This window comes from Nicrophorus vespilloides, unplaced genomic scaffold (assembly GCF_001412225.1).
Source record: "Nicrophorus vespilloides isolate i.1.1-1 unplaced genomic scaffold, Nicve_v1.0, whole genome shotgun sequence".
In the NCBI taxonomy this organism is placed as follows: Eukaryota; Metazoa; Arthropoda; class Insecta; order Coleoptera; family Silphidae; genus Nicrophorus; species Nicrophorus vespilloides.
The window spans coordinates 1,700-73,788 of NW_017100090.1; the positions used below are offsets into that span (position 1 = coordinate 1,700).

The window sequence follows — 72,089 nt, forward strand, 5'->3', positions numbered from 1 at the left end:
GAAGAATTCACTATAAAAACTTTTGTAAAAATATTAATATAATATTTTTCCAGCGTAAAATAACTGAGGAACTAAACTTTGAACAGCTTTCCTTCTAGTAGGAGATTGTAGTTTCTGACCAATCACCAGCCGGGCAATAAACCAGTCATGGTAGTAAGTTTCTGAGTATTAGGATGTACAATTGTTCGAATTTTCCTTTCCTGAAGGTACCTGATGTATCCCTTCCACAAGAAGTCCTAGTGAGTACATGACGTTCTTGTTACTCCCATCAGCAGTTACAACTCGCACCTTGAGTAGTCAAGTTATCTTCATTCCATCGTTTCTTGTACTCCGTTCAAGTAAAGAAAATCAACTACAAGTATAGCTTATACATTATAGTAGCAAGTTTGTAGTTTGTACTTCATCGCATCAACTTCAGCAATGGGTAAGTTATGTTTGCTTTTATGATCATTACAAATTATTTATTTATGTTATTCCATGAAACTATTGTTAATTAGTTACAAATAATCAGATAGTCAAGTTTAATTTCTAATGCACTTTTGGAGATGCTCGTATATATGTTTATTTGTAGTTAATCATACCTTGTTACAATATAGTGTGATACATAGGATATAAAGGTTTCTTACAGTATTATGAGTCCGAGGCCCGACACAGAAAATACATACGAGATAATACCGAGAAACTTACATGTTATTAAGACACAAGAGCAGCGGAAGCGAAGACAGGAAATAAGAAAAGAGAGTAAAAAGAGGGCGGGTAACGATATGTTGCCTCTTATATACCCTAACCAGGTAGAGCCCTTATCAGACCTTCCGGGAATAACAGTTGCGGGCCGTACCGGGCTTGTAGGTGACGTCATATTAGCGGGCTGGAGTGAGCACCACAAACTATATTCCATTAATTATAACTTGCGAATAGAATTATGAAATTAAATACAATCTGATCAATACGTTTATTTTTTACAGCTTTTTTGGACTCCAGGCAATCAGATGAGTCGTGGCTCTTAATGTGTCTTGAAGACTCCAAGTTTGATATTATAAAAATAAGCAGAGTGTTTTGCGAAGAACAAGAAGATATTTTCATAGGAGCAACAATATTAATCAAATGTGGAGAAGTAAAAATGCGGGGGACTGTCGTCACTATCAATGGTAACTATTTTCTATTCTTCATATTTATTTAAACCATTAACAATTACTTTTTTATGCAGATTCAAAACAATATATTGAAGAGAATTTGGAGGAATTGCGTGAAGAACATTTAAAAGAAATATCACAGAATTCTAAGGAACGTAATCGCTCATCCTCTGATAAAAAGCATCATTGCAATGAGATCAGGAAAATGAATAAGGAAATTTTAAAGATCAAACGTCGCGTGCAAGAATTAAAAGAAGAAAACATTAAAATGGAAGAAACGCTAAATTTTATCAAGGGTGTGTCTTCGAATCCTGCACAAAAACCTCAAGCAGCTTGTAATGTGACGGTAACAATGGAGAATGATGAACAGGTCGTTAAATTTGGACCAAATCAAAGTGTTATACAATATAATAAGTATAATACAATTAGTTGGAATACCCCATCCGCTGCAACAAGAGGTTTGTTGTCAGCTTTATTTAGTCAAAAAACATTGGCAACACATTGTTTGACAGGGAGACGCGGTAATGCAGTTAAGGGGAAAAATATCAAAGGAAAGTTAAATCCGGAAAAGGTTGCAGATATTATATGCTTGGTAAGTTCCAAATGTTCCGTTACTGAAAGTGTCGTCAAAAAGCACATTACTACAAAATGCGCGGACGAAGATAAAACGTACAAAAAACGCACAAAAAACTCACAAAGAAATAAGGCAACTACTGAAAATAAGATGATGATACCAAAGAAACAAAGAAATAAATAAAATGTTTTGACTTGGGGCGCATTATGTACAAAAAAGTTTGTGAGAACACCTGATATAAAAAATTGTCTCTTTTGTAAATTGTCTCTTTTATATAATAATAAACAAGATTTATAATATAACTAAATAAAAGAGGATATGTTATATAATGCGTTAATAAATAAATATTATTATAAAACGTACGTCATTTTTTGTTATTAAAAACTTATTATTTCGGAACAGAAATAGTGTAATTGTATTTTGATTTCTTTTTAAAGGAATTCATATTGTGGTAAATTTATATACTTGTATTCTGCGTTTATAAGATTTCAGATGAGTCTTTAATGATCATTAAAGACTCGAACGTTGAATTCCAGTTTGATATGATAAAATAAAAAAGGGTGTTTGACAAGAAATATTAAGATCTTTCCAAGGAACTAGATTAAAATTAAAATATGGAAATACGTAATTTCGGAGGCTATCATTATAATCAGTGGCAGTCATTATAATATTAATGAAAAAAAACTTTAATAATTTTTTATATACGTACTATACGTATATAATGGTTGGATAAAATACTATTTTGTTCAGCTTTTATAGCAGATGGCAAAAATGAAATAGAAGATTTACTAATTTCGAGTTATAATTTAAATTTTAAGAAAATAACACAAAACATTGATACACAATGATTAACCCAACCGCCCAAATATGTTGGAAAAATACGAACACCAAGACAGTACCTAGATTTTCAAAAACTGACCATTCTTTTGTACGGGAGTTATAATGTTATTGTCCTTGGAATGTTACAACCGTTTAAAAAACATTTTACTGCATCATGATATGATCAAGTATAATAATACAGTAACTATTTCGCAAAACGTGGTGTATTCTATAGGTTGTGGTTGTATTTAAGGTGAAAATTCAGTTTTCTTTCATAATACATTAATTCGAAATATTTTTTTTCTATTCTCTCAATCTCCGCACAAATGTATTTTAATACAGGATTAAATCAGAATGAACAATGTTGAACCAAAGACAGACGAATTAAAGCCAAGAAAAAGTAGGTGACATGAGTCTATGTCAACTTTACGGCGATGAACAAAACATCAACGTTTTAGATTTTATTAAATTGAATATCTAAATAATACTATGTTAACCAATACAAGAGAAGAGAAAGTTATTTCAAAAACTACTACATATTAAATATATTTGTTGGCTGTAATAACTTTTGCTTAAATACTAAAATATTATTTTTCATGTGTACATTATCTGTGAAACTAAGCTTTCAACAGCTTTTCATCTAGTAAGATACTTTCTCACCAGAAGACAGCCTGGCAATAAACTGGTTAAGCAGGTAAGTTTCTTGGTATTAGGGTGCAAAATTGTTTGAATTTCCTGCAGGTACGTATTGTATCAAACTGTCGTTCGCGATCGCAAAAGGTTTTAATGGATAAATTACATATTATATTTTTGAAATTTATAACATTCAATTTATAATATTTAATAGTTTTGTGGTGCTCACTCCAGCCCGCTTATATGACATCACCTACAAGCCCGTTACGCTGCGCTCCACTCCAGCCCGCAGGTGATATTCCGGGAGGGTCTGATAAGGGTACTACCCGGTTAGGGTATATAAGCTGCAACATATCTGTACCCGCTCTGTCTTTACTCTCTTCTCTTACTTCCTGTCTTCGCTTCTGCATCCCTTGTGTGTAGTAATAAGCTGTAAGGTTCCCGGTATTATCTCGTGAGTATTCTCTGTGTTGCTCTCGGGCCTCGGACTCATTATACTGTAAGAAACCTTTGTAACATATGTATCCTGTGTATCACACTGTATTGTAACTAGCCATAAATCATGTCTAATAAACATAACTACGAGCATCTCCAAAGTTTGTTTCTTATTCCACCTTTTTATTTAATTTTACCTAGTCGATTACTTGCCGCAATGTAGATATAAAATGTTTCAGCTTATCGATATTTTTGCAATCAGACTAGTCGTTGCTCCTAATATACTTTGAACACTCCAAGTTTGAGAAAAACAAGAAAATATTTTCACAGGGGCAACAAATATGGAATAAAACATGGAAAAGCAAAAATGCGGGGACTGTCATCCTCGGAGCAGTAATGCGATTTGGCCAAGAAAATGATAATTAACAAATTTACCGAAATATAAATTTTAATATTGAAACGTCGCTTGGATAAATTAAAAACAGAAGAAACTCATTTCTAAGAAATGATAAAGTTAATCAGGTTTCAGAACATGTAGAATCCTTTGCATGAACCGCCAGCAGATATATTACCATTAGCAATGCTGGTCCACCGTCTAATGAAGTAATTCAAGTATTGCTAATTATATGGGGCTACAATATATCGTCAGAGTTGAGATACAAAAAAAAATAAATTTGAAAGAAATCAGCATTTTTATTATAATTTGTTTTTCAAATATTTTAAAAATAAATATTATCTCACAAAAATCTAATTTCAAGTTATTATATACAAATTTGTATACGAATAATTAAATTTTAGGTAAATTATTAATATTTGACATTAAAATCACAATGATTTAAAATTATGATATGATAGAAAAGACGTTAATTTGTTTCAAAATATCCAAAATATAAATGAAACTTAGCATAACAAATTAATTATCACATTTTTATAGCACCCATTTTTAGAGAAAAAGCAGTTTGTAAATCTTATACCCAATACCCAAGTAATTAGAAAAACGTTGCACTAAAACGTATTAAAGCAAAGAAACCGTACTCGACTCATGTCAGCTTTACGGTGAGGAAAGAAACATGTCCTCTAGTAACTTTAAATAACAAACTATGGATTATGTAAACTATCTTGTAATATATATACATATAAATTGCATCATTTTAGTCTTACCACATATATTTAATTACCGAAATAATACAATGTTAGCTAGTACAGATGTTGAGTGTCCCATTTAATTAGTAATTGTAAAAAGTTAATTTTATGACCTATTTTCATAAAATCATGACATGCAGAATTGAAACATGATATTTATTATCTAGAATTACTAATAGAAATAAATCAAAAAATTAAGTAATTATAATATTCTGGAAGAATACAATATAAAAACTTTTGTTCAAATATTAATATAATATTTTTCCAGTGTTAAATAACTGAAGAACTAAGCTTTGAACAGCTTTCCTTCTAGTAGGCTATTGTAGTTTCTGACCAAACGCCAGCCGGGCAATAAACCGACATGGAAGTAAGTTTCTGAGTATAAGCATGCAAAATTCTTGGAATTTTGTTTTCCTGCAGGTACCTGCTGTAGCAACTATCCATAATGCAAGTATTGCGAATTAGATAAGGATACAGTTATTATATAATCTCATCATGGTAGAGGTATCAAAAAATAAATATATAGTATAAATAAATTTTAAAGAAATGAACATTTTTATTACTACATATTTTTTATCATTTATTTTACCATACCGTATAACGAATTATTTTATACTTTTATTTTCTATTAAATAGAAAAAGAGTCATAATTTAAAAAAAAAACCGTTATAGCCAGATATAGGTGCAGTTATTAATTTTCTCAATGTTATATTTGCAAATAGAAATATTTATACGCAATATCTCTGATGTAAGCAATTGGATCTTGTAATTAGAATTATACGTGCGATCCGAACCTAGACTTTAGCTTTATTACTCCAAAAGCCGCCCACATTATATACACAATAGATAGTTCAATGTGTTTTCCTGGGTTTTTAAATTGTTTTTTTCCATAAATTTATAAAAAAAATACAACATAATTTTGAGTTTAAACATTGGATATTGTTATTAATTGCATATTACCAATAAAATAATTGCATATTACCAATAAAAAAATACATTTACAACAAAATTGTGATACTAATATTTATTGCAACAACCATAATACAAACTTAAGAAAATGACATAAGAAAAAAAAAACTAAATTGACCATAAGTCTTTCTACCTAATTTAGAAATTTTTTTTTTTACCTTTCCATCAAGTTTAGATTTTAACTAAAGCTTTGTCTCTTTTTATTGCACTCCTTGCAAATAGAGAAAGCAACTGGAAAATCTTTAACCTTCAGTACACAAATAATTGAGATAAAGGTTCAAGAAAAATATTTAACCGTTAGAAAGATTTAGTAAATTCGGAGAAGTACAAAATAGAATATTATTTCAATAGATTATCGTATAGCAAACTAAAAACATCTATATTACATGTTACCTAGATTTTAAAAACTGACCGTTCTTTTGTACAGGAACATATTTTGTCTTTTCATAAAACCGAGTAAACCCTTTTACTTCAGCATGATTTCTAACATTAACAAAAGGTTTCTTCCGAGTAGAATCACGTCTTTCTTTATCCTCCTGTTTCGGAAAGATGTTAAAGTTTATATAGCAGTTATCCCATTCCGCTTAAGCTAGCGGTGCATATGAAGACTATATTGAAATATTGAATTATGCACTAACCCAATATTAATTTCATTAGAAAAATGGCGATCAAAAGATCACTAAAAAGTGATGCAAAATGGCTCTTTGTTCCTAAAAGGTTATTCTAAGATTTCTCTTATGCAATATAGAATTTATATACAAACATAGAAGATATATATTTATCTGTTTCCAATCGGACTTTAGTGAAGCCGGACTGATTGAAACTGCACTATGGTGTATAATTTGTATTTCACAAATTTCAATGTTCGTGAATTATTTATGCAACCAGTTATACTCATTTTATAAACTAAATGAATTGTAGATTAATATAATATATAAAGCAGTTTGAAACATTAAAGTATAAAGTAAAGGAATTAATGAAGATAAATATTCTATGTTCTTATTTTCAAAAATTAATTATTTCAATATTGATTATGCTTATGTATAATTAAATTTAATAGATGAGTTAAAGCGTTTTGTAAATTTTATAATTAGTTACGGATTTATTGAGGAGCTCATAATATGGCTGAATAAGTGAACCGTTAAAATGGTTATGAGTATTGTTTATTATCTTTCATTGCAAAATATGATAGTTGCATACATTTCAATTCCAGAATCTCTAAATTACCACTAGAACAATTGAAAAATCGAACATTTCCACAATGGCACAATTGCAAAGTAACTTCTCAAGTATTGTGTATGATATGTATATTCTCTTCGATAACATTAGATTATTTTATTGCAAGTACAAATATAAAGAACAAGTTATTCACATCCTGTATATGCAATGTCCTACTTGACAATATGTATAACAATAGTTTCTCTTTTTGTAAGTACAAGTATGTTGAATAAATAATTGATTCTCCTCACATTACCACCAGTCACTCAGCAATTGTATATAGATTTAAATATCTTATACATATAAAAAAAAAACTAAAAATCTGGATTTTCTATTATGTCATAATTGCGATGTAACGAAGTATCACGTATTATAGTTTCTTTTATTATAAGAAAAAGTATAATGAAAACGTTATAGATGTTCTACTTGACAAGTAACTCAGCAATTACTTAACGAACATCTAACTTTAAATTTATTTTTTCCTTTTAATATATTTTGTTTGATAATTAATTTCATTTAAAGAAAATATTTCACATTTAGCTGATAAATTTCTTTTTTCAAATTATACGTTTACCCATTAATTTGTGAAGCCGTTGAAGTTGATATATAACTATTTAGTACGTTTTCCAAACTACGTACACATTGCCCCATTTATGATTTAATTAATTAACGTTGATGCGTTTTCATAGCGGATTTTATATTGAAGTCTGATCAATATTAATTAATTAATGTTTGTGACTCACAAAACCATCAAACTGATTTGATTTAATCAAATTAAATGGTATATTAAAAAAGCCACAAAATATGTATGAAAATATGATAAATCCTTATAATTACATATTCTTTATAGTAAAACAGATATGTTTATATGTTGCAAATTATGACTTTAAAATTATATGAAAGTTGCGCAAACATTACTCTAGAAATTAATTGGATTCATTAAGAAAATACGTTTAGATTTCATTAACACCTGAATTGCATATTATAAATATTAATAACTAAGAGAATTTCTGACTTTCCAACATTTGTCATCTGCAAGACAATTTATTTAACTAGAAAGTATTGTAAATTATTTAAGAACATTTAATTTAGTGTTCTAATTAATTTAGTTTATTAAGACCATATATCTTTTGCAATTTTATTTTGTAATTTCACATTTTTTGTCAATACAGTAAAACCACGAATAACGCTGATTTTATATAACGAAATCTAAACAAAACCTAAAAAATGTGCAGTACTCTTTAACTTTTGAAGTGTACTAGGTGTACTAGATAATTTTAAGATATAGTAAAATATTTATATATTAAATTCACTTCGAATAACGTTGTCTCGTTTAGCGCTTGTTGTCGAAGAACTCGTTAAACGAAGTCTGTTATTATTTCTGTATGATTGTAGCAAAACATGTTGTTATTACTAAGACAATAAGAAAACTATATCTACGTGGACAATCCAATTTATTTTCAGTGTTATTGATTTTATCCTCCATTGCTTCAAATCAAGTGTTATATTTTTTTGTGCACACTGTTCTATCGATTCTATCACAAATAATAATATTCTCTACGTAGATTGCTTTATACAGGCAGAAAAAAACATGAAGTTTTAATGAACACATTGAACTCCCGCAGTATCAATTGTCGATGTGACTGGAATGATTTTCAATACCGTCGGGAGACAGAGGCCATTATCTCGATGGAAAATACCGAAAATCTGAACGAAGTTTTAATGGAACCGATATACAAAGAAAATAAAAGTATAGAAAACTTATTTATTTATTTGTTACTAATATAAATAATAAACATTAATTATTTTTGTTAGAATAAAATCTTTGAAGATATTTATCAAAAAGAGGTTCATGGGAAGTCACAAATCAACATATGAAAATAAATGAACTAAGGTAACAATAAATAATACCAATATTTAAACAAACGACTGAAAACATTTAACGAACAAAATTAAAATTGTATACAGCAATACCTCGCATTGTCCGGTTTCTAGCAGTCCTATAGTCTAATGAAAAAAATTCTACACAAAAATATATTTTATACATAAATGATCATTTTTTTTTGTCTCTATAAAGAAATTTTTATGTGGTTTATTTTTATGCGGTTTTAATGTCCTCGATTAGGGTAATTCTATATATATTTAGTCAGTTTAGATAATTTATCAGAACTTAAATCAAGACTTTTAATTGACGCTCGATTTTTTTCCCAGATTGTTTGATATTTCTTTAATTAACTTTTTTTTATCTTGGGCCGAGTCATCATTCTGTTTGCCTTGAGAAAGAATATTTAATTAAGAAAATGTAATTTCGCAGTAAAAAAAATATGTCGCTGCGACGTCGGACATCTCGCAATATATCTGCATAATATTTTTAAATAAAAATGAAATAGTACTTCTAATATAATGAATATTTTTTTAATTACGATGTAATATATTTATTACTAATATATAATAAACTATTTATTTATTACATTTTACATGTAATTAAACCTAATGATTTTTTTCAACTTAATTTCAAAATAAAATTTCATCTCAATCTTTATAATTGACGAGGAATTGAGATATTTGCTCCTTTAAAAAAATGTATTAACATTTGGAAAAGTATGAAGAAAATAAAGAAAATGTTAATATTATTAAGATATTATGTGTAAAGATCAATAGGCATATACTTACAATTATCCTTATGTTTACTATTTTGTTATTTACTTTTTATATCTTCTATATTTGGTAAAAAATAGACAAAATAATATAAAAAAATATTTTCTTATATATAAATGCAATTGCAAACTATTTCTGCAAAGATATATTAATTGATATAAAAGATTGAAATTTATAGCATTTTTCTTTAATATTCAGTTAAGGAGTGAAAATAGAAAATATTTACGTCGGTCGTAAATTTTCATAAAGTTCGCTCCGGGTTCGCAAAAAAAGTCTGATAAAAATGTATCAGCCTCGCTTTCACATAGTCGAAACGATTTCTCATCATTTTCATCTAATAAATGATATGAAGTATGTCTAGAGTTTATATAATAGAATTTTTTCACAAACTTCTTCCCATTTCTTATTATGATACACGGAATTCCAAGTAGATGGAATTGTAGAGAAAATATTTGTAGTATTTTCAAAGGTACTGAATTCCAATAAGGTTTTCTTTGATCTTCGATAATCGATACAACGGTAATTCGCTTACATTCTAAGCTTATTGTTGGAAACTTGATCCAAACGAATTTCGCATTTTATTACGCAATAAAACTGTGGCAGACATAAAATCGATAGCAATCTCGGAGAGAAAACGTCTAACAAACAAAAACAAAACAGTATAATTGAACGAACAGAAATATGAAATAATTTTGTGCGAAATAAGTGTTTGTATTTGTATGTATTTTTTATGGCAGGAAACTGTAGTCCATTTATCAAGAGAAAAACCACTGAATTACATTCAGAGTGCACAAGACAAAAACTGCAGGAAGCGACATATTCATATGGATTCAGGTCAAGCGTTGCGCCCGACTCAGCGAAAAGACTAGGAGAGGAGAGGAATAGAGAATATACTGCACCCCGATAGAGACTGGTAATCTCCGCTTAACACTCGATACCTATGTAGAGAACCCTTTTTGCAAGTGCCCTGATAACGTCGGATAGATGAAATCAGGTCCTTTGTAGTTTGGATTCCACATAGCGTTGCAAAAGAACTTTAAAGCGTATAATCTAAATTGAGGATTCTAAAATATACTTATTTTTACTTTGAATAGACCAACAATCTGAGGAAGACAGTCAGTGATTGCTCAATACGTAAAAATATTTCAGTATCTTAAGCGAATCGTGATTTCCTATATAAAAACACGCATTTACTATTTTTTTGTAATCATACATCTCTTCGTTCACATGAACATACAAAAGGTTCATATGAACGTACACTTTGCCGTTAAACTAAACTAACTATGTCTAAGAATACTATAAGTAGGTTTTCAAGTATTTCAGTTGACTATTTTTAGTTTATATGTTTGCATATGTTTATATTACCATATAAACACATGCATTTACATATTTTTTTTGTTTTTTTTTGCGTTTCATCGTTAACATACTGAAGGTTTATATGAAACTACACTTTTTAGTCGGACTATTGTTTATATTATGTTAGCCCTTATTATTTTATACATGTTTATTTATGTAAGTCATCAAGATTTAGAACAAATACCACTTAGGAAGATCCCATAACTAATTATTGTGTAACGACTATTCTTAATCACTATTGTTAGTCAACATGTTGTGCACAAACTCAAAGGTCCAATAAATAATGACCTTTGTACATCTGCCTAATGACTTAATTATTAGAGATAGTTAGTTTAGGTATTATAAATTGGTCTAAAATAATAAAAATTACAGCAAAAATTAAAATTTGCTTTTCACTTGGAAGCTTACATGAAATATGTTAAGGTAAATAATAATATAATTGCGATCCATTCATTCCATTAGTGTTTGTGGTTAAGCACGAAACTATGCGATAATCTGTAATTTCTATTAAAAGTCTATACATCAAGCTTCGCAAAGTTAGCTATGCTGTTAGTAATAAGATCAGATTAGTCCCTAATTAATCGATGCACGCAAGGTTTATAAAGCAAAAGCTTTCAGAAGCGCCCAATATATTATGTAATCCGGTCCTAAATAAAATTTTATAGGATTATATAAATAAAAAAAAGTAATTAAAACAACCAAAATTAGAGCAGTAACCGTAACTGTAAAAAAAAGAGGGAGCCTTTGTATTGTGTTAATATTTAATGTGACATCATAATATCAACGGTTCGCATGAATTTGTGATGAGGCCATTTGCCCAAATTTAATTTGGAAAATTATTTCGTCCGCAAATGTTTGCATTTTTAAGGCTCGACGCACATTCGATTGGTATTAAATATTTGATGGGCTAATGAAAATTGTATTGTAATTAACCCAGATATTGTTTTGCAAAATTTACTTGAAAATTCGTCATAATCAATAAGTTATCAAACCAAAAAAAAAAAATAGGACGGAACTGTCAATATCCCTAAGATATGTATTTTTGTATGTACACAATAAATGTTTATTTACCAAAGAACACATCAATATTATATGTAAAATATAAAAAAAATATTTGAAAATGTTTCACAAAATTATATCGATTTTTATTGAGAAACAAAGAATAAAAAATAATCTTTTAGTAATAATTTCAATTCTTTGAAAAAAATAATATTTTAAAGAAAGTTTAGTCTCTAATAACGCGGTCAAAACTTCTCGTACATCACTCGAATAACACGAATCTTCAATTAAAGTATACTTTTTTTTTACAATTCTTTGTAACGCTACATTTCGCCTCAGGGTGCAACATTATAACACGGTGCTTGGGATTCATTGACTCATGAATAACACGGTTTTCAATAGCACGGAGCCAATTAAATTATTGTACCTATTGTAACAATTATGTGCATTTCGATACTTTGTCTAAAAAAAAAATCAAATTTAAATTAAATAACAAAATTTTACCAATTTCAGATACAAAAAAAAAACAGAATTAACTAAATAATATTTTTCTTAATAATTTATTGTTACGTTAATTAACATAATATGCTGCGTCTTTTCTTCGAATAATTATTTAACATTCAGTGTATCTACAATAAGGAATTATCAACTTACTTACAAACTTTATAAATTTTAATCCTTATAGTCTTGTCAACAAGTCTTTTATGGGAATTGGGTCATATTATTGGTTAAGTTAACCTATTTTTTAATGCTTTAAATTATAAAAAAAAATGCCATAAAATATTAAATCTATCAGTATTTTGTATAACCAAAACTAAGCTGAAAATATCTAGTTTCCATTGTTTTAGGAATCTCACAGTATTTTTATATAAAAAATATTCTTCAGAATATATTCTTTATAAACTTAACTAATTTAATTTATATATATATATATATATATATACTGGCTTATAGTTGTATTGAAAATCTCAAAGTAACTGCAATCTTTTATGAACGTCGTTTTGTCTTTAGTTCAAGCATTGTGTAAAGTTTCAGTTTATTTTACAAACTAGAAAACGCCCCGAAATTATCTGCCCTGTTTATCTTCAATAAAGAGTGAAAGGAGCAGTAACAAAGATAGGGGTATATCTTGTTTACTATTCATATAAGTCGACAATGTAAGCAGAGAATATGTAAAACGCGTCTATAAAAGAGGTTTTTCTCATGGCTATGTAAATTTGCTGAATTTGTTATGGAGATGCGTGCGTTTGCTACCATCTCTTTATGTACGTATCTTTTCTTTATTTGTTCGTTGGGTTTGTTAGTAATTTCAAAAGACTAAATAAGCGAAATATGCAGTTTGGTGTCTCTTTAATAGATTTATTGATACCGTTTTTGTTGTAAAATTTGAAAACCGGTTTTTTATACAAAAACATTTTATTATTTAATTATGTATTTGAAAAATCCTCTTCATTGGAAAAACTTCAAATCTTTATAAGTATACATATTTGTTATATATTTATGGTTTTATGCATTTTTACCGGTTTTTTTAGAAATAAAGAAATTCTAAAACCGGTTTTTTGCAAATGCATGTTTTTGTATAAACCCTGGTGTCGTGTCTGTTACTTACATTTAATAGTCTGAGAGTAATGAATAGGGCGAATTCCTTGGGGAAGGTCGAGTTGGGGAAAAGCTGCGTCGACGGGAGCCAAATGTAGGAGTCTGGAGCAAGACGCCAGGCGTCTGGACGATCCGGCACCCTGCGCCAATGGTCCTTGGACGGATGGAAATACTGCGATTCGATTGCCAACGGATTTACGACATTATAGCATCTGCAAAATACGAATGCACATGAAACAAATTATTATTACCTGTCCGAATGTCGACGTCGATTACTACCGGATTACAGTTATATTCATATGAAACCCATAACAGTTAATTTGGTAAAACTTTGATAATCCAGGTGGGTATTGTCGGTAATCCCAACGACATCGATCCACCCAGAATCGAACGATACCCGAACGCACGCACACACATTAAACATACGTATACATATATTCATATACACACAGCAGTGCTTTTTAGGGGTGTGTGTGGAAGAGGCTTTTCGCAATTCCAACAACCGTGTCTGCTCAATCTACCCCCACTTTGCATGTTCCAGTTTACTAAAGCAAATCAAATTTATTTTAATCGCATCCAGCGATCTTAAGCGTAACTCACTTAAATCTACATCCTCTGCACCAGAAACAACCGAAAGTTCCCAAACGACAAATTGCTCCATTCAATTGAAACGCTCGAAACTCGTTTAAAGTCGTTCCATTGAATTACCGGATTTTCGTTAATCGCATCCTCGTCTCAGGTGCATATACTTTGTTAAATTTCCAATATAAAATTACAATAATCTACCCAAAAATATGATCTCTGTGAATAACAAGATTATTCTTATTTTTTTATGTACCATACCTTTGTTGCTAATTTTAGTTTTAAAACAAATAAATCTAGTTTATTGTGTTCTTCTTTATTTTACTTTTCTTAAAAGTTACGTAACGCCAATGGTACTTAGCGAAAATCGGCACAAACTTTCGGGACAAGCCAATAGTATATGTTATAAAGGATTGGATTTTTTGTTATTTGGTCTGAATTTCAAACTCATAATTTTTATATCTTATAGTTGAATACAATAAACGATAATATTTAAGTTTTGTTAATGTAAAAGTTGGCAACAAACCAAGCAGATGTTGGCAGCATGGTTTATATTTCAATTTAGATAAAATCTGGCTGTATTGTGTGTTAAAATGCTTTCTTTTGTTCTACTGCTGCATCTATGTGACATGAGACAAGCGTTTTTTTAAATTTTCCTATTCCCTCCAAATACAAATTTGTCTTGTTTTAAACATTTCCTTTGCTTGTACATGGACCAATCCACTTCTTGTTACTCCACTGATAGCATATGTAAAATAATATAATCCAGTTATTGAAAGGATTCATTACATATGGAATCTGATTTGTATATACAAATTGTCAATGGGCTTCAAAGACATTCCGCACAGGAAAATTACAGTTGTAATAATGATATTTTTGACAAATTTGAATAATATTGGTTATTATGAAACATACTTTTAACTTAGTTCATTAAAAACAAATAATGTGAAAGTTATATTAGTACACATTTGTCGGTTTCGATTAGTCCGGAATCACTATTGTCCGATGTGAAATTTTCAAAATGACAATATTAATTGACAAAATAAAAATACACTTCTGGTAGTTTATTTTTATGCAGTTTTAAACTCCTTGAATAGTTCGGTTTCAAATAGTCCGTACTATTTATAAATTAAGAACTAATGTTTGATAGACGTAAAGAAATATACAATTAATGTAATAAATTTTAATAGATATAATTTATTTCACCATTAAATATATAATAAAAAAAACTTCTATGTAATAGAGCAATTACGATTTACAACTCTTAACATATACATGGGTATATGAAACGAGTTGGCTGTTAATATATCGCTATGCATTATATGAAACTGCTTGCATAAACTAGAGTTATGGTAAAAGGAGAACGATGAAAGAGGATGAAAACGATCCCTATCTAAAAATAATGAGGCAAATCCCAAAAGCTGTAGATGGTAATGAAGGCTGTGCGCAACATTTGGCTGCTACATGAAAGCCTTTTCCAGCGGATAATTAAAAAATGAAACATGAATACTATTTTATTTAATGATTATTCATAACCACTATCAAGTCATCCTTTGTTCTTCTTTTTATGTCTAAGAAAATATAATATTGCTTATGTAAATAAAAAATTCAAAATTTTAAATAAATTGTTGTTATTTTTAATTAAGCAAAATTAAAATAATTAAAAAAAAATCGTACACAAAATTAAAGATTTTTTTCTTTTTATATATTCAAGGACTTTGTGTGCTTCAATTTGTAAGTATTTAGTATTTCCATTCAAACAGTGCTATGATTCATTACAATTACTTCGTAAGTATCACAATAAGTGCTACATCTCATAAATATAAAAGATAGTTAAATGTACTTTTCGCACACATGTATGTCTACGTACATATAATAAACAAAATTCATTCATCTTGAAAGTTAATAATAATAATGAAAAAACTTATAATAGCTGTTGTGGGAACTTCCATATTCATCTGGACTAACAACTCTTTTATTACTGTACATAAAACAATCTATAAATTAGAAAGTCCAGACAATATAATTATCAATGAATAAAAAAACAGTCACGTTACTATTATATTTACTAATATAAATTATACAGAATAAAACTTGGAAAATAACATTCTCAAATGTTTTAATAAATAAAGTCATTAAACTGCAATAATATCACAAATATTGTTCCTATATATGTGACTGTACACAATGTAAACTAGTGTACAGCCAATAATTTTTAATATTGTTAAGTTGCTTCCAAACTATACATTATATAAGACTATAAACAAATGCTAGCTATACGTTCAGTTATATATGCTAATATGAAATTATTGGTATAGGAATGAATGATATTATTATTTAAATATTAGAAAGTTTATCAAAAATACCAACTATCATTTAGAGTCATCTATCTCCATGATACAAATGAGTGCCAACTACAGTAGCTTCTCATAATAGTAAAAAAAATGAGAAATATAAGGGTCTATTATATATTTATTTTCTTTGTATAAATGCATTACGTCCGAAGTTTAGGAACGGAAGTGTAAAAATACTTAAGACCGCATTAAGGTTGCCGTGGGCCCTTTTGCACCAGTTTAGTTGATGACGTGGAAGAGATCAATTGTTAATATCATACCAACTTATCAACCAAATATATATATTTTAATTATAATTCAATTTTTTGTGAGTCCCAAAAAGTTTCGTGGGCCTAGGCATGACTAATGGATAAAGCCATGAAACCTCATCCAGTGTGTGTGTAATAGATTTTAATGCTAATTGATATAGTAAATATTAATATTGATAAAACAAACATTTCTATAGGAAGTATCAACTACTACATCACACAATACAGTTCGAAACAATTGAAAAGTTGCTACGATCTACCATATATGTTTAATATCACGCATAGTGTGAATGAGCATTACCAAAATAAATATTAACTTAGAATTCACGGATAATTACTATACAAAATATGTGTATCTGCTAATATCAACTGATTACTCATTAAAACTAGTTGTTAAATCATGTTTAGTTAGGAATTGAAACAGCAATTTCTCGTTACATCCGAGACGGAGAATCCTGTTTCTCCCGTCGTTCCAGTTCGGCGAAGGCAAATCAAATTTATTTTAATCACGGAGCACAATCTTGGAGGGGTTAACTCGGTTAAACCATCGAGGCCCCAAAAACAACTGGAACTTCGTACTAGCAAATTGCTCGATTCAATGTACCCAGAGACTCCATAAATTGGATCAAACTTTCCAGGAAATAGTTTCATAAAAATTAGATTCCAGCTCCGCGAAAATTTTATTTATATCCTTTTTCCAGTGTCCCATTTTTTAGCCACTTTGTCCGACTCTGAATGATATTTATGTGCGGATCGGGCGGTGGCCCTGTTTACTTAACGCGCGAAATTGTTTCGGGTTTATTGGAAAATATCAGATTTTCGGGGCTACATAAATATCAGTTTACGGTTCAGTCGGCGGCGTTTTCATTATCCGCACATTCTCACGGTTTTTCAAGAAAAACTTTCCACCTTATTTATGCAGACGGCAACGAAAAGTTTCTTCTCTTCTTTTATGTATATATATTTTTTTATTTATTTTTTTGTTTGCGTATCCCCAAATACTACAACATGCGGAAAACTTCCGGCAGATATATCAATGATTGTTAAGTAACTTCGTTTGTCTGATATTGCTCGGAAGTGGATCAATTTAATTTTAGGGTACGTACCCGAATAGATTGCAGTGCCTTTGTTCAACGTTGAAGCCAGGACACGGAGGACGAAGGCAGGTTCTCCTCCTCTGCTGGATTCCAGCGGAGCACGTGACGCTGCATCCCGACCAATCAGACCAACTGCTCCATCCTGAAACAATCCATATTTTTTTTGTGTTTTACCTTCCGAATTGCATTATTGCATCCCAAATGCTGTGAATAACAATAAGCCTTCCTACTGATGAACGCTCCCTTAATGCTACTTTAATTAGGGTTTTCATTACTACACCATCTGTATTTTACTCTCGATTCCACGAGAACCAAATCGCTGGGTATATGAGAAATTCTATGCGCGTCTACAGAGGATCCGCAGGGAATGCTTCTTTAACAATTGATTAAAAAAATAACGAAACCATCTCATCTCTGGAATTCAGCTTTTTTTATATATTTTTTGTTATATAAATTGGAAAACGTCTGACATTATGGAACGTCATAATTATTGTTTTGTTTATTTTGTATTTTACAATTCAGCTGCAATTCTCGAATAATTCGGTTGCCGAACAATAAAACTAAACTTTAGATATCCGAGTTTCGGTTATCAAATAGCAAAAAGTGATCTGTTCACTGCCTAAGCAAACAACTTTCTTATACAGTAAGTCCTCGACTTACGCCATTTCGACTTACGTGATTTTTCAACTTAAACGATTTAGTTGAGTTTTCACAAGGCGTGGTAGTGCGGTGGCCTATCTTGAAAAACATCTCAACATAAAAACATTTAGGCTAACACTAGAGATTGCAAAATCAAACCACTTCTAATATACTACAGCGAAATTTTCCTAAATTTTGTGTTTTCCTCGACTAACGTGATTTTTCGAGTTAAGCTAAAACATTCGGAACCAATTTATCACGTATGTAGAGGACTTACTGTATTTAATACATTAATTTTCTATAATATTTTAGTTTATTTCAAAAATTAAGATATTAAATATTTTAAAAATTAATAATCTATAATTTATATAAAAAGTTTTTTTATAACATTTGAAAATTTTTACTTTAATTATTATTTCGGTTTTCTAGGAATTATTTATTTTAAACTTTACCAATAGAAATAAATTATGTTCGAAACCCGATACTAACATACCAATAAAATTTATATTTACATCTAGTAATATCAAGATTATCAATGATTTTATTATTTATTGCTTAATCTTCAAAAATGTAGTAAATATTAAATAATAAAGTAAAAAACTTGGCAGAACAAATGATTACTTCTTCAATAATTTAGAAACAAGATAAGCTTTGTAATTGTTTTCAGTTTAATATACTTTTTTATGTCCTTTGGTTACAATTGGTGACTAATAAAGATTTTTTATTATTATTATATACTTTTTTACATAATATTTGATAGTTTCATTATATCAACTTTTTATATAATATATGAATAAGATTAAAAATAAAGTATTAAACTAATAATATTTAAATATTCTTTCATAAAAATGCTTAATTTCAAGAGAATATTTGATCAAAGACTGCTAATAAATTCTATTTGATATATCACGTTAGTACATTAGTTTGTAATTCCTAATTAATTGAATTCAACCATGATGTAAGCTTCCCTTTACAATTACAAAACGTAATATTACTAATTAATTGAAACGAAAATTGTATATGCATTGGTTTAACATAGCCTTTGCAATATTAATTAATATGCGAGTAAGATTATTCTGCTATTAGGTGCATTTAAAGTGTATTAAAAATTAATAAAAACGAGCATTAAATTTAAAGATTTAATCAAATATGAGTTTAATTTCGATAATTTTATCAATATTACAAATAGAACATACAAGAAATATTGTATGTGTTAAAATAAGTTAATAATAAATAATGACAAATCTTAATTTTACATGGAAAATCTGAAATATTTGAAATGAAAAAAGGTATATTTACTCTTACAGTTTCAATTATTTTTACTGTTTTTAATATTAAAAATTGATCAATTTGAATAAAGTTTAAGAAATTATTTAAATAAAATGCTTATATGGTTATGTTAATGCCTTAAATACGCCAAAAACACAGCTGTTCCGAACCTTTATATATGTGTAAAAAAGTGTGTTTTAAATATTTGCATAATCGATAAAAAAGTAAGAAACTTTAAAAGATTATTGAAAATTCTTCTCATATGTGGAGGAAAACGTGTGTCATCTACGTCACGATGAAACAGCTGTTGTTGTCAAACAATTGCAAACGTTAAACCAAGCCTAGTATTGTTATGTAAATGCCTTATCTACGTCAGCATAAATCACATGTTTCTGTCAGTCATACACGTTAGGACATTCCCCAAATGGTTACATAAACGCCGTATCTGCGACATTATAAATCAATTGTTACTACCAATCTATTGCAAATGTTGAACCAATACTTCTATATTATAATATGAGATATTGATGATTATATAAGAAATAAATTTTTGAAGATGTCAATTTTTAAATGATTATAAGTTTAATGATTAAAGTAATTAATATAAGGCATCATTAATCTTTGATTTCTAACATTTCTAACAGCAAAAGTAACCTCTGCAGATGTTGAATAACTTATATTATTCATGTATTTCATTCTTTTTTATGATTATTATTAATCAATTCGGATACATTCAAGTGACAAGTAGAAGTTATCTAAAAGTATTTTTTATGTTTTGTCATGTTTCGTCAAATCATTATTATATAAGACCAATATTTTTTTAAGGAATAAGCATTTCTGTCTTAGAATATGGATGTTCAAGAACAAGAAGATTGTCTGATTGTTAACACTTGTAGTGAATTTTATGTATAATCGTATGTACTTGTCCTTTTCTATCCTTAGGATAATACATTTTTTTATATACCTATGCAAGGTATACCCGCAACATGTAAAGTATATATTCTTGTATAATTTGATGTTTTTATAATATAAATTATTTATTATTCCTATATTGAAAATTGTTTGTAAATAATGGCATATTTGACTGACATATTATGGTTTGCTATAAGGAAGGTACGTTAATGAAGGTTTCCACGTGTCTACAGGAATCCGCAATAGACATTCCACGTGCGTCTGCACAATATAATTCGATTTGAATATAGCAGGACTCTCCTCAATTACATCACTCGTCCTTACAGGAGACGTAATTATAATGCAGATGAAGGATGCAAATAAATAAAAAAAAAAGGTGCTTACCTAACGCAGACCAGACCCTCTGATCGGTGTCGTCGTCCCACTTGGCGACGGCCAAAGCACTCAGATGTCGACCAGCTGTTCTGGACATCTTGCAGAACACTATGTATTCCCTCGGGATGTCATCACGAGTTCCGCAATCGGAGAGCGGCCTCCCAGAAATCGTTACATTCACTTGTCTGCAAGATGGAAATATATATGTTTTGTTACTATATAAGTTCAATATAACCGACTACCTTCGAGAATACAAGCATTTCTCCAACACGTTTTATACATTGATTTAAAAACTATTACGTAAGTGTTTAATAAACTGTACAATAAAATATGTAATACAATCAGTGCTAACTTAAATTGAGTTCGATAATATGTACATTATTTGGAGTCCCTTTGTTCGAACTTACGTACAAATATGATGTATCACATCCAATTGTGTGATGATGAAAATTTCAGTATATAGATCGAAAAGTGTACGTCTAAATGATCGTTGAGTATGTTCATGCAAACAATGAGATATGTGTTCAATAAAAATCATAAAAGGAAATTCGGTTAACGTACGTTCACTAACAACAATTTATGTACGTATTATGTAAATTAGCCGATAATACTAATTGTATTAATAAGTTTATTTAAATATAAGTTATATTATTATATAATTAATATTCCATTACATAGCGTGGTTTAGTGTACGTTCCGTTGAACGTACTTCCTTGAAACAAAGATAAACTTATGTAGCAAAAATTATAACGAAATTATCTGTTCGGTTAACGTACATTCACTTGCGTACTGCATTTTATATATTAACATAGCGAATATTTAAATTATATTATTCAGATAATGAATTAATGCATATTTGCATACAGTAATAATTAAAATAAAATTTTCCTCAAGTGTAAATATTTTCTGAAATTATTTATCGCGGAATGTTTTTGGAGCGACCGCTAGCAGTAACGTCCATTTATTATGAGCTTTGGTTGAGTTCCAATTTGAAATTATAATTTCTGCAGCTTACAGTGGTATTACACGGAAGCGAAACCATGCTCTGCGTTTATCATGCTCGGCCTTTCAATTACATGAAAATACGCAGAATACATTTACTTTTTGAAAGTCCTTCCAGTCGGATGACAAACGAGTTTAATTATTGTTCCCTTTTCTTTATACAAATAGTATGTGCATATATTGAGTCAAATTTTTGTAAAATGTAAAATTGAATGGGGTTCGTTGTGTACTTTATAATTCAGAACATCCGAAAGTTAAATAAAATAATTTTTGAATAGATAATAAAGGGAATTTGCAAGAGTTTTTATACAACAAAAGTATTATTTTATATGAATAGCAATGATGGAATATAAATTTTTTGTCCAACTCGCAAATTATTATTCGGGCCCTTAGCATTGTTTAGGCTCAACAACATTGAATTTTAGGTCACAAACATTTGAAGGAGAGTAGTGCTGTAACTTTTTAAGTGTGGGACGTGGACCACATGGAAGGAGTAAATGTTGGTAAGATTTGAGGAAAAAATTAGGGAACTAAATACAATTTATTGTATAAAATTTATTGCATTCTTATTTTGTTAATAGAATCTTAAAAATTTGATATAATTCAATTATGCAGGATAATGTTGAAAACTAATACAGCAACAATTTAATTATAAAAGTAAAACTAATATGTGCATCCTGACAAAACTATGTTAAATTTGATTTAACTTCATGAATGGAATCCGAATTTCGCAATGATGGGAGATATAGAACAAGTTAGATACTTCAATTCATTGTTCATTACATATGAATAGAGCTAACAATAGTTTGGTTATAACATTCCAAATGTAGTCGCTTCATTAATAAATTTCTGTTGAACAAAAAGATCCTTCTAATTTCGTTTTTTTTTTCATGCGATTTCTATATAATTCTATAATATTACACTTTGAGTATTTTATTTTGTTTAATTTAATAAAAAATAAAACTTAGGAACAATCCCACTGCTACACGTTCGTACCGATATTTGTACGTCAGGTCGGATAGAAAGTAAATATTAAAGTACGTATTATTGAAAATTTCCATCAAATGGCCCTACGAACATAATTGTACTTTTAAACGAATATTTGAACGTTAGTTCGGTCAGACATCATGTACGTATTATCGAACATAAATTGAAATAATATATTTATTTGCTTATTTAATTATAAAAGAGCACTTTTAATAATAACCCATGTTCTGCATGCTAATATATTGGAATTCAATGTAAAAAAATAATGGAAATATTTATTTTTTTTATATTAAGAAATATTACGTAATGAAATTATCGATTTTGGTCAAAACATATAGTATGTACCTTACATCGTACTAACATTATTGTACGTTTGTACGGATATTAGTACGTTAGTTCCATCATAGTTTTAATAATTATGTACGTATTATCGAAATACAAAATGCTATTGACCACATATGAACTTAAAAATAATATTTTGTGATGAAAATGATGATGTTAGAGAATATTCTTAGTAATATTTTTTTCGTTGTTTGATTTACCTGAAGTTGTTGAGGATATCGAGTGAATCAGCCCCTTTGTAAGTGTTGGTAAGTTCAAAGTAAGCGGTGAAGACGCCGCCGCTAATCTCATTCGCACCGGCGTCGTTCGAGGGCGTCGCAGCGCTCAGTCCCCTGAAAATGACATCGGCACTTCGCGCGCTCTCCTCGACGCTCACCTGTCTCTCGTTGAAAACGTCCTCGAGCTCGCAGCAACCCGCAAAGCCGACGCCGAGCAACACTACCAAATACCACACTGAAACCATCATCCTGAAATCACTGAAACAACAATAACAAAAGTATTAAATGCGCACGTAAACACGTTTTCTTTCATTTAATTCTTTTCAAAGTTTAAAATACGTTTTGAAAAAAGAAAATGTTTACAATTAAAAACCCGTCATATTTTTTTATGTAAAAGTTAATTATTTATGTCATTGAAAAGCACAGGCATATTATAACAAATAAAGACACAAAAAGTTTATTATTTCAGACCTTATAACGAAAAAAGACAAGTTTTTTGTATCTAAAATAATAATAATAATAAGGTTATTACAGTGAATACTAAAAATGTATTGTATAAATAAAAAATATATATACAAATCAATTGACAGTAGCCTTGAAAAATATGATCTTAAGAAAATTGTTAATTTTTTACTGTTTTATAAATATTAAAGAATCTGAAAGAGTTTATAAAGTTTAGTTATTTTATAAATTTTGTTATTGTTTTGAAAATCCGGTATTTTTTTATACAAATAATATTTCAAAATATTTTTTATATAAACCATAATTTGATTATCTATTTTTGTAGACAAAAACCATTCGGAAGCGTTTTTTTTTTCAAATTTTATATTGTTTTATTTTTTTTTGTATTTGTTTGGACAGTGATTTGTGTGCGCTGTGTCCACCATTCAAAACGAATAAATTCATTTATAACCCACAGCGTCCATTCAATTCGAATCGATGATAGAACAGTGTTTTTCATTACTGTTACAACATTATTTTCAATATTTCATACGTTTGAAAATTTTTATCGTATTTAATTAAACCATTGCGCCATTCATAACTGGATTAAAAAAAAAGACATATATTTCGAGATAAATACTGAACGTTTTGCATTCCAAATATTTATTATTCATATAAATAAAAACTAGATTTTTTTTGTTCAATCTCTGTAATTCATAGGATTATCTAATGTATTATATAATTAATATATATATGTTTTGTTATAAAAATAGATAATAAGAACATAAAAATATTTGTACGTTAGTTCGGTCATAGAGTAAATAATAAAGTACGTATGATTGCATGATTGTACGTTCGAAGGATATTTGTACGATAGATACAAGAGATATACAACTATAACTTAATCTAGTATTATTATTCGTTTTTGATCATTTTTAATGCAATTTACAAAAGAAAATTCATAAATTGTCACTAATAATTGTGATTGAAAAAAATGTATATATATATAAAAACAAAGTTAAAAAATATTTTTATATGTATTATTTATTGTTATATAAACGCTATACTTTAACAGTTCACTTGGTGCTAATAAATACATTGAGCTATCTCACGTTTTCACATACTTCAATGCATCCCACGAGATTTATCTTTATCACCTTTTCTATGCAACATTTTGTGGTACGACCCATATATTCTAATCCTTTGTGATCCTTGCTTACTAAATTCAATAAACCTGATACTTGTACCGCATTTGATTAAAGTCTAGTCTATAGAATCTTCTATTATATTGTAAGATTTAGAGATAACTTAACTATTTGGAAAATTATACGTAAATAATCTAGATAATTTATTGAAACTTACTTTACTTTTGCAAAAATATAAATATTATCGACATATTTTTTTTATGATTAAACTATAAAAAATTCTGTATCTACAATATAATGTGTAGTTCACTCAGAATTAACAGTTTTAATTATATAATTTATTACCAAATATTATATCTTTGTCCAACTTATATTTTTTCATATATAATGTAATTTGCAGTTCTTTATTCACATTCTATGTAATACTCATTTCTCATTTGATTACATAAGAAATGAAATAAATAAAATAAATCTAAACTTCGAAATGATATCAATCTGATATATATTGGGTCGGCAAGAATGAAAAATAAAATTTAATCAATTAAATATTTTCCAACTTTTTTCTGGCAACTTCATGATAACGCGCTCATAGAATTCTGGTTATTTTCAGCAAAAAACTGAAGTAAGTGCGATTTCAGGTTATTATACTTCCAAATAAATGGTAATCTGATGGTACAAGGTCAGGGCCAACTTATCTCCAATTTCAGCCTTTTTTCTGTGATTTCTTCCTCCAGTTTTATTAAATGTTGATAGTATATATAATAATTAATCGTTCGGTTCTTTGAATGTAGCTCAAAATACACAATACCTTTATAATCCCAACAAATTAATAGCATGTTTTTTTTGATATAATTCAACTTTCGATGTGAGTTGTGCTATTTCTTGTTTAGTCACTCTTAGATAATGATCGTTTTCGATTGATACTATTGTTGATGGTTCATTTTTTGTTTAAAAATGTGACGATTCAATTGCGTTTGAGATGGTTTTTGCAAATATTGATTAGTTGTGTAGAGTTAATCTTTTTTAATTCATGCTAATCAGGGTGTCCAAGCCATTTTTTTTGTTAAAATTCGAACAAAATTAATTTTTAAGATTAATATTTCAGTTATTAATGATACAACAAAACTTCCATATAATACTTACAAAATAGATCCACTCAAAATGCATTTAAATCTGAGTATTGGAAGGTTTCCACTTTATTGACGTGGATTTGCAAAGAGTAAATGCCACTTCGCAGCTCAGTTGCAGATCGAATCCGACTACATATAAAATTCGATTCAATGTTTTCATTTGTTTCTATACAAGTTGTCATGACTATACAAAGTAACCGTAAGAAAATACTGATTACAATGAATGTTTAATGTAACCCATAGAGAAATTGCTTTTCCTAAGGTTTACCGCGAACTTCATTAATTCGAAGCATGAAACGGAATAAATTACGAGTTTACCATAAATTAATAATAATAAGAATATTTTGTAATGTAAATGAAATTTAATGTACATAATTATAATTAGTTATCTTGATGTACGTAATTTAATTATTGAATGCTTAACATGCATTTTAATCATTACAATATTTCGTTTTAAAATATCTACTGATCCAATTATTTATACGTGGATGATTCTCCGAGTGATTTTGAATAAAAGTGAATTAAAAATGATATTACAACAACCTTGGAGTATACAAATACAGTCGATTCTGCTAAATCGGGACAGCCGCTTATTAGTGATAAATCCTAAAGAACGGAAACAAAACCGAGCAAATAATAAATGGAAATATAACTTCGGATAGGGCCAAAAGGCTATAGTCACGATGTGTCCCGATTAAGCAGAATCGACTGTATTTGGGGTGTAACTGTCAAACCTAGTATGCACCTAGTATCAGTGAAGTAAAGGATTTTCTTTTTGTAATAGTTGTTTCTGAAACTAATTTTTACCATTGTCAAAGGAAAAAAAATAATAAAAACTCTGCTAAAACTTTACCATGAAGGAAGCGATATGAAGAAATCTATTAGATTATTTATATTGATGCGACAAACTAAGAAATTGCATTGAAAAATATATTCCCTAAAACCGTGAGCAGATTATGTTCGAGTTTTATGTATGAACACATTTTATTGAGCATAATTTATAATGTTTTACTTTCATATTCAATTACGCAATAATAGCCTGTGACAGGTTATAGTGATTTGTTACAGATTATAGCAAATTGCTTTCTATGTAGCCGAGTTGGCAAAGGGTACATGCGATAAATATACAAGAATTATTTCTTCAAAACAATATATTTCAAGATCCATGAAAAATATTACAAATGGTATTAAATTTAATAAAAAAATATTTTTATGTAACGTAAAATTGTAAATAACAAAAACAGTTATTAGAGATCCTAGCATTTAGAAATATAAATATGTTCGTATTTTTTAAATCGGGATTAATCTAGGACTTTAAGATCGTATAAAATAATCCACAAAGATATAGACTTGACTATAGAGAGAGAGAAAGAAAACGATAATTTTCATTAGAATTTATTTTTATTTTGTTCAATTAAAATTGTGTTTGTGAAACTTTCATCAAACGTATGTCAATACACTCTAATTAATATCTTACTATGCGAGGTATATATTCAAAGTACAGTGGAACCAGAATTATTAAGTATTGTAAAGAAATATATAATAAATTGAGTTTATTTTTTTGAAATTTAAAGCATTTAAACTATGGACTCAAGATTAAACTAAAGAGCTCAACTTTTATATTATAAAATTTTATAATAAATCTAATTGGCTAACTCCATTTGTAGTTAGAAAACACATATTATTCTTTTAATAATTATTTTTATTTTTATAGAAATTGTAAATTTAACTCTCTTAGTCACACTGCACACATTGGTATTCTATACCAGCGTTTCCCAAACGTTTTATTCACTTTTTGAGAATCACTATTCTATACGTATTTTTAATTTTATTCAAACTCAAACTCTTAAATATCTCAATTTAAACATAAATGGATTTTAGACACTTTCAAAATAAACAGTTCATATATTTTATAACATACCTAGTTATTTATTTTCAATTTTTATTACAAAACCATAGTTTTTCCGCTTACTTTATAATCTACCAAATTATCAAAAAGTAAATGATATTTAATGGATATTTATTAAAGCAATTTATATATAAAGCAAAAGCATTAACCTATATAAAGCGAGATTTAATTGAATTGAGTCATATATATTGTAATGTAACGAAATATTAATGTATTTAATAATTATTGCGTTTATTGTTCTTTGAAATATACAAAAATGTATTTTTATGTTATGTTAATATGTTATGTTTTATTTAAATAATGTAAAATAATGAACACATATTATAAAATTCAATTATAAAATTTACATTATTACACAATAATTATATTTTCTGTTTTGTTATATAAAGGGCAAAAATATTAAAGTATATATAAAATAAAATCAAAGTTCAATTCATGTAATTTTACTGTTCTACTTTACTTACTTTTTTTACATTTTTTTTTTCAAAATTACATAATTAATATAATTTTCGCGTTGTACATTCAATATATAATTTTCTCGTTCTTTTATTAATATCAAATCATCCAATTAATAAAAAATAACAGTAAAAAAGATAAATTTTATATAAAGAAGCAAAATTATTAAAATAAAAATCACAGATTGATTATGCGTGATTTTATGTTTTTTATAATATAATATATATAATGAAAGAATTAAGTCCAATTTATTAAAAGTTCAATTGTATGCGATTTAATAAGAAGAACTGAGAAGAATTAAAATTATTTAAAAATATACAGTAATACCTCTAATAGTGCAGTTTTGATCATTGCGGATTCACTGTAGTACAGTTTGAAAATTGAAGAACATCCAAAATTTTCATAGATAAATAAAAATACATTCCAAAAAAATGTATTATAAATGAAGATTGTTTTAAACAGTACGGTATTGCTCATCCGTAGTGGAATCGCTTACCCGTACTATACGAGGTATTTCTGGACTTTAGAACTAATATGTTTATATAATAAATCAGTTAATATATTAACGAGTAATTGACATTTTATTTATAAACCAAATTAATTTATATAAATTAATTAATAGAATAATAAAAAAACTTAATTGTCTAGCGTAGATACAGTTAATTAAAATAATAATGAACGAGATAATCAAAGACCGTTAAAGATATTTTTAAATTTATAATATATCAATGATTAAATAAATAATTTCATGACTTACTTTCTTCTCATAAATAACTAAATATACTTCGAACACAATAAACAGGATTTGTTGGATCGCGTGCTTTTTGCAAAGAGATGCTGAGTATCGTAAGATGCGTTCTTACGTATTATAGAGCGTCCCGACGTCTGAACGGCGCCGTCGTCTGTGTGGGACTGCGCACGAATCCGTCCTGGCCCGTCCTGTCCACCACCAGCAGCAGCCGAAATCCTCCGCGAAGGACGAAAGAGTGTCAGGGCTTTTGACACACGCGCACCGACGTCCAGCCTCCCGCAGGATCATCATAAGTCCGTCGCGACGCTGGATGTTGACATGTTTTCACGCCGATATCGATCTAACAAACAAATAAACATAGGCTAAATCAAAGCCCATCGCATAAGAAGACAAGTCAACGCGCAACACAATCCAGACTGTTTAAAACTTCATTTACATAATTCGGAATTTACGAACAATTTACAACTCTTTTAAACTAATAATACAATTAAATACTATTACCATAATAAATAGTAAAATCTCAATATAAATTATTATTCTTATCCCAGAATTTATAAGGTATTTCGTCAAAGAATATTTCAAGGTTGTTTTTTATGTAGACCAAAAATTAAAAGTTCTTTTTATTAATAGAATAAGTGTAAATCGGAAGTTGCACGTCCGGTGAATATAAAACTAAGTATAATTTCAGCAATTTTTGTAGGGTAGTAAAAGAAACATAAGGGCTGGTATTGTCGAGATTTTTGTCCGTTAAATTGTGTGGAACTCATTCAACGTATTCGAGCACCAAAAAAGCTTGTGGGTAGTTCATTTTGATATTTTTAAAATCTCGCATAATTTACTTTTAGTGAAGTTCGGGTTATTATCGAACAATGTCTTGATTTCAACATTATTAGTAGAAGACCTTTAAAGCTGTAATTACCTGCTCTAAACTTAGCAAATTACATCATATTACAGTACCAAAGTCTAAATGCACTTTCATCTTCAAGAGGGTATTAAACTAACACACAAACATTTTCTATCGACGTTTAAAATGTCAACTTCGGAAATAAGTATACAAGTCTATTGTTTTTAACACATCTGATATATTTATACATTCACACTTAGCGAAAATTGGTTATATAATTCACTTGAAATATATACCTGGCGCATCCACCAATTTATTCACTGTAAGTATCAAAATAATAAATATTTTTAATTTGTAAATGTAGAATATTACTTTTTGTATTTTTTTACAAAATGTATTACTTATTATTAATACTTTTTTTATATTTGTGCGTTAAAAGCCTTTTCAATATTTTGTCCATATTTTTGTAGAGAAAATTATGATAAAAATATATTTTAAGATAATTGTATTTTTTTTTTGAAGTGGTCATTTGACCACTTACGGTAGGAATAGGTATACATGAAGTATCGGTAGATTTAGTGTTACATTTAGAACTACAATATATAGTGCATCTTCGATTTGTCCGGATTCAGCACAGGTTTAAAATTAACTAAATTTCAATGAAACACAATAGAAATAAATTATTTTTATACAGTCAAAGCAATTCATTTAATTATATAATAAAATAAATGAAAGAGAGATATTGTTGAGACCCGGCGGATCCACCAAATAAAACTCACAACTTATTAAAATTACTTATCTTAATTGTGAATTAAGAATTACGTTTCATGTTTTATGTTTGTATACAAAATTCTTAACTATACTTCGATTATGCAAGTATACTTCGAATTATAAAATAAAGTATGAGAAAAAGGAAGTTTGTAGATAAACATAAGAAAGTTTAATTATTAGTTGGAGCATTCTTTAAAGAATCTAATCAGTTTTAAAATGGAAGGAAAATTATTTAAAATGTATCCAACTCACGCACACAAAAGATTCTTAATTAAGAATATATATAGTGTGCATAGAGAGCAAAGCGCAACTTTATTCTAAAAATAATATAAGCTACGTGCTTTTGAATACTAATTATTTTCGTGCATGTAGTTTAATTAAATACTTTGTTTTCTCTTTACTGTATTATTAAAACATATATAAAAATGAGCAGAACCTAATACAAAGTTAACTTTTGTTACTTTTTTATTACGTGTTTAAAAATTTTAAAATGCGAATTCTTAAATAAATATTATTTATAAATACTTTTGACTTGTTCCTTTATGAAGATGTGAATTTTTTACTAAAAAATCTTTATTATATAATATTACAAAATCACCTAATTTAAATTGAAGTAATTGAATGAACTACATACTATTGTATTGGAAATTGATGAAACTATAAGAAGTGAAATAAATTATGGAAGCAAATTTCCGAGCAGTAAAATTGCATACAAAATTGATGTATTCATTAATTTATAACTTGCAAATCCAGTGCTGAAACCTACAAATAAAGTCGATTTTCTTTTAGTTTCATTCATTACTCGAAATAACAGTTTAATTATTAATTAATAAACTTTTATTAAATTAATTAAAAAATAATGTAAACTTTATGAAATAATTTATTAAAAATTAAATTAAAAACTATCGATTTAACATTGTCTATATATTTATTTTAAAAAAAGATAAATATTAAAATAATATACAAATAAATTTTAATATTATTGTTCTTGAAATGACTTGTAAAATAAATGACATCAAATATTTTACTTATAATTATAATATAATATAATTTTGAAGAATTAAATATCAATTTATGTAATCAAATGAGTACTTTAAACTGCTTAACATATATAAATAGCACAAAAGGAGACATAAAATTAAGTATTATATTTTTAGAATTTAGTTTGTTCTGAAATTTTCAAACCATAATATATTGAATCCATACTGATCGAATAAGCAAGCACCATGCAGTTTCATTCATTACTCGAATCTAGATTTTTTTTTTGTTTACTCCCCAGTTTCATTTACTTCTTACAAAAACAATGCCTCGCATTGTGCGGGGTTTCCTTAATATCACGATCTTCTTTAAATCGCACTGATTGAGGACTTTAAAATTGTATAATATATATAAACAGCACAAATGGAGACACAATATTTTATGTATTATATTTTCAGAATTTAGTTTTATTTTGCTTAATTAAAATTTAGTTTGTTCTGAAATTTTTAAACTTTAATATATTGAATCTGCACTGATCGAAGCCGTACTATGCGAAGTATTGCTGTATTCAATGCTGTAACCAACAAATAGTGTCAATTTTTGGCCAGTTTCATTAATTACTCGAATCCAGTTTAATGTTTGTTGTTCGCTCCCAGTTTCATTTACTCCTTTTTGGGTGTGTGTGTGTATTGCCGACTTGTTTTCTTTTTATTAGAGAACAGTTTCGTTCGTGCGTTCGTTTCCCCACGGGGAATCCCCGCGTCGAGATTAAAGTCCCCGTGTGCATTTTAATCTGACAACTTGTTTGCGACCGAGGTGGTAATTAAATAAACTGTTTGCCAGAGTCGACAGGAAATTACGTTTGTCCGGGGGCGGCTGTGACGCCGATGATCATTTTTTTTTCTCCTTCTCCTTTTTCATTTTCTTTTTCTCTCCTTTACCTCGTTGCTGGCACCCTCGCAAACACTGTAATCTCTTTTAGTGCTCCGGAGGAGACAAGGCTTTCCTTCCTTCGCCGCCGCTGACAACCTTTTTACCAAACGAAATTATATACCGAAAGCTAAATAAATATTCCACCAATCCAAAAAGATTATATAAAATGTAACCTATGTTCAACACCTGATGAAGATTCACTAATCAAACTGATACAATATATTTTCTAGTTTTTCAATTAGAATGTGTTCACTGTACTACTGTATTAATTAAATTAAATCTACTGAAAACTATTATGTTTTACATCATATAGACAAACCAAACTAATACTAATTATTTATTAGTATTTCAATTAAAATTATTTGTAAATCCTTAAAGCTAATACTGTAATATTTATTAAAAAACCGCTTTTAGAATTTCAACTTTTATACAAAAGGGATTTTTTAATTTAAAATAAAAAAAATAGGATTTTACAATATATATTCTTTTTTATTTAACTTTATAAAAATTTCAAATTTAAACCAAATTTAAATCTCACAAAAATAATCTTAAAAAAAATATTTAATTTTTTACTTTGCTTTAGAAATTTGACTACCACTAATATAGATTGTTCACTTATTAAATATAGGAATTAGTATTAAAAAAAACAAGTACTGAATTTGTTTTGGATATAAAACATGAGATACGCAAGAACTCACTAACTAACGAGGAAAAATAAGCTACGAATGTTACCAAAGTTATATTAAATTGTGGTATCCGTTGGAGCTTTGGGAAATCTGAGAGCATTGTGGAATAGTGGTTTATAGATGATAAAATTACAGTTTCGTAGCAAAAAATATAGAGGATAGAGTTTTTCTTATAAAATAATGGAGCATGGCACTATTAATATTGTTGCCGTTATAGATGTTGTAGATATACTTTTTGTATTATTCTTCTAAGTATTTCATAAATAAAATCATTATAATCAATTATATGATATTTTTGGACAAGAAATCAAAATTTATGTTTTTTTATTCATAACACTTTCTTTATTAATTATTCTACGTTAATTCCATCCTGTAATACAGAGTTTTTCTTTGCGACGGAATACTTCAAAAATTCTGAAAATTTCACGGAATACCTTGTTTATTTTGTATTGTCACATAATCAATAAAATTTAAAAATAAATGAGAAAAAACATTCATTATTTATTAAGTAAATTAGTTCATTCCAGGTTTTCACCGAACATAGTTCGAGAAATCTTTCTCGTGATTATTATAAATCAACTAATATTGACTTGTTTTTGATAATTAATAGTATTAATGTTTTAATAAAAACTTAATTTGTGGAAACACATATTAATAAATTTTTAAACATTATAAATATATTTATATATAATTGTTGTTTTGTATAAATTTTATATTATATATATTTTTATGAAAATTGTAATCTCAGGTTTATCTTTGAACACAAGGAGAAGCTTGATTCATATGCAAATGAAGTTAACTTATTAGATTATAGCTTCACAACTCAACGTCTAGAACGCTTCAAACCACTGGATATGCAATTTTGTGTTAATTAGATATTAAGATAATTTGATATCATAGTATATAGTTTAGTTCATAATTGTAAGAAAATCTTATGCTAAGTAAATTATATACAAACTTTAATTAATTTATAAAAGTTGTTATAAAACAATAATAATCATAACAGAAATATGAAGAATATAAATTGTATTGTAAATTCAAAAAAAAAAATAAATATAAATTTTATAAAATAAAGAAAAGAATCTAATTATATAACTAATTTTATAATTTAAAATTAATTAAAATATTGTATGATGATAATTATTATTACTATTATTTTCTAACAAAAACATTCTATTTATAAATTAGTTTCTTAGTAACATAAAGTATCCTAATTTATGAATTATATTGTATTAAAATTATTTTTATAAGACGATAGAATTGTTTCAAATAAATTTTATTATCTAGCAACAATTATTTTTACTAAAAAATACAATTATTTTAATGAAAAATGGTAATTTCTTTTTAATTAATACCTAATTAATTGCAACAAATCATCATACCACAAACTCAACAAAATAAAATAATAAGAAAATAAAAACACATTGATGTTCTGCAAAGACCTACCAACCATAGGTCTTTCTGTCCCATTTTTTGTATTACTCATTGGAAATCTTAAGAATTAAGTTATTCGGAAAGTTTTTTTTAATTTTTTTTTATGTCGTGTAATTTTATTGACAATCTGTAGGTAGGTAATCTTTTACGGTGGATAGTTGGCTGTCGTCTTGTAGGTTAATTTCAGTAGTATATTGATTGTCTGCGATTCCACTATTTCCTTTCACTATGAATCTGCTGCTATCCTTAACACTGATATTATCCATCGACTTGGCTGAAGGTGCATATGCTGAACCTCATTCATTTCACTGTCGATCTGTGATTAACAATGGCCCTATTCCAGCAAGCACCGAGAGGGCACACAAAGGGCTTGACCAGAATTTGAACCTGCGCCCACTAGTCACCCCTATTCAAGTTAGTTAGTTTAACCAGCCAACATCATTACAAACTATATTATCATTATATATTTTTTTTAGCTAATGTTACAAAGTTTATTTATATAAAAAAAATAATCTGTGCAGAAAATTTTTCGTTTATTTTATTACCGAAAAGGTTTGTTCAAGCAAGAAAAATGTTACTTGTAGAAGATGTCAGTACCAAAAGTGGTTTACAAAATTTCAATCTGATCTTTTCGTTATTAAAACCTGTGAAACTAGGTTTCGTTTTAAATCTCAATATTTGACTAAACATACGAAATTATTTTCCGAACAACCCAATATATTCTAATTGTTTTAATAAGTAATTTTATGATGTTAAATTTTTAATGCGTCGTAAAATGACAGTACACATATTACGTCTAAGCATCAAAATTATATTATGAACAATTGGGTTGCAGTACAATTATAAACTACCAATTTTAATTCTAAGTAATTGAATTCTATAAATTTTCATTATAAATTTTAATAGACTTCAACTTAATATAGAAATATTAGGACCAGGAATATCAGTATCAATTTTGATTTAGTTGGTCGCTCTTGATTAAATCACGGTATACAATATAAATCAACGAGCGGTGGGGCTTTTAATTCGGACAGAGTGGTTTTGGAGAGGAATCAAATTGAATGGAAACATCACACAAGAAGTGGCCAATAAATTGGAAATCTCGATGGTGGGCGGTCGTCGCTCTGTCTCTTCTCTTCAAAGGGTCGACGCATTAATAACGCACGGAGACCGATAATAAATCCAGTTCCCTTTTTCCTATGATTTACGCCCTTCCGATCCGCCAAATTTCAATTACACACACATTCTCCACAATTCGCAGTCCGGTGCAATGCTTGTGCATATATTCGTAATATTGATGATTCATCCGAAGAGTGCTTCAATGGCAACCAAATGGAAGTGATTTCTAAAGATTTACGATTATATTGATACAGCTTTGCATACATCCAAAGTGAAATTGAAAAACTTGTGAAGAATAAAGTCTTACTTTAAAACAAAAAAATAAATTCAATAATATCAAAATCAGATCACAGTTAACAAGTTAATTGAAGTATTGTAAATTATAATTATATTATATTATATTGCATGAAATGAATAAAACTATACAGTTATACCTCAGTTAACGAACCCCATTTAAAATATAAAATAACTCTAATTTAAAGATCATCCATCAAAATATGGACAAAAGTTGTACATAAAATTAGATATCATGTTATTCAAATAGATAAATCAATGTAATTGTAAATGTCGTTAATGTATGTTAAAAATGTATAGAATGGCAAAAATTATGGTGTTTAGCAATAAAGATCAATTTAAAAAAAATCAGAACCAAATATGTATTTTTTTTATTGAAATTATTCTGATTTAAGAAAAAGTATTATTGTTAACCGATGAGTATTAAATGAAGCTAATTGTTTTCTTATTGTAGCCAAAGTATATTTTCCTTTGAAAACGAAATTTAGATTATTCGTTAATCGAGGTATAAGTGTATACAGTTTATATAATAAACAAAAATCTTCATTTTTATCATAATCATTTCTGCTTTGAAATTAAATTATATATCCTCCAAAATTCTTTATATATTAATTCATGGTTTTGTTTTATAAATTTTGATTGAATTAAACTTTTTACTTATCACATAAACTATAACAATTGTTTCAAATTCAACTAGTTAGGATTTGTTTCCACCAGAACTACATACAATATTATTATTAATCTCATAGGAGTGGTGGCACGTAGGACAGTGGGAAAACTAATTAATCCAGGGTAGTTTCTGGAAAGCTCTAAAGTGATGAATGCGGCTCTCGCACCCCGACCTTCTATATTACCTCGAACCCAGATCCCTCCAATAAAGGGCCTCTCCTTTCCGGCAAACAAAAACGTTCCAACTTCGAATTCACCTTTCTCCAAGATATTGGAACTCCTTCGGTGTAATTATGTCGCGTTGCCGGATGAGCACTTAATTTGCGGAATGGAGCCATCAAATAAACGAGAAATGCCTGCCAGCCTTTCATTCATTTCGAACTGCACATGAGCATTCGCAATAAAAAGAAGCAGAAGCATCAGAACTAAGAGATACACTCTTCACTTGAATTAATGACACCATTTGGCGCGAGGTCTCATCGCGTTTCTACTCATCCTTATTAATAAACCACCGCACATAAATTTAACTGCAGCAACAAAAAACTATAACACGAAATATGCGCATATTTCATAATAATCCAGATGGATCATAGTAAACTTTTGTGAAAATATCTTTTTGTTGAAGTTTCCAGTTTATTTTTTATTTTCTTTGTATTACTCTCCTTACACAAATATTATGTAACTATTCAAAATGTACAATAATTATATGAAAAATATTACAGAATTATAGTCAACTTAATATACAGCAATATCTGCCAACATTCTGCTCTGTTTGAAACTTGATTTGCACTGATTCAGTACTTTATAACTAAATTAAAATTTATTTTGTTTTTAATTTTTTAATAACCGGTTTCTAAAAACTAGCATCATTTCATTTCAATATCCGCACTATTGCTGTATTTATAAAGAAGCTTTCAGTTAACACTTTGTGGACCAGCGATTAGCTGCATTTTTTTAGGGTTTAAAAATAAAATGAGCGTAATTGATCCAGAAAAAATGCAGCAAGACGAAATTTTTGACTCACATATTTTATACTATAAAATTTTGATCAAATAGATGTTGAAGACAAATCTTTGAATTATATATAAATCTAAACACATATTTCAATGAATGGTATAAGGATATGTAATACAGATTATATTGCAGACTATAGTTTCTCTCTAATGTTACCATAAATATATATATTTTCACGAACGCAACTAACGTGCAGAATCGGGGAAAAATCCGGAATAGAAAATGCTGCAAAGGTTTGCGAAATTGTGATCCAATATTATGTGTCTGGTAACAGCCGTGACGCATTCATCTTTCCTTTTTCGTTCCGTTCCAGTTTTATCATTATATGCGATGCGATTTTTAGGGTTGAACCGAGAAGAAACGACACAATGATAATAATCGTGCTGCTCTCCTTCCCTTCTTCTTTTTTTGTGTCCGCGCCTGGTCGTTTCCATTATTATTATCCTTTTTTGTCCTTTTTATGTGCCTCCTGTGATTAATCGTGGCCGTCTACCACTGAAAGCACAATGCAGCGACCCATTGAAAGTCCGCTTATATACAAAAAAAACGTTGTTAGAGAATGAAATGGAAGACAATGTATGTAAAAAGTTATATGTAGATTTGGTATAGTGGATTTACATTAGAGTTCTTTTTCATTCGGTTTCAGGATTGCAATTGAATTAAATTATTCAACTCTACTACTAATATTAATACTATACTACCATAATTATTGAGATTTGTTAATTATACAACATGTCTCGATTAATAAATGAGATGTAATTTACAAAATTACTTTGTAAACCGAAATATTGTTTTTAGAGGTAAAAAAATATGGTAAAAATTTGTTTATAATAAATTTTGGCAGTTACATTCTTTAAATGTTGCCTTCATTATTTTAACTTAGATAAAACAACATATTTTACTTTACTTGCAAAATACAATTTTTTGTATCTAATTAATTGATAAATTGTTCTCACTTGAATAATATTGTTACTCAAATATCTATTTTTTTGCTTTCATCTATTATTAATACTACACAGTTATTTTATTAACATAATAAGTTTACTACCAATAAATTATATTATAAATATGTAAATGAGTTTTTTTAATTTGGACCTGTACTTGGATTGAAATACTAATTTGACGTATTTAGGATAGGATTTAAGATAAGTTTTTGAGCAGTTATCATATTCTCTATATTTTTAAAACAAATAACTTCATTGGGAAATAAAATTATTTAACTACAATTTACTATAGTTAAGTTAAATTGTTAGCAATAATTTTGTTATCTGCTAAACCGTCAATAGAGGGGAACTGATATTATGAGCCGCTAGAATCACATTATCACCAGAAGTACTGAAACTTTTGAGGAGACTTAAGCAAGAAAAACATAATATAATTAATAAAACACGTAAATCCAAATTATATACTTCTATTCCGGTAATTTAAAGTAATTTCATTACAATTTTTTCTATATTGTTTTTTTTTATAAAATTGCATAAACATTCAGGTAGGTACAATTATGAACCCTAATATAATATTTTAATAGGTTTTTATTATTGTATTGTTGTGAGATATGGATTTAGATTAATCATAATATTCGTTTAACCTTTAAATCAATGTTTCCAGCAATTTAATAATTATAAATGGTGTCTAGAAATAGCAGTATACATAGCACGCAAAAGAACAGTAAAGTTGGATTTATGTGGTAGAAAATTTCGTGAACTATAACGACATCCGGTGGCAATTCAATTGATACCAAGTCGAGCCAGTGGATTAATTGGATGGATTAGGGAAAGGAACGAAAGCAAGTGTAATGTGTAGTCTCCAGGCTAGACTATCTATAGCAGTAAGAAACTCCTCTCGTTCATTTAGACAATCTAGCTAATAAATCTTTCGTGGGGGGTGGTTTTTGGGAGGGGTGTGTTATTAAGTTATCGGTGGCCCATGAAGTGGGTCACTCGGGGTGGCAAAACTGCGCCATGTTTCATTCCATACCATTCTATTCACAGGGGGACACATTGGGGGCTGGAGGATGCGCTGTAAAAATGGGGGTCCGCTCTGCTCCTTTCGTATCTGCTATCGTTTCGCCGCCCCATTGTCATTCTTCTTTCGTTCTTATTCTCCATGACAACGATAACGAAACGTGCGTACCCACAGCCTTCTTTCTTAACAAATTCCCTCTCACATGAACACTTAATAACCATGCGAATATCCTTTTATCCGCAGTTCACTGTAATAAAAATATTCGCATACAACATTTTCTTTTATATATTTAATAAAAGCTGGTTTTGGGCACATGGATTTTATCAAGTCATAGGACATTTATACTGAAGGGATGATAAACTATCTTCACTGCAGACCTTTTCTTATATTGATATAATACAATATATTTAATATTATACAAAGTTTTTTTTATATATTTTTATTTAATAAAATTACTGAATATGAAAAATTAGAAAAATACGGTTATTTGTGCCTATACTCTTTAAACACTATATAGAAAGAAATATCCAACAAATCTATGTTTTCATTTTAGTTTTATATCTATATGAATTCATCATTTATGCTTTGGTCGATCTGTGTTGACTTCTGTAACTAAACTTAACATTTTATTCCAAATGATGTTAATCTCGAGTGTAGCGTGTGGAGAAGTCATCGTTACCATCAATCACCAACAATATGAAATAAACTCAGCAAAACGCAGATTATCCTTCAACAATTTCAAGGTTAGTGATCCAAGTCAACGTTGTTCTTAGCATCTATGACGTTCCATTTCCCAAGTCCCAATCTGAATACCAATCAATCCCTGACTATCTTCCAGCCGAAGTGTTCTACTCCCAATCGTCTAGGATATCCCCTTCTTCTCTGAAGTCCCTGAACATGTGCGTACCCTGGTCTTGGGTATTTGATCAGGTGCGGTTGTCCACGTGCTTCAGCGTGCTGACAATGGTTTAATGTCATCCATAAATCGTCCATATAAAAGTTCTAGAACTCATATTACTCTTGTAATTATAATTGTATTATTCTTCACTCATTCCTATAAGATGTCGTCGTCCTTCCTCGCTCCTTTTCCTATTATCTTTCTATCATCTCCATCTATCTCTTATAAGTTACTTCACTATCTTCTACGATACTCTTACAACGCACCTTCTATAAGACATTTTTCTACTTAATATCTTCATCTTCTCACCAAGAAAATCAACATCATCTACGAGCTGCAACATCATACAACAGAGAACTCCTTCATGGCGATACAACTATTAGTTCATACTTGTACACCAAAATAAAGCTCTTCACCTATTTGAAAACATAATAATTGCTAGAATTCACGCAACTCACCGGTATGGATTTATATCACGGGCAAGCAAAGCTTTGGTAGTTGCGAGAGCAGATAGCTCCCTGTGATCTTATCCTGCGCCAACTTTGGTACTCAATATCTCTAACTTGAGTATGGTTGTGATTTGCTAGCTACTCTGTACGATCTTGTAAGGCTTGCTAGTTCATTTGTGCGGCTCTTTTGATGAGGAATTGCTGATTCCATTTCTAAGAGCGAGGTCTATGAACTGGGAGTGGCTATGTTCGATGATTCTTTTCACAATTAAATATAGCGATTATAATACCATGTACGGCTCACTACACTTATTTTGTAACAGTCAATATCTTAAAAATGGCCCAAATATCTATTTTTTTGCTTTCATCTATTATTAATACTGCAAATGGTAAAATGGCCCACAGTCTGTCATAGAGGGACCTCAACACGACTGGGTTTAACTGCTACCATTGCTGCTGCCATTCATTTGGATAGTGATTAATATCCTCATAGATTGTATAATATGTTATATTAATTATTAACAAAGTTACACAAAACAATTAGAACTAAATTAAATATGCGTAGTACAAAAATGTTGTATGTATATATTTGGGGTAATTGAGCTATAATATCCACACTTGTTATCAGTTTACGACATAAACGTCATAAACGCATACGTTATTAACTTGAAATCGTATATAAAAAACAGCTCAACATGTTTTTTTATTCAGTTGACAATGAAGAAATTTCTATACGAATTACTAGATGTTAAATACATGTTTGGTAAATGGTTTCTTTTAGAATATTGTGAAATCAACAAAAAAACTAAACAAGCGACACCATCTTACAATTTCCAAAACAAAATAAAACTAATTATTTTTATTATCTTGTTCTGCTTTCAACTCGTCTACACAGTTCCAGATGCGTACAAACCGGAAGACGTAAAAATTGGAAAGGATCTTGCTCACACTGCGGATTACGCACTCACGAATTTTGTGACAATTTGTCTTTTCTACGATTCGTATTTCAATCAAACATCGCATTGTGCTTTAATTAATTCAAAATACGATATTCTTCTTTTGTGCAACCGTTTCGGTATAAACATATATGATGTTAAATTAATCGGTGTTTTTCTTTTCTATTACGTCTCAATCTTAGCAATGACTGTAATTGCTGCGATAATGTTTTTCATTTATTGGCAGTCCGGTGTTATAGTAAATATACTTGTGGCCAAAATGATCATCGGTATACAGATATACTATAGATTTTCTACTAATATATCGGTCGTGCTTATTCTGCTGAAAATAATGGACGAATTAAAGAAATATTTGAAGATTATTGATTATGCAACTGTCTGCTCGATGTGTTTTAATAAAGAGCAACGATCTGTATTAATAAACACGTTGTGTCCAACTCATGAAATCAGGTACTTATTTTTTTGTATTAATACTTAATAGTAATAAATTTATTTTTTTTAGATGCATTGAAGTAATGTATAATTATATCCATAAAACTATAGTATTGTTTAAAGACAGAAATATATTATGGCATTTAACCATTTTTATCATATTCATGGCACAGACTTGTGCTATATTTTATTCTGCCATTGAACTGATATTTCTTAACAAAATTTACCGAAAAGAAGTTTTTATTCTCTACTTGTATATAGCTTTACTTGAAGCCATAGGAGCTATTTCATACATTTATATTTGTGATATTTTACTGGAAATGGTGAGTTATTTAATATTTTATTATAATGGACATCATTATCAAATATTTGTTAAAGCGAGAACAATTTGCGAACCATTTATACTCCAGCTATTCAAAATTCTGTCGAAGCACGGAAATCAAGAATGCCATTGAAAAGTTCAGTTTGAATTTGTTGCAAGGAGAAATAGAATTGAGTGCAATACTTGCTCCTTTTAACAACGTGTCCTTTCTATTAGTAAATACATATAATTGTTAGTTTTAATAATATTTATATTGATATCATTATTTTTAGGTCATTCACGTTGCTGTCATATGCTGCAACATAATTAGTGGACACGGATTTTCATTTCTTTATTAAACCACATATAAGATATATAATTTATTTCTGTAAATATCTTTGTTCATTTAAAACATGGTTGATAATATTGTTTAGGGCAGGATTCCCAAACATTTCCTGCAACGGAACACTTCGTAAATCCTGAAATTTTCACTAAACACTTTGATTATTTTGTAGTGTAAGTAATAACACAAAATCAATCAAATTTAAAAAATATTTAACTAATTATTTCATTCCAGGTTTTCATAGAACTATTAACTTTTCATTGAATACTGGTGTTGGGAGTAAAATAGTTTGTGAAACCCTGGTCTAGGAAGTTAAGTCAATGTATAGAATATAAAAATTGTGAAGTATTTCAAATATCCTGTAAATGTTAACAAAATCATCTGGTAAATATATTTTTTCTTATAAAATTGTTTGATAGTATAGTCAATATGTTAAGTTGCTAAAAGTATAGAAAATAAAAATAGTAAAGTTTTACGAACGTCAACAAAATCATGTGAGAAATATGTTATTTCTTAAAAGTATGGTTGATTTTCTTTTTTTTTTAGCTTTTATTGTTCATTCACAACTAAATTCATAAATTACAAAAAAAGAATTTTTTATTGGCGCTGATGATTATAAAATGAATAATTTTGATTCAGATTAATTACTTAAGAAAATATTTAAAGTATTTCATCTTAGAATATACTCTTAATTGCTATATTAATAGAAATACAGTGCAACCTCGCTTAACGAGCATAATCTGATTAAAAATTTCCGGATTTATATACGAGCGTTCCATGCCGAAAAAAAAAACTAGGTTATTTTGATTCTTGGGTTTTATAATCGGAGACATGCGTTACAAGCGTGATAAATATTTTCTAAGATGTTAATTTAGTAAAAATATAGAATATTAAAATTGTATACATTTCTGAACGTTATGTAAATGTTAGCAAAATCATCTTTTTTTGTAGAGGAGAGGAAACCGTGGTCCCTATGTAACCACGGAATTCTTACCGCACTAAAACCTCTCCTCTTCTTCGTACAGGACCTGTATCACTATACTACTCTGCAATGCTAATTGTCTTTGCCTGTTTGGCACTTCCCTTGGACCATATCCAAGGTGCTGGCCTCCACTGTCACTGTCCTCGTAGGCCCTCTGCAGTCTCGTCTTCTTCTTGACTCAGTAGCACCTCTGTAATTTTCCGGCACTAGCAGAACTCCTTCTAAGCCATCTAAAGCACCTAAAAAGCATGTACTCAGAGCTATCGTACTCCTCACAGTACCAGCACCTTTTGTCTTCCATATTTAAGAAAATCATCTGAAAAATTATATCCTTTTTCAAGAAGCATGCATATATAAAAAAGTACTAAAAAGTAGCAGTTTTCATTTAGCTTGATGTAATAATTAATAATATAATTTCAAACAAAATATAGAAAATCAATATAATATATTTTTCCAAAAGACATATAGTCTTATTGTGCAATATTCTTAGTATAAAAGAAATTTCGTTTCTTTACTAACTATGATATTATTTGTTTTGTGAAATAGTATAGAAAGGTATTATATAGAAACTTGTTAAATAGTTGAAGTGAATTAAATAATAATTTTTCAAGAAATGTACATAAACTTTTATATAATTTGAAAATAATACGGATTTGTCAAATAAAGTATTTTCTTAAATAAAGATAAAATTGCATATGCGGATTAACCTGCTGTTAAAAAAACTTACAATTTGCAAAGACACTGACTGCTTGTTTTGTCCTTTGTCCTTTTTGAGGATGACAGAATAATAGAATTTGTCTTTGCTCCTTCGGATCACTTGAAAGAAAATCATAATGATGATGACGAAAAGACTCCGCTCACTGCTATAGATGAATTGCTTGTTGACAAACTTCTTGGGGTTGATGGAATAATAGTGGTTGTCTTTGCCCCTTCTGATCAGCTGATAGAAGATTACAATGATGACAAAAAAAAGACTCCTCTCACTGCTATAGAGGAATTGCTAGTTGACAAACCTTATGGAAAACCATTTCCTTACTTATGATTCTCTTGTTGAAATTGCTACGTACTTTAAACATGAATTGACATCCTAACCCATTGCCATTTTGTTTTATTAATTATACTTTTTTTGGTGTCAAGAATCAATCTTCTTATTTTTCATATATAGTATATATGTTTTTACACGAATTATTCACAATCCAATCTACCGTTACTAATCAAATTAAAGTCGTACAAATTTAAACAAAATTACTTTGTTAACCAAAACTTAGTTTTCAAAAGTACTAATTCTATAGTCACAGTGGGTATACGTTCCTTCGTATCGATCAATGTTTTCAATAGCATTTTTAATGATATTCCAAAAAGTTTCAACTGTCATTTTCTAATTATCCTGAAGATGTTATTACTCTTTGTTCTCATCATTCAAATCGGGCTGGAAGAAACATAATTTAGTGAATCAACTCAAATAGATATAATGTTCTATTTTTTTTATTTAATTCACTTGGTTGATAATTCTCTGGAAATGTATGCTATTCAAATTCATTTTTCTTTTATTTTTTGGTTGCATCAGTCAGTTGTTGAATTGCACGTGTTAAAGCTTCTTATAAGAAATATAAACTTTTTCAATCATAATCAATGTGGATATTTGCGATAATTAAAAAGCTATAATATGCATGAGTATACACCTAATTCTGTATTAAACCATGAATATTAAACGACATTAAATCTCATAAACGCATACATTAATAACTTTATTTGGTATATAATAAAACAACGCATCGATTCTATCATTTAGTTTACAATGAAGAAAGTACTATACAATTTATTAGATGCGAAATACATATTTGGTAAAGCGTGCTTTTTAGAATTTTACAAAATCGATAGAATAACCAAAGAAGCAACACCATGTTATAATTTTAAAAACAAAATTAAAATATGTATCCTTACTATCTTATATATCTTTTAAGTTATCTACACACTTCCAGATCATTATAAATCAGAAGATATAAAACTTGGAAATGATATCGCTTCTACGTTAGATTTCATTGTAACTAATATCATGACACTTCTAATTTTCTTTGACTCATATTTCAATCAAACCTCGCAATGCGCCTTAATCAATTCGTAATACGATATTCTGAATTTATGCACTCGTTTTGGTATAAATATATTCGATATTAGATTAATCAGCGCGTTTATATTTTATTATCTTATAATAATTATTCTAATTATATTAGGTTGGATCTTATTTTTCTCTTATTGGCAATCAGGTGTGGTGGTTAATATTGTTGTGGTTAAACTGATAATGGGTATAGAAATATTCTATAGATTTGGAACTAATATATCGATTGTTATAATTCTTCTAACATTATTAGATAAATTAAAGAAATGTGTGCAGGTTATTGATTATTCGACTGTCTGCGAAGTGTGTATGAGAAATGAGCAACGGTCAGAACCAATTAAATTTCTGTGTCCATTACATGAATTCAGGTATATAGTTTTTTAAATAATTATTAATGATAATATTATATATTTTTTAGATCCATTGAGATAACTTTTAACTATATACAAAAAAGTATAGCAGTATTCAAAGAAACAAATAAGTTATGGCATTTTGTTGTATATGTCACATTCATGGGGCAACACTTCATTTTCTTTTATACTTCTATAGAGCTTATATTTTTGAACAGAATTTCCCCCCCACAACTCTATATTCTTGACATGTATATGGCTATACTTCAGTTCTCAGGAGCTATTCTATACATATATGTTTGCGACATTTTATTGGAAACAGTAAGTTCGAAGCATGATGCAAGTAAAGAAGGTAAAACGGATAACATATTCATGATCACTAATTATGATACTGAGAAACATGGGATTCTATAACTTTTAAAGAAACACGGGCCCTCAGGGTTGATACGTAATTTGAACAGCTATCCGATATACCTTCCTTACTTGAATCGTAAGCAGTGGGTTAGATACTTCATTGCAGAAGTGTAAGGCCTGGGTTTAGATCACTAGCGGTAGCAGTAGATCAAGACATGGTCTTTATTGGAAGTTAATCATTTCGAAAAAGTATTTGTATTAGAATTTTAGCATTCAATAACATATATAGTGCAAAGTTTGGATGAGTAAACTGAAAACAACAAGGTTTTAGTCCTATGCACCAGTTAATTAGAGACAAAGAGAGAATGGGATAGATAAAAAATTATAAGCGAGAAGGTAAATTCTAATTTAACTATTTTTCGTGGACCCCACAAAATCTTGTGGATCCTATATACTGTGCAAGGGTGTTTAATGAGGGCCCACCGATCATCCTTGCTACGATATAAATAAAATTCTGTCACAACGAGGAAATAAAGAATACTATTCAAAGGTTAAGTTTAAATATGTTGCAAGGACAAATTGAACTTGGTGCAATAATTATGCCATTCAACAACGTGAGCTATCTTGTGGTAAATAAACTATTATTAATTGTTATTGCTAATTATTACTAATTATCTTTTAGATACTTCACACTTCAGTCATATTCTGTAACATTATCAATATAAAAGAAATTTCTTTACTTTATTAACTATGAGTTGGTCATTTTGTTTTGTATCGTTGTTATATTATGATTTATGATATTTCACAAGAAATATAATTCATGATAATTCTTCATGAAATATATACACAATGCAATTGTAATATACTATAATATATAATAACTAAAATAATTTAGTGGTTCAAGTTAGAATGAGATCAAATAAATATTATGTAATTTATTTTTTATTTAATTCACCCTAATGTACGTTATCTATATGTTCTTCAATGTTTGTAAATAGTTTTACTATAATAAAACAATTGTATTAATACATTTCAATAATCATTTTTGTCATATTTAATTAATTGTTTTTTTTGGGAATGTAATGAAATAAAATTATAGAATATCAAAATACTACATATTTTCGAACGTCATGCAAATGTCAATAAAATTAATTGAGAAATGACATATTTCTTCTCAAGCTTGTTTAACTCTTTGAAGGGTCAGAAATTTCTAGACCAAATAAATCGCTAGACAGCTGAATCAGCTTTGTCAAGTATTGGAAAACCATTTTTTTTTACAAATGATTGGTATCCATTTTGAAATTGGTATACTTTTTTTAACATCATATAAATATCAATAAAATTTACTCTGAAATGAAAATAGTATTAGAAACTATAAACCATCAATTTCACTCTACAACAAAAAAGTAAAGATAATAAAAATAGTATATTTATTCAAACGTACCGTAAATATAAACAAAATCTCTTAATAAATATCAATTTTATTCTGAATAACATGGTCGATAACTTTTTTTTAATGTTAATATAATAAAAATTACCGGGCCTTTGTAGCAGATCAATTTGTTATTTTTATTTCATTGTTATATATTTTGTTTTCCTGAGTATGTATTATGATTTGTTACAATAAATATTATTATTTATAATAAAAATATAGAGAATCAATACTTTTCGAACGTCTGAAAAGCACCATTTTCCATCTCAAGTCTGATTAAATTATATATTATCTAAAATCTTAATTCACTAAAAGTAATGAAAATCAAAATAATATAATAGTCTTGCGAAATTGCCTATTTCCATCGCAGGGGTTAGATTATCTTCATAACTATACAGGTAAACGTCGTTTTACGCTGGGGATCAGTTCCTACAAAATCCGTCGCAAATCGAATCGGCGTAAAATTAACCTATATTTACAGTGAGTTAACTATAGGATTTAGTTCTATATAAGTGTAAAATCAGCAATTAATAAGCGTTATTTGACAGTAGCGTTATTGTGAATCGGCGCAAAACGACGTTTACCTGTACTCCATAAACTGACTGATGTGGCTACTTCATACAGGTCGATCAGATTCTAGCAATAATATCTAATTTATTCCATAATCTGATGCTGCAAAGATTAAGGCCTTAGCTGCTGAAAAACCAAGTCATTCCTGATGATGATCTCCAGGGTAATGTGATATAGCCCTTTCTATAGTTGCTTTCTAGTCACATCTAACATACCGACGTCGCATGGAGTCACTGTTGCTATCTTTGGTGATGATACTATAGTTATGGTATCACGAGATAATACGACAACTGATTCGGAACACCTCCAAACATACCTCGAAACACGTTGGCTAAAAATTTGGAGAATCTCAGCAAAATGAATACAGCTTTGAGGATCTGTCTGCAACTCAGCGATGAAGATCATAGAGAGGTTCCAATCTAAAACCTTAAGAGAAATTACCAGTGCTCCATGGTACTCCACAAATGACGAAATGTATATTATAAACGTCGATTTTGTTCAGGAAAATATAATTAAAGCCAACACTAAGTATTACCATCAACCCATGCAAATCAACATGCTGCGGAGCTGGTGAATACTAACAAAAGTCTTAGAAGACTAAAAAGGTTCAAAATTTGCCAAACCAATATGTATTTTCTGATGAATTACATCATTGAAATTACATTACAAAACTGTAGGCGCAAAATTTTAAGGTTTTATCAGAATTTTTAATTGTATAACTGAAATGAGTTATTACATAACTTTAATTTATTTTATTTCATTTAACACGTCATATGCTAAAAAAATATGACATTTCAAACATAATCACTGTGAACATTTGCAGTAATCAAGATGCTACAATATGCATGATTACACATGTGTTTTGTGAATTAAACCATTAATATTAAACGTACTGCAGCTCATAAATGCATACGTTAATAACTGTATTTCGTATATAATAATACAACGCGTCGATTCGATCATTTAGTTTACAATGAAGAAAATTATATACCAATTACTTGAAATCCAATACAGGTTTGGTAAAATATTCCTTTTCGAATTTTACCAAATGAATAGAAAAACTAGACGAGCGAAACCATCGTACAATTTAGAAAACAAAATAAAAATGTCCATACTAACCATCTTGTTTGGATTTCAAATTGTTTACACATTTCCACCATCCTACAATCTTGAAGATGTAAAACGTGGAAAGGATATCGCTTTTTCGACAGATTTTATCCTCACGAACCTCGTGACGCTATTGCTTTACTTTGACTCGTACATCAATCAAACTCAGCATTGCGCCTTAATTAATTCAAATTACGAAATACTTAGTTTGTGCAGTTGCGTTGATATTAAAATATTTGATGTTAATGCATCCACTATACTTATTTTGTTACATGTTTTTGTATTGGTATTATTACTGTTTACTTGGATAGCGTTTTTCGGATTGTGGCAGTCTGGTGTAGTGGTAAATGTTAATGTAGCAAAATTAATAATTATTGTACTTCTAATATATAGATGTACGACAAATGCAACGATCATAATTATTTTAATAGGATTTTTGGAGAATTTGAAAAAACAATTACAGACATTTGTCTATGTAGATACGTGCACGTGGTGTTTAAGAAGAAGCCAACAAAAATTTCTGATAGAAACACTATGTCCAACCTATGCAATAAGGTATACATATATATTTTGTTATATCCTTAGAAATATCCTCATTTTGTAGATGCATCGAGATCATGTACAACTTTCTTCACAAAACAATAGAATTATATCGAGAATGTAACAAACTTTGGCATATTTGCATTTTTATCATAATACTAGGACAAGGCGCCATCGTCTTATACTCTAGCATAGAAATTATATTTTTCCATAGAATTTTCTCCAAAGAAGTCCCTATACTCTACTTTTACATGGCAATGCTTGCTTTCATATTTGCATTTTACTACATATATATGTGCGATTTTTTACTGGAAATGGTAAGTATTTAGTAGAAGGTGTTCTTCCCCGAGAATTTTTAACATTTGTGTTTCCAACTTTCCTTGCCAAATAAAATTCATTGTTTTTTGAATTAATTTTCAGAGATTCCAAAAATTCGCTTGGAATCTCGGATTTTAAATTTTATATTTTCCAGGAACAAGAATAAACCGAGCAATTTTATCCTCTAGTCTTTAGTAGATTCTAATCATAAACTATAATTATTTTGGTCTATTACAGCGAGATGAATTTGCGAGCTACGTACATTCAGTCTATATAAAATTCCACAATACGAGAGTGGGGAATGCTATCAAAAGCTGTAGTTTGAATATGTTGCAAGGGCAAATTGAAATGTCTGCAATAGTTGTTCCATTCAACAACGCAACATATCTACTAGTAAATATATTAATTTGTAATAATTAATTTATACATAATATATTAATATTTTAGGTTTTTCACGTCGCAGTTATAATCTGTTGCATACTTATTGGAAACGGATTTTCATTTCTTTATTAACTAGATGTACTTTATATATATATACAAATGTGATTACAATATTGTTATATTCCATAAATTGGATATTCAGCAATATTTCGCATAGTGATGGTAATCAGTTTGAAATTGGACTAATCGAGGCACTAAATACATATATAAAAACATAAAACTTTTCATGTACGTATACAAAAATGTTTTTGTATACTAATTTATTTCTATATTGCTCAATTAAAATTTAGTTTATTACACAGACTATAATAAATCCGGACTAATTGAAGCCGCACTATGCGAGGTATTTCTGTATTCATAAATCATTATAGATTTGCAAATAGTAATAATGATAATTTGTAAAGAATGCAAGCTTTTCTAGAAATATATAAATATCTAATAGAAATAAATCATTAATCTTTCCGTCTTAAGGTTTAATATTTAGAATTTATATATTATTTTTTTAACAATTTTTTATGTTATTTAAGAAATTTACATTAATTGCATTAAATATATTAGAAATACACTATATTAAGTTATCATTGATGTTTTATTAATTCAATTAAGATTGTCAAGAGATACGTCAATATAAATCATATATGAAATATAAATATGAATATCTTCAATGTTGGCATATCAAAACTTGCTACTGCGTCATAATCACTTTTTTAATAATATGTTTCAAAGCAACAATTCAAAGTAAAGATAATCAAATAGTATACATTTTCAAATGTACCGTAAGTTTCACTTTTCATCATTAACAAATAAATTTTGTTTAAAATCTTAATAAAGTAACATTAATGTTAAATCAAAATATTATACTATTCTTGCGAATTTGTTTATTTCCATCACAGTAGAAAGTGGCCAAGATTATCTTCATAGCAGAACCCGATAAACTTACTGATGGGTCTACTTCCTACAGATCGATCAGTCTTCTACAAATAATATTGAAATTATTTGAGAAGTTGCTGTTGCAAAAATTAAGACCTTAGCTACTTAGCCAGTCATTCCTGGTCACAAGTTTGGCTTTCGTGAGTTGTATGGCACCGCATAACAGCTGTATTAGACCAAATTAACCAGGAGAGGAGATATTGTTCCTGTATATATCGCAGGCATTTGATAAGGTATATCATCAAGGCATGCTCCAGCACCAAGTATTACCATCAACTGGAAACCCATCCAACTTGCTGCTGGTGAATACAAACAAGCATCTTAGAAGACTATGAATGTTCAAGATTTGCCAAATCGATACCAATAATTAATTTTAAGAATTTTTTGCGCGTGTATGGATGTTACTGTACGTTCAATTTGTTTTTTTTTTTAATTTTCTAACGAATTACATCATTGAAATTGCATTACAAAATTAACTATACACACTCGACTTTAAGGTTTTATCAGAATTTTTAATTGGTTTTATGGGTTTGCTGAAGAATTAACTTTGTGATATTGTATGCCGAACTAAATCTTGATATGCTAAAACAAGTAATATGACAAAAAACGTTTTCAAAATAATCAATATGAACATTTACGGTAATCAAGATGCTATAATATACATGATTACACATCTGTTTTTGAATTAAACCATTAATATTTAACGTTTTACAGCTAATAACTGCATACGTTAATAACTGTATTTCGTATATAATAATACGACGCATCGATTGGACCATTTAGTTTACAATGAAGAATATTCTATACCAATTATTAGATGTTAAATACCTGTTTGGCAAAAAGTGTTTTTTAGAATATTACAAATTTGATAGAATAACCAACCAAGCGACACCATGTTATAATTTAATAAGCAAAATAAAAATATGTATCCTTACTATCTTATTTGGCTTTCAAGTTGTCTACACATTTCCAGATGCGTACAAACCAGAAGACATAAAACTTGGAAAGGATTTTGCTTACTCGGCGGATTTTGCTATTTCAAATCTCGTGACACTTATCCTTTTCTTTGACTCGTATTTCAATCAAACCTCGCAATGTGTCTTAATCAATTCACAATACGATATTCTAAATTTATGCACTCGTTTTGGTATAAATATATTCGATGCTAAATTAATAGTTACATTATTAATTTATTATATTCTAATATTAATTTTAATTGTATTAGGTTGCATCCTATTTTTCCTTTATTGGCAGTCAGGTGTGGTGGTTAATATTGTTGTGGCCAAAGTAATAGTTGGTATATTAGTATTGTATAGGTTTGGAACTAATACATCAATTGTATTAATTCTTCTAACGTTATTGGATAAATTAAAGAAATGTGTGCAGGATATTCATTATGTAACTATATGTTCGTTGTGTGTGAGAAATGAGCAAAGATCAGTACTAATAAAAGCTTTATGTCCTATACATGCAATCAGGTACTTAGCAGTTTTATTAGACCTTAACAATGATATTAATATTATTAATTTTGTAGATGCATTGAGATAACTTATAACTATGTACACAAAACTATAGTATTGTTTGAAAAAAGAAATAAATTATGGCATTTCATCATATATATTATAATGTTGGGGCAAACTTGCATCTTCTTATATACTTCTATAGAACTTACATTTATTAACAGAATTTTACCCCAACAAGTTTATATGCTTTATATGTATATAGCTTTACTACAATTCGTTGGACCAATTGTTTACATATATGTTTGCGATATTTTACTGGAAATGGTATGTTCGAAGTTTTCATATTAAATTACTTGTTTCTAAATTATTTTTTATTTTTTATTAAAGCGAGATCAATTTGCAACATATGTATACAGTAGTTATATAAAATTCTGTCACGACGTAGAAATGCAGAATGCTATTGAAAGGTTAAGTTTAAATATTTTGCAAGGACAAATTGAAATTAGTGCAATATTTATGCCATTCAATAATGTATACTATCTTATGGTAAATATAAAGTTCTTAATTGTTTAGCTATTGGTTAACTATTATTATTTAAATTTTAGGTTGTTCATGCTTCAGTTATATGTTGTAACATCCTTAATATAAAAGAAATTTCTTTTCTTTATTAACTTAGTTAGACAGTTTATGTATTAGACATAAATATATATATTATTACTATATTAAGAATGGTCCCTTGGGCGCTGGTTCAAATCCAAGACATGCAAAGAGTTCGTTCATCATGAATGGACAGTCAAAAGAATGAGGTTCAGCATATCAACCTCATGCCAAGTCGATGGACAATGACAGTGTCAAGTATATCAGCAGATACACAAAGGGAATAATAGAATCGCAAAGCATCAATATAATACTGAAGTTAATACGACAGCCAACCAACAAATTGAAAGAGGAAAAAAAATAATGGTAAAAACTTCCATTGGAAAGTTGCCAAAAAACAAATGTCAACCGTCATAAGATTTACTTAATATTCACATACATATGTTTATATATAATTGTTATAATAAATATTTCTATTATTATTTAACTGTAATACTGAGACGTTTTCTAATCAAATTAAATTTAAATTTGATGTACAAAAATCAATAATAGTGATTTTGTATATAACTTTATTTTATTTAAAATTAACCCAAATCAATCACAAAACCTTCGCGTATCTCAAGGGTATGCAAGGTCGTGGTCTCATCTCAATAATTCTCAAAGTGGGGATCGCTTAAATTTTTGGGAGGTCGCAGAAAAATTAATTGCACATCAATTCTAGTTGTTTTTCTACAGATACCCATTCTTCGGGGTTTTTGGACCAAAAAGTTTGTGAATCACTGGGTTAGAGTATACCTGCTAAAGCCACAACTTCACTTTCTTCAGTGTCTTGTGTGCTTATTAGGATGGACGTAGACATCAATAACGCATTCCTGGACTTCATGTATGCTTGTCCCAACAACAATAAGTACTTCAGGTGTCAGGGCCCATACTCTACGTAGATATGTACATTAAAAAGAGGCACATACAACCAACCCACAAACCATTGGAATTGAACAACCACATCAATAAACTGAACATCCCAAAGAATGCAGATCGAGCAATATTATTGCAGAGATTATAAAAGTGCCGTACTGGTAAACTACAATTTTGATACGTATACTTCTGACGCAATCATCGTTACATCTCGATGTTTGACTTAGACAACCCACAACTGAAATCACCTACGAGTTCTACCCAAAAAGGCGCCGTGATGTGTAGTTTGATAAATCCTAAACATTATTTTGAATTTGAATGAAAATTGATCTTATTTGGATTTATTTTAGAAGAACTTGAAACGTAATAAAATATAAAATTGTCTGAATATTTAAATAAAAATTACAGAAAAAAAGATGATTAAATATTTTGTCTGATCATTCCGACCAATATTTGTATATTTATATATAGAGAATAATACGTTTATAATAATAAAAAAAAACTAATACTCAATTAATGTTATGAGTAAACATATAATATTTACGGTTATTGTTATTAATATTCATATTTACGCATTAATGTTCCATATGAATACATGATGAGTTGTATCATGTATATATAACATAGGAATATTGCGATTCGACCATTCAGTTGAAAATGAAGCAAATTATATACCAATTACTTGAAATCAAATACAGATTTGGTAAAATATTTCTATTCGAATTTTACCAAATGAATAGAAAAACCGGACGAGCGACACCATCATACAATATAGAAAGCAAAATAAAAATGTCCATACTAACTATTTTGTTCGGATTTCAAATTGTTTACACATTTCCACCATCCTACAATCTTGAAGATGTAAAACGTGGAAAGGATCTCGCTTATTCAGCAGATTTTTTCATCACGAACTTCTTGACGCTATTGCTTTACTTTGAATTGTACTTCAATCAAACTGAACATTGCGCCTTAATTAATTCAAATTACGATATACTTAGTTTATACAGTCGCTTTGATATTAAAATATTTCATATTAATGTATCAACTGTACTTATTTTGTTACATTTTTTTGTAACTGCATTAATTCTGTTTAGTTGGATAACGTTTTTTGGCTTCTGGCAGTCTGGTGTAGTGGTAAATGTTATTGTAGCAAAATTAATAATTATTGTACTTATAATATATAGATGTTCCACAAACGTAACCATCATAATTATTTTAATAGGATTTTTGGAGATATTGAAAAAGCATTTACAGATAGTTGACTATGTAGATACATGCACGTGGTGTTCAAGAGGAAGCCAACAACAATTACTGTTAGAAACACTATGTCCAAAACATGCAATAAGGTATACATATATATTTTGTTAAATCCTTAGAAATATACTCATTTTTTAGATGCATCGAGATCATGTACAACTTTCTTTACAAAACAATACAATTATATCGAGAATGTAACAAACTTTGGCATATTTGCATTTTTATCATAATATTAGGACAAGGCACCATTGTCTTATACTCTAGCATAGAAATTACATTTTTTCATAGAATTTTCTACAAAGAAGTCGCTATACTCTATTTTTACATGGCAATACTTGCATTCATATTTGCATTTTACTACGTATATATGTGTGATTTTTTACTGGAAATGGTGAGTATATAGTAGAAATATTCCCGCAGGAGAAATTTCAACATTAGTATTTATCGATTTCCCTAATAAAATAGAATAAGAGAGTAATATTTTATTCCGGGGAAAATTAATTTGAAATTTCTTTTTTCCCGGGAACAAAAAAAAACGGGAAAAGTTGTCCTCTAGTATTTAGTAGAATCTAAGCATAAACCAAAATTATTTTTATCTATTACAGCGAGATCAATTTGCGAGCCACGTACATTCAGTCTATATAAAATTCCATAATGATAAGAGAGTGGCGAATGCTATACAAATCTTTAGTTTAAATATGTTGCATGGGCAAATTGAAATGTCTGCAATACTTGTTCCATTCAACAACGTAACATATCTACTAGTAAATATATCAATTTATATCAATTAATTAATTTTATAAATTATAATATATTAATATTTTAGGTTTTTCACTTCGCAGTGACTATCTGCTGCATACTAATTGTAAACGGATTTTCATTTCTTTATTAAACTATATGTAATTTATATATACATAAAAATATGATAACATTTTAACATTATAATTATAATCGGTTTGAAATGAGAATAATCGAGAAACTAAATACATATAAAAATAAACCGCACATAAAGAGATTTGAATATGCAATGAGAGAAAACCTATCCTACCTGTCAAAAATAATGTTTTGTATTAATTTATTTTTATTGCTCAATGAAAATTTTGTTTCTTTTGAAATTTTTAAACCGGACTATCATGAATCTAATGAAGCCACACTAAGCGAGGTATTGGTGAATTCATAAATCATTATCTATGTGCAAATAGTATTGATGAGAAACTTACACTACTAAATTATTTAATAATTTGTAAAGAATCTAAGCTTTTCTAGAAATATATAAATATCTAATAGAAATAAAGATTATTGCCGTTATTGATTTTTGTATTAATTCAATTAAGATTATTAAGAGATACGTCAATATAAAAACATGTCTACTGAAAATAAATTATAAATGAAATATAAACTTCATATTATTAGTATATATTATTATTAGTATATATAATGGAATTGATTACATTAGGTATAAATAAATGTAATATATTTAACATAATAGTTTATAAGAATAATTTATACGTTACGTTATAATTTATAATAATTTTATCAAACAAATCACGATCTAGACAACAAAAATTATCTCCCATCTTTCAATATCAAAATTTGCCACGGCGGCATAAACATTATCATTATGCAAAAACTATACACCTATACATAACTATATACAGTATTAGTAAGAAACGTAGAACAACCCTATTGGAGATCCAGTTAGGAGTTGGAGCAGATCATAAATATAATAGACATCTATGAGGATTCCAAACAACATTTGTTGGCTGTAATTAAAACGAATGTGAGGGTACTCATTTTTATCTATCAATTATAAAATGTTATATTTTTTATAATAACATTAATAATTAATACAAAACTATCAAAGGAATACACCCTAAGTTGGTGATGGGTCTTCCTTATTTCTTATAAAGTTTTGGTGTCGTTCAGCTTTTCGGTCAAATTATTTCCTTCACTCTGAATCACAATCCTGAACGTCATATACGTGATAAGGCCATAGTATATCGACAAGGATGCTTTGCACAGATTTATAGATGGAGTTTCTAGCTTTCAACCAAACTCTTCAGCTATGGAAGAACTCTACTTCATTAGCAAAGTATTCCTCAGGCAACTAAGCCTTGGAAACTATGTAAGGACATCATCAGAACTCGCTGTCAAATATTCAAAGACTTATCAACAAACTGATGAACTAGAAAGAAAACGTGTCCATTTAGACATTAAGTTTTGTAGTTTGTGTTTGGAGAAGTTTAAAGTTGATAACATTGTTTTTTGTTTATAATATTTAAAAAAATAAATATTTAAGTGTACAGATAGCATTAAAGTTAACTTGTTATATACAAACATAATAGAGATGATGTAGTGTAAATACCAATTTGTTGGTAGATTCAAAGAAAGAATGAGATAGGGGAACGTAAATCTTTATAAATAGAAGTGACGTCCATGAAATCAGACCTCAATTTCCTGCCGCGAGTCGCGGCTTACCGACTTCTTGCTTTCCGCCCCATCTCCATTCTTCCTGCTTCTTCCTCATCCTCATCCTCGGTTTGCCTCCACCGATTCGTGGATTGTCCTTTGAACGCGTGCAGACGACAGCAATCATCCTTCCGGCCCGACGAGCCTTAATTTCCCCGGACGGAATGCGCAATAAATAAAAATCGAATCGCAACGAAACGAAGTCCGCATGCATATTTCATGCTCTCCCTGGCGTTATTAAAAAATAAAATCAAATTACTCGGATTTCGAGCGACCGGAGTTATTAAGAAAAGGAAACGTTTTAAAGAGCTGGTGGCTTTCGTTGAGACGTGGTTAAATTTCAATTTCACCATTCCTTAATATTCGGAACGAAGGGGAGAGATAGTGGAGGAACACACACATTTTCTTAATTCCTGCATCATTTCGAGACGAGGCGTAGGCAATTTGCCTTAATTTTTTTGCTTTAACAGCTGTCTCTTCTTATACTTGCAGAGGTTAACGGCAGCGCGAGGCGATTCGTTTTCATAAATTTACATACTTTTTTCGTATGCTGTTGCCTTGCAAACTTCGTACAGGGTAAATAATTTGAATTTCGAGTGAGTAAATTATGGGAGGGGGAACGGGATAACTGAAATTAGGCTTGGAGGTCGGAATCTCTCCACGGCGCCGTTAGGTTTGCCTTCCAGGAAGTTGAGCTTTATGTGGAGATTGTGATATCATTAAGTGGAGGTTATTACACGGTAGGATCCGGGTTTCGTTTGCCAAAGGAACGCATCCTGATCCTCATCCATAGCGAAGCCAACCCATTATTGCCGAAACAAAAGGCGGAACGTGTAAAAAGGATTCGCTTTAAAACAAACGAGAACCTCTTTGTGATATTACGGCAACAACAGTAACAGCGGCAGGCAGCGTGGATGTATGAATATGCCTCTGTTTCTACCTTCGCCAACTTATTTACAAGGAGGGAGAGAAAAAAGGAAGGCGCCGAGATGTACAACAAGGACGCGAAAAGCGAGCAGAATGGGAGGACGATATTAATTTCTGTCGTAACAAAAGTTCTTCGTTACGTAGACTGAAAATAACAAAAAAGCTTTCAGGAACCTGCAAAACCACAACAATTTTTTCCAACTGGGATATTCAGAATAGAGATATTTTGATTGAAAACAATAAGTAATTAAAAATTTTAGGTATATAGAACAAATTATTTGTCTTAAATTATGCAATTTACTAACAAATATACAATAACTCAATTAATCCAACAAATTATGTTTAGTGCGTTGAGAAAATGAGAATTATGAAAATATTTTATATAATTTAACAAAGTAATCATTATTATCTATTAAGCCATATTAATTACTATTTAGTTACTCTATAGAACGTCAATATTTCGAAAATACGTATTAAGTACTATAGACTAGTAACCTATTAATAATTGTTTCATTCGATACATCACACACTTAGTCTTTATAATTGAACTATTCAGGTACAGTCGATTCCGCTTAATCGAGACATAGGTTAATCGGGACAGCCGTTTATTAGGGACAAATCCTAAAGAACAGAAACAAACCCCAGCAAATAACAAATGGAACTTTGGATTATTGGATCAGGACAAATATGACCGACTGTAGTTAATAGAATGAGAATGATGGATGTTTAAAGCCTACAGACGTGTCTTTTAGAGATTTATGCAATAGTTTTTCATTATAACTCATTTAAATTAGAGATTTATATATTTCATAGAACATAGATTATTCTTCAGTCTGTAACCATCCATCGCACATTGACAGACATCCGTTTACGCTGCTCTTCTTGAGAGTTGCAGTTTCTAGAACGTACGTAACAACTATAAATACACACGTGTAATATACTTTGCTTTTGAGGTTTATAGGAATTTTTAGAGAATATGACTGCCTACAAAGCTGAATATGTCGATACATCTTGTGATCTCAGCAGATTGGTTATCTATTTTGATTTTGTGCCCTAGATATATGTATATTCATCCACTCTTCTAAGGGTATGATTGTCGATGACAACCTGTATATAATTTGGACTTTTTGTTTTGGCTAAGTACATTTTCAGACATTCTACTTGAGAAGCTTTTTTTAGTTCCTTTAGAATATAGATTATTATACCAAAATAAACATATTGATATTTTGTAACATTTTAATCTGTCATCTTTCGTATAAGAAAGAAAATATCACATTTTGAAGAATTTTATATTTTATATAATATCAAAATAACTATATATATTTTAGTTCTTGTTCAAAATTTAGCAAAAAAATATAATAGTAATAATATTTATTGCAATAAATTATCAAAATATAAACTTAACACAATAACATAGTAATAAAAGCATTTTGTTTACTAAATATTTTATAATATTTTAAGAAAAGCATTGAAATCCGAAACAGAATTCAATTAACATTAGACTTCGATATCCAGCCCAGTAGAGGTCAGCTTTGAACATGTTCTTCAGATGCAGAATTCTTGTCATAGTATTGAATCACATGCAATGAAATTCCATCCTATATTGATCCAGCTTACGGTATTCCTAGAATCCTACTTCACCATTTGAATTCAATTTGGTTTCGTTGCATATAGAATTTTTGATGTATAAGTAAATATACAATATCCTTTTTTTAAAATGAAAATTTAAATTTAGCTTATTATTTAAAATTTATAAAAATCTAAACAAAAAAACATTTATTACAATTTTTCAATAATATAAATAAATTTGACATTTAGACAATGTTAAAAAAATATCAGTATTTTAGTGACTATTTAATTTAGTTAATATATCAAGAATACACTTGTGATTAAATGTATACATAGAAATATTGTATTTATATACACACCTTTTTTTTCATATTTTATAGCTGTTTTTAATAAATAAGAAGAAATATCATTCAGTTCAATATATTTTTATCTGTTTTCTACAGAATAACTGTGATTTACTTCGAGATCGCTTTGCCGCGAGAAAAAATAGTTTTAAATGAAATCCTAATTTAATTAACTAATTAAGATATTTGTGATTGTTATAATCAAGACTTATTATTTTAGTTATAAATCGTTTAATTAATTGTATTTCTGATTTACAAATGATCATTTATCATCTAGATTATTTGTTTGTTTAATATATATTTTAGTTACAAATCGTTTATATAATAGTAGCAGAATGTGGGTGTACTATAAAATGAAATGCGAGTCTAAATTCAAGAAGGTGAATATTTATGATAGTTATATTTCAGTGAGAGACTTGAAATTAGCTATCCTGCTGGATAATCGCATGGGAAGTATAATGGATTATGAATTCCAAATAATCAATTCAAATAGTGGTGAAGGTATATTTTATATGTTGAAATGAATATTCGTGTTAATACTTTCGTGTTCGAATCATTATTACTATCAACTGATCCTAATGCCATCATACCAATTATAACATTAGAAAAATCATATTTTTATAAATAAAAATAGTTAAGTACTATGTTACTCGATACTTGCCACGTACATATGCATATGGGCATTTATGATGAGTGATCTCCATGGTTACTATAACTAATTTCATATTTCCAAAATGCTTTTTGAAGTTGCCAAGTAATAAAAACAGTTAAGTACTAAATTATTCGATACTTGCCAAGTACATATGCGTATGGACATTTATGATGCGTGATCTTCATGGTTACCATAACTAATTTCGTATTTCCAAAATACTGTTGGAAGTTGTCAATTATAAATTACTTGTCAAGTAATGTGTATTATATATTTTACTTAAAATTCATAATAAAAGCTCATATCTAGCAATGAGTTGACAACTTTACCTATGTACATTAGATAAAGTTGGTTTGTACCAAAGTTTCGGAATTTTAATATAAATTTGATACCTGTTTAACATTTATTTCTTAACTTATCTTACAAAATCTACAATTTTGCTATTCAAATTAAAGAATAAACACCAGCATAACCTAAATCTATCTGACTTCATGTAACGTAAACAGTTTACTACGTGTATTAAATAATAGTTAATTTAATGTAGCCTTAGACCTTAACTTAACCTATTAATTTTGACAGGCCCAATTTATAATTAAAGCTTTACTTAATATCTATAAGAAATGCCAAAAACTAGTCACAATAATCTAATAGAATCTAATCTAAGACAACCATTTAAATCCGAATTTACGTAGTTAAATATTGACACTTTTATTATATATTTCTTAATTAAAGTTATAAAAAAAATAAAATCAAAGCCATAATTTAACTTGAATGCTAACCTGACCTAACCTACTACTATTTTAGTGAACCTATCCTGACTTTACTCGTGGCATAGAACAACCTTGATATTAGAAAATAATGGTAACTTTAACTGAATCTAATGTACGTTAGGTTTAATTATATTATTTTATTTCAACCTAAATTAATTATTTACACAGTCTAGGCTTTTACACTATATATTTTAAATAATTGCAAATATCATTAATTATATTTATTTCAGTATATGAAGATGATAAAACAATGATCATGAAGAATGTCGCCGTTCATATAGCTCGCAGACCATTGTTAATAGGAAAGACCCGTAAAAAAATATGGAAATCCCAAAAAGATCAAATAATGGAATATTCCATCAAAGATGTGGAAGATCACCTTGATAAGTAAAAGGCTCTCGTTTTTTATTTCGTCATTATATAGACGATTTTTTTTAGATTAAAAGCTCCAAAATCACGCGGCAAAGTTCCGGAGATATACACCTGTTCTAAATGCTACAGGAAAGGGCACTGGGTACAAGATTGTCTATTGGAAAAAAGGGTTAAAGTGTCCTCGGGTATTCCCAGGGATGCAATGATACCCGTTGAGGGTCCCGAAGTGAAAGGGGCAATGTTAACCCCTTGGGGCACTTACGCAATTTCGAAAGCACAGCTCGATTGTTACACTAATAAAGAAGCCGCAATACAGCAGTACCAAATTCCTATTATTTGCAACAGATTTGATGGGTCTGAACATAAAGACTGTAGCAACAAGCACATGTAATATTAAAACATAATTTTTAGTTTTGTGATATTTTTAATTGAGATATTTCTTCCTTCAGATTCGAAGATTGTAATACGAGAAATATTGATTTTATCAACCTAAACAGGTAATTACTCTCAAACACTATTATTTTTTTTATTCACATGCATTTTCTTAATTTTAAGCCTGAAATACGTGAAGATTAACAGAAATAGGTAATATTAGTTTATTAAATCGATACTCATTTTTATTTTGTTATGATAATTTTTATAGTTTAATTTTTAATTGTAACATTTGATGATATACTTTTTCTTAAATTGAAGCTTGCAAACCGTTGATGATAACAAGGAAAATATAGATATTAACAACCCACACAGGTAATGATACTTCTATTATGATACTGATGCTTGATATTTTTATTATTATAATATATTTTTAATATGTTTTTATTTTATTTTATTTTTAATTGTGAGATGAAATATTTTAGTGTAATATAGGTCCCAATAGATACTATCACCGAATCTGAACACTGAAAACATTGATTTTAAGAACTTAAATAGACAATGAAACTATTCATTATGTCTTATGAAATTTTAATTATGATATTTAATGATACATTTTCTTAAATTTAAGCTTGAAGTACGTGAAGACTGAGAAATTATGTGAAAGTAACACGGAAAATATAGACTGTAGCAACCCATACAGGTAATAATAGTTAATGATACCTAAATATATTATTTTTTATAATGATATTTTCTATTGTTATATTTTTATTTGTAACATTTAGTGATACACTTTTTCCAACAAATTCGATGATAACAAGGAAAATATAGATATTAACAATCCACACAGTTAATGATACTTCATTTATGATACTGATACATAATATTTTTCTTGTTATGATATTTTTATTTGTGAGATGAAGTATTTGATTGTGATATATGTTCCAATAGATATGACACTATCATCGAATCTGTTAGAACACTGCAAACGTTGATTCTATGAACTTAAAGAAATAATGGGACTATTCATTATTTGTTATGAAATTTTAATTATGATATTTAATGATACATTTTCTTTAATTTAAGCTTGAAGTACGTGAAGACTGAGAAATTATGTGAAAGTAACACGGAAAATATAGACTGGAGAAACTCATACAGGTAATGATAGTTAATGATACCTATAGATATTACTTTTTATAATGATATTTTCTATAGTTATATTTTTATTTGTGAGATAAAGTATTTGATTGTGATATATATTCCAATAGATATGATACTATCATCGAATCTGTTAGAGCACTGAAAACGTACATTCTATGAACTTAAACAAATAATGGGACTATTCATTATTTCTTATGAAATTTTAATTATGATATTTAATGATACATTTTCTTAAATTTAAGCTTGAAGTACGTGAAGACTGAGAAATTATGTGAAAGTAACACGGAAAATATAGACTGGAGCAACCCATACAGGTAATGAAAGTTAATAATACCTATAGATATTACTTTTTATAATGATATTTTCTATTGTTATATTTTTATTTGTAATATTTAGTGATACACATTTTCTTAAATTGAAGGTTGCAGAACGTTAGAGCCAACGGATTCGACGATAACAAGGAAAATATAGATATTAACAACCCACACAGGTAATGAATCTTTATTTATGATACTGATACTTAATATTTTTGTTGTCATGATATTTTTAACAATGAGATGAAATATATTATTGTGATATATATTCCAAAAGATTTGATACTATCATCGAATGTGTTAGAGCACTGAAAATATTGATTCTATGAACTTAAACAGATAATGGGACTATTCACTATTTCTTATGAAATTTTAATTATGATTTTTAATGATACATTTTCTTAAATTTAAGCTTGAAGTACGTGAAGACTGAGAAATTGTATGAAAGTAACACGGAAAATGTAGACTGTAGCAACCCACACAGGTAATATATTTAATGATATCTATACTTATTACATTTAGTGATATAATTTTTCTTAAATTGAAGGTTGCAGAATGTTAAGGTCAACACATTCGAAGATAGTTACCAGGAAAATCTATATTATAGCAACCCACATTGGTAATGATAGTTAATGATACTTAATCATTTATTATTATCATATTTATTTTTGTAACATTTAGTGATATACTTTTTCTTAAATTGAAGGTTGCATAACGTTAAGGTCAACACATTCGAAGATAGTTACAAGGAAAATCTACATTGTAGCGACCCACATAGGTATGATAGTTAATGATACTTAATTATTTATTATTATGATATTTATATCATTTAGTGATTCACTGTTTTCTTAAATTGAAGGTTGCCGAACAGAGCACAGATTTGATTATAGTAACAATTTTGAAAGAAATAAATTATTTTATCAACCTAAACTGATACTAATGAACATCAATAATTTCTAATTATGAAATTTGTAATTGCTATATTTTACTTATAATATTCCTTTAATACTTTTTTTTCTTAAATTGAAGGTTGCAGTACGTAATGGCCAACATATACGATGATAATAATAACAAGGAAAATATGGATTTTAACAACCCACAAAGGTGATGATACTTATACAATGATACACGTTATTATTTTCATATATATTTTTATTATGATCTTTAATAACACACTATTTCTTTAATTAAAGGTTGGAATATGTGAAGAAAATGAAAGGATATTCGAAAGTGCGTTGCAGAAGAACGAAAATGTATTAAGATGCTGCTTGTTTTTAAAAACTAGATGTGAATTTTAAAATGTTTGTAACATTGTTTATTTTTTTCCTTTATTTTGGAACTGGACTGGTGACAATTAAAACAAAAAAAATAAAAAAAAAGTCAAGGGATTGGACCAGTAACCAACATTAACATAATCTCTTTAAAGACACACGCACTCACGAACTACCTACTCTAAAAACGATTTGGTAGGTCTTGGGGCTTGAAATGCTTCAATCTTCGGCGATGGTTCTCTGTGTTAGTCAGCTCCACAGCAAAGGGGTTTGGGTGAATATCCAGCCGATGTTATGTTAAAAAAATATATTATTTTTAAAGCGTATATTATTTTCCTTCTTTCACTCCCTTTATTTCAAGGATATTAATTACATTAATTGCCTTCCTTATTACATACATCCGCAGTTGATTTCTTTTTTAAGGAGAATTTTATTATCCTTACTTTACATGGCAACAACATTTCTTTCTTTCCGAATAATTCGTACTTAGTTTTGTTTCTTATTCAATGAATAATTGAATTATTCTTACTTTTAATAGTAACCAACGTCCACACATTTTTTCTTTACAATTATTTCACATTAATTTAATTTATAATTTAATTATCCATAATTAAATCTAAAACAAACTTCAGACAAAAAATATATAAACTATATTTTTTTGTTTCAAATTAATTCAAACTGTTTTGCAAGTATAATAATATTTTTGTTATTTACTTATATGTTACACACTAATTTTTCATTAAGATATTTTAGATTGTAATATTTAGTGATATACTTTTTCTTTAAATATGGGTTACAGTACATGAGGAAAATGAATAGATCGAAAGTGCATTGAAGGAGAACGAAGATTTATTCAGATGTGTCTTCTTTTAAAAACTACATGTGATTTTAAACTGTGTTTATTTGTGTTGAAAAAGTATATTTTTTTAAAGCGTACATTATTTTTCTTCTTTCACTCCGTTGACCTTTCAAACGGGAGGAAATCTTTCACGGAGCGTATTAGAATTCCTACTTTGGGCCGAATCAAAAGTATGAAAGCTTTTCTACGTACTTCATGAAAAAGCCAATTTGTATTTGTGGAAAGCATGTTATTTTCTCCTTCCTTCACTCTTTCTCTCCTTCGTACGCGCTCGTATTTTGGATGAAGAAGAAAAAAAAAGTTACCCTGATCGGTTTTTCCTCCGATTCCCTTTTGAGCTTTGATATGTGCGGCTCTTTCCGTATAAATCGCTTAGGTGCGGGGATTTTAAACGGCATCTCGAGATTTAAACTTATCCAATATATATTCGGAATTGGAGCCTGTGGGGCTGTACTTGCCCCCCTGAACGGTGATAGGGGGGATGGAGAGACGGAGAAGACTATTAAACGGTCGTATATTGTGGGGACGTCGAAGCAATGCCGCCCCCGGACTGGGAGGATGGCCACAATGAGAGATGCTGGGGGGATGATGGGATGGAAGCTGCGTGTGAGCCCATTGGAACGCAGAGGGAGACCAAGACCGAAGGCTGCGGAATTAATTGAAATCTGAAGCGATTCCACATTAATGCCGGAATGAATTTTAAACATGAAGGCCCGAGGACCTTCCACAGAATATGCAACCTAAAGCAGCGCGCGGTTTTTCTTGTTCCCTTGGTACCAGACAATTTTAAATTAAATTTCTACAGTCGCATCTGTCCCCACTCATACGCCACCCCAAAAACGCCCACAGCTCACGCATTCAAATGAATTTCTTGCACCTATTTTTCAACCACACAGAAATCTCTCTGTAAGTTAATACCAGAGTAATAAAACTCTATACATTTTTTTTCATTTTCAACAAATAATTCGCACTTGTTTTGTCCTTTACTCAAAAGATAATTCCATAATCCTTACTTAACACATTTGTTGAAGTTTTAAGTTAATTTACACTTTATAGTTTTCTATATCCGCACTTACCCTTAATAAATTTATATTCATTTATAGTTTCAAATTAATTCAAACTTGTTTTGCTAGGAGAAAACATTTTCATAAATTAAACTTCTAGTGTGTAGCGCTGCATGTGTCTCCTAAGATCCTTTTAACAGAAAATCTTAAAATTAATTATTATTTTTTTCATGTTAGTTTGCAAGAATAATTGCATTATCTCTGGATACCACAGAAACAAACGTCCAAACATATTTTTGTTTCCTACTAATTTGAAAGAATAGTTGCATTATCCTTATTTGCCACGGCAAAAAGGGTCTACACTTTTTTGTTTCCATTTAATTCGTATTTGTTTTTTCTTATTCCAAGTTTAATTTCAATATCCTACTTAACTTAACATAGCATGAAACGTTTTTTGTTTGCTTCTATTCATTTTATTTTTATTTTATAATTAGATTATCTCTACTTAGTTTTGAAACAAACGTCTATATATTTTCTTTCAAATTTATTAACTATAATTCGATTATAGTCAATAACTCACATGATTTTTTCTAGGCGTAAGTGAGGCCAAACAATATTTTTTAATGTATTTGTAACAATATGCATAAAAAATCTAAGCATAATTAAAAAAATAATTATTATTTGTTTCAATTACATTGTCCTTACTTATCTATACACATTAGTTTTTGTTTCTAATTAATTCGCATTAGTTTCATTTTTTTTGGAGTACATATTGCTCTATCCTCAAAGGCCGTTCCATTTCATGGACATACAGTTTCGAGCGTGATTCTGCAGACCGTGAAATGTATCTGTTACAAAATGCATTTCCGGTTCATTTAATTGCAACAAAATATTATTAACACATTGATGGGCAATTTTGTTCTGACCGTAATATATATATTATTTTTTGGATTGCGTCGAAATGAATTTTGCGCCGCGAATTTCCGCTCAAAAAGCTGGTGCTTTGTTTTTGCACTTTTTAAATTATTTTTTATTGCCGTGCGGTTTTTATTGCGGTTCGTAAAGTTGAAACGTACGAAGTTCTGTTCCAGGCGCTTTACTGCACCAGCAACTTATAATTATTAAGATTCATGTTTATTACTTTCAGTGATTTTCTGACTCCAAAACGAATCAAACTGTGTTTACAACATTTTGACAGGTAATTAATAATATAGATTACTGATAAATTCACGAGGAAATACTGAATATTTTAAACACAAATAAATTAGATGACAAGTATATTGTATTTTATTTAGTTGACATAACAAAGATAGTAAACTATACTTATTATTACATGAAAACAAAGTACACAGTTATATTAGAACTTATAATATATAATCATCTATTATTCTTGTAAATAGTTAAAAAATCTACAACAATACCTGATATAGTCCAGTTTGAAAATTTCAAGACATATTAATTTTGAATATATTTTATACATAAATTATTGTTAAGTCACTTTTTATTCAGTATTAAAGTCCTCGATTAATCCTGTATCAAGCATTCCGGTGGAACCGAAAAGACAGATATTAAAAAAAAAATCATGATTTATGAAATATCATTTTACGATGTGTCAATGAAATTATAAATTTTCTATATTTGTTAGGTTTTAGGTCAACTAATAACCGAATGGTTAAGTCATGCCATGCCCTTTGTGAGCGCTCTCGGTGCTTGCAGCAATAGGGCCATTGCCACTGTGCATAACAGATGGACAGTCAAATGAATGAGGTTATACTAGGAAGGAATACTAGGAAGTATAAATGATGACCATCATCGTTTTTCATAGTACGTGTTATATTTGATGCTCTTTACCAGGGTTATGGGTATGACTTCTATAGGACCTGAAACCTTCGGTAAACACCTACACTTCATCGCAAATAAAAATGATGAAAAATGCTGGTACATCAAAAAAGATGATAGCGCAGAGCTATAATTTGCCACAGATGGGATACGATCAAGTACGTGGCGGAGGCAGATTGCTGAAATCAGAGACTTTTGTTGACACAATGGTGGATAGTCCAATAACATAAGGCATCATATCAAGATATGTTTCAAGGTTGCACAACACAAAGGAAGAAGACTAGCGGTGCCTGAAGAATTCTAATGAGGAGGGTGGTAGTGATGACCAACACTGACACAGATGCATATAAGCAATAAATTTTTGAGGGTAAGAATCACAGTACCACAACTCAACTCGTAGTCTCTTTGCAGTAGTCATAAACAACCTAGGTTTTTGTGTCATATTATTGGTGGCATTTTCTGATTACTTTTTAATTTTTCATAGTAAAATCTAGGTAACTCTACATTGTTAGCCAAATTTATTTGAATTTATTTTGTACTAACAATAGTAAAATTTAATTATTAGAAAATCTATTAGTATCCTTACTTAATTGGAAAATAATAATTAATAACTTATCATAAATAGCGATAAAATTAACTAACAATATTTGGAAATAAATCAATATTTGATTAAATCATATTTCAGTAAATTGTATAGCACTTTACGGGCTATAAACTAAATCGTATTTATTAGTATTGCATTAGCAGGATTGCGTATCCGTAATTTTGTTACGTAATACTGAAATCATTTGCGGTTTGCATCACGTTCCATGGGGACCTACGTGCAACATGAAAATTATCTGTTTTAAAACGCATTTCGGTTCATTTAAATCCAACCAAATATCATTAACACATTGATTACTAATTTCATAATGTTCTGGAATCTCATTGAAAATTCATCGAAATATAAGAGAAAATCAATTTTTTCATTAATAATCTTATAATAATGAAGAATTAAAGAATTATATTATTAAATTCATACAAATACTTTTTTCCATTGATATTTTCAGTACCAAATATATATAAATCAAGGCAATAATCAAATCTGGGGATCTAATTTAAACTATTATTAATTGGTGATTAAATTGAAATACAATATCTTGTACTTTCTTTAAAAAAATGTTTGTTACATTAAGATCCACTAGCAGTAAAAAAAATAACCGCTTCATAAAATTGGTACATTAAGTTTTACTGGCAAATGTCTTTCAAACCCTATTTGAAACACGTTTAAACTAAAATAGTTTAAACCTAATTGTGAAATAAAAAAAGTTTACAA

The 72,089-nt window shown here is 28.9% G+C and overlaps 2 protein-coding genes across 2 annotated transcripts; one reads left to right on the plus strand and one right to left on the minus strand.

Moving 5' to 3' along the window:
* Positions 1 to 3,398: 3,398 nt before the first annotated feature.
* LOC108567552 lies at positions 3,399 to 29,625 on the minus strand. Its single transcript, XM_017928091.1, has 6 exons — positions 29,506 to 29,625; positions 23,544 to 23,819; positions 21,022 to 21,197; positions 17,827 to 17,959; positions 13,523 to 13,748; positions 3,399 to 3,656 (listed from the first exon to the last, which is right to left on the minus strand). The coding sequence occupies exons 2-6, from the start codon at positions 23,807 to 23,809 to the stop codon at positions 3,399 to 3,401; spliced, it is 1,059 nt and encodes a 352-aa protein (XP_017783580.1). The 5' UTR covers positions 23,810 to 23,819; positions 29,506 to 29,625.
* A 32,864-nt stretch (positions 29,626 to 62,489) lies between these two features.
* On the plus strand, positions 62,490 to 67,398 carry LOC108567569 (GATA zinc finger domain-containing protein 14-like). Its single transcript, XM_017928109.1, has 16 exons — positions 62,490 to 62,500; positions 62,572 to 62,664; positions 63,813 to 63,969; positions 64,021 to 64,341; positions 64,404 to 64,451; positions 64,510 to 64,539; positions 64,648 to 64,701; positions 64,958 to 65,029; positions 65,413 to 65,484; positions 65,730 to 65,801; positions 65,909 to 65,977; positions 66,214 to 66,285; positions 66,349 to 66,420; positions 66,508 to 66,579; positions 66,831 to 66,905; positions 66,995 to 67,398. Exons 2-16 carry the CDS (start codon positions 62,610 to 62,612, stop codon positions 67,059 to 67,061), a joined length of 1,308 nt encoding a protein of 435 aa, XP_017783598.1. The 5' UTR covers positions 62,490 to 62,500; positions 62,572 to 62,609; the 3' UTR covers positions 67,062 to 67,398.
* The last annotated feature ends 4,691 nt before the right edge of the window (positions 67,399 to 72,089 follow it).

Bases quoted from the DNA above. Each gene is read 5' to 3' on its own strand.
- LOC108567552 (XM_017928091.1), bottom strand. From the start codon at position 23,809: ATGATGGTTTCAGTGTGGTATTTGGTAGTGTTGCTCGGCGTCGGCTTT. The intron at 21,198-23,543 runs GTAAATCAAACA...TCCATCTTGCAG, and splicing joins GATATCCTCAACAACTTCAG to ACAAGTGAATGTAACGATTT. The intron at 17,960-21,021 runs GTAAGCACCTTT...GGATTGTTTCAG, and splicing joins GAGGGTCTGGTCTGCGTTAG to GATGGAGCAGTTGGTCTGAT.
- LOC108567569 (XM_017928109.1), top strand. From the start codon at position 62,610: ATGGGAAGTATAATGGATTATGAATTCCAAATAATCAATTCAAATAGT. The intron at 65,485-65,729 runs GTAATGATAGTT...CTTAAATTTAAG, and splicing joins GACTGGAGAAACTCATACAG to CTTGAAGTACGTGAAGACTG. The intron at 66,906-66,994 runs GTGATGATACTT...CTTTAATTAAAG, and splicing joins GATTTTAACAACCCACAAAG to GTTGGAATATGTGAAGAAAA.